At 40.7% G+C, this 72089-nt stretch overlaps 2 protein-coding genes across 2 annotated transcripts in view; both read left to right on the forward strand.

The window, feature by feature from the left end:
- The window catches only part of Ferd3l (Fer3 like bHLH transcription factor), a 5091-nt gene extending 703 nt beyond the window's left edge, over nt 1-4388 (forward strand). Inside the window, exon 1 of the mRNA XM_052738161.1 lies at nt 1-4388. This exon is cut by the window's left edge and continues 703 nt beyond it. Coding sequence (XP_052594121.1) covers nt 272-778 — 507 coding nt within the window. The 5' untranslated portion in view covers nt 1-271 and the 3' untranslated portion in view covers nt 779-4388.
- Nucleotides 4389-29654: 25266 nt separating this feature from the next.
- Twist1 (twist family bHLH transcription factor 1) lies at nt 29655-31767 on the forward strand. Its single transcript, XM_052738162.1, has 2 exons — nt 29655-30615; nt 31099-31767. The coding sequence occupies exon 1, from the start codon at nt 29957-29959 to the stop codon at nt 30572-30574; it is 618 nt and encodes a 205-aa protein (XP_052594122.1). The 5' UTR covers nt 29655-29956; the 3' UTR covers nt 30575-30615; nt 31099-31767.
- The last annotated feature ends 40322 nt before the right edge of the window (nt 31768-72089 follow it).

The raw sequence follows: 72089 nt of genomic DNA on the forward strand, positions 1-72089 counted from the left end.
GGTGCAGCAGGGGCAAAGCGTTCTTAGAGCCTGAAAGCCTGTTGCCTTGAGCCTTCCATGAGTGCTCAAGCTTGTCATCTCCTATCAGCTTCCAGAAAAGGGACGTTGCCCTAGCCTTCCCTCTCCCTGAGAATAATCCTTTCTGTTGGTTATAAATACTAATGTCTCCCTGCGTTTGGTGATGATGCGCCAAAAGAGTCAAGGCCAGTAAGAAGCCTCATCCGCAGCTGTACCCTTCCTGCTGGAAAATCGATGACACAGACACTGAGCGATGGCCGCCTATCCTGAGAGCTGCTTGGACGCTACCATGCTGAACTTTGTCGCAGATCTCTCTTTGGCCTCTCCGAGACACCCTCTTCTCTGCGACTTCCCACCTGGGGACCCTTTTGGGGACCGGACACTGGGGTTCAGAGAGAGAAGACCCAGGAGGCTGTCGCAATTTGAGGAAACAGACCAGGAGGAAGAGGTGGGCGAAGTGGTCTATGAGGACCGGGAGGACGAGGAAGAGGAGGGAGAGGGACGCGAGAGAGTAGCATCCTTGCTGGGCCGCCCCAAAAGGAAAAGGATCATCACCTACGCCCAGCGCCAGGCAGCCAACATTCGGGAAAGGAAGAGGATGTTCAACCTGAACGAGGCCTTTGACCGGTTGCGCAGGAAGGTGCCCACCTTTGCTTATGAGAAGAGGCTGTCTAGGATCGAGACCCTCCGCTTGGCCATTGTCTATATTTCCTTCATGACGGAGCTCCTGCAGAGCAGCGAGAAAAAGGAGGCCGGCTAAGCGTGGAGGGGAGAGCCGAAGAGGACCATCCCCCTTGCTTGGAGGGTAGCGATTGAAGGGCAGAGGGAATGCTGGCCTTCTGAGTCTGGGTTTGAGATAGTTAAATTCGCACTCGTGGCAGCTCTGCGGCCAATTTTTTGGGAATCACGCACAACCGTAGGGTTCATCTGAGAAAGTTGGGATTCCCTCTGTCAAGGTGCTAGAGCTTCTGCTTGGAGCGGGCGGGAAACTGGTCTACTCCTCCAAAGAACTTTTCTGAGCTTCCCTAGAGATCTCTCCTCCTTGCTCCTTTCAGAAGTAGAAATAATAAAATAGAACTTTTTCTCACGCACGATTCGTTGCTGCCCCGTCGCCATCTCCAGCAGGGGCTTCACTGTGGCCAGAGAGGGTGAACTCCCCTCAAGCCGAGACCAGGAGCGACCTTCCTGGGTTCTGAAAACTCTGCGGGGGCTCGATACTCTCAGACTAGTTAGGGGGAGGGGGAGGCAAAGAGGACGGGAGGGAAGTAGGGAGTAAGGTCACTAGACCAATTCACAAATGCAACCTCTGAGAAAGGTCGCTCTCGCTCCCTCGCCCCCTTCCCAATCCCGGGTGCTGTGACCCCCATCTTGCGGTCAGGCGAACCCGACTACCTTGTCACAAGGCAGAATGTCTCAAGAGTTAAAAGCAGCTCATTCAGTGAAAATCGCCATGCTGCCGTTTGCTCAGAATTAAACTCTGTTCCTGCCGCTCCTGCTTGGGGTGGGAGAGGTGGGGGAGGGATCCTCCTGCTGGGTGCACTTCCCACGCTCGGCGGCCTTGGGGTTAGCGCTTCTGACAGTCTCCTAGGGGAAAGGGCCCGAGTAACCCTGCATGCCTGAAAAACAGTCTTAAACCGTGGGTAGGAAAGTTTCTTTCAGTCTTAAGCCGTCTAGGGACTATTGGGAAGGCAAAAAGCCGAAAGGAGAGATGCGTTTTAATGCTTTGAAAATGCCTGCAGGTGGAGGTGAAATTGAAACCGGTTTGTTCTGGGAAGCTACCTTCCCGGACCCTCTGTTATTCCACAGTTTTTCTTTCAGAGTGACTTGGTAGCACCTGAAGCTGGTTCTTTATGACAGATGTGAGTAGGTGAAGAAAGGGACGGAGGAGCTGGAGCACATAATTGTCAATCCATTCACGCCAATGAAATCCCAAAGGAAAAAAAAAAATGCCTGGTTTCACCCCACAAGTATGCACTAGCAAAATGAAGTCATAGCAAGCTTGCACAGTGCAATGCTCGGTGATCCTCGAATACTAATAACATGGGAATGTTACGTATGCTCATCCTAGAGAGACTGCAAAATGTAGGTTTAAAAAACTTAAGAATGAGCATTTAAATGAGCCCCCACTGCTACTAGAATCTTCATCTATTTCCTTCTGTTCTTTTATTTCCTATGAAGTTAGAAATTCAATATATGTAACAAATACGGGATGCTTTGGACATTGATTTTTCTCAGTTAGAATTACAGAATGAGCATTTCATTCACTTTAAATACTAGAGGGGATTTCCATTACTACATATTACTGCCATGCCAATGTATCATAACATAATCTCATTCCTCTACAGATGGCTAGCTCAGCACTTCCTTTTTTTCAAAAATGGTAACATTGCAAACAGTGTTCTTACAAATATCTTCTCTGTTATAATCACCTGGTGTTAGACCTTACAGTCCTTACAGTACACAAATGGGCAGAATTCTCCCGGGCTCTGTCAGTTTGCATTCCATTTCAGCTACACTGCAGGAGCACCTCCTGATGGCACCTAGAATGTTTTTTCCCAAGGGAGCTTTTCATTCTTTTAATAGTACATTTAATTCTCTTTGATTCTCATGGTGGTTATATACACATCTAAAGAAAGCTTACTCTACGTTTCTGAGGTTGATATTAAGGCTCAAGTATTTTTGAGCACTTACATAAACTAAAGCACAAAGCCATACAAAGCTACCAAATGTAATGTACTAACTGCACTCATTTTACCTTTGAGATAGATACTGGCATCCCTGGGAGCTATATGACAGAAAACAGCCTTAAATTATGTTCCTGATGCTATATGAATAAGATGAGAAATAGACTGACGGATCATATATGTCAATAAGTCATAACCACTTAAATATTACTCTATTTTAGTGAATAATAATTGCTTCATTGTTGCTTTTTTCATTTTGTTTCAATACACTCCATTTTTTTAGCTGAATATACTTGAAAAGTTATCTTCTGGGCTTTCAAGAATAGTTGAACAAGGCTTGAAAGGCAAGAAGTCCAGACACGGATATTAATTCACATTTAGAATTATGTTTCATCGCATCTTTACATGGATAATGGAGATGTAGCTAGAAGTGGATTAAAAATTCTGTAAAAGAACTTTAAAAATAGAATACATAAATTTAGCATCAATGTGTGTCTAATATCATTGATACTATATTATGAAATACAATCTACTAAGTAGTAGTACAACTTTTTTAGTCACATTTAATGTAGTGTTGCATATTTTGTGCTATTTATATGCAGTTAAGTGTTATTCATGCTGAAATTTTTTAAGGCCTTTCCTTCTATTTCTTCCCCTGGGACTAGGTAAGATCTGCAATTAGCCCCCTTTCCCAATAGCCTTTTAACTATGTCTTTCCTCCAGGTGTTTTCTACCTCTGCTACGAGAATGTTAGAATACACTGAGAAGAGAAAAACTATAAATAGCTAAGCCAAACAGTAACAAAACCAGGGAGAGTAGTTTTTCTAATGCTCTAGAACCTTTATTGAAATGAACTGAGTCAAAGGCTGAGGTAATAGCTCGGTAGTAGAGTGCTTGCCTAGAACATACAAGGCCCTGGGTTTAATTCTCAGCAGTTCTAAAATGAAATGAGTCTTGAAAAATAACTTTATATTGCATTTATAAAGTAATGTTCTTAAGTTCCTCTTTGTAATGCTTTCATTACCAAGGCTAGTGAATGTTTTAAGATACTTTTGTAATTACTCATTTTAATATGTGAAAGGAAATTGCTAGTTATTTCTCAGCTCATCATACAGTATTGTTCATATGATCTACTGGGTTAATAAATACCCATACTTAACTATTCTATTATTTATTTGTTTAATCAAATGTTGACTTTTTTACAGATCATGTGGATAGGTTCAAAATTGAAGAGCCTATAGAATATTATTCATTCAGGTCCTTCTGGGGAATAAATACCACTTTTTTATATAAAGTCTGAGGCTGGAGAGATAGTCCAGTGGTTAAGAACACTGTCTGCTACTCATAAAGTCCCATTCCCAGTACCCACATGGTGGTCACAACTGGAGGTCCAGTTCCAGGAGACCTGACACCCTCTTCTGGCCTCCCTGGACACTACATGCACACGACACACAAACAGAACATCCATACACATAAAGGAATACAATAAATAAATAGAGAAAAATCTATGAGTGTTGAATAAGTAAAAAGATATACAGAATTCAAAATTTTATGTGTTGTTAAAAAAAATTTACTTCCAGAGGAAGGGGGAAATCCTGCGTAGTGTAAATGTCATCAACACCATTGGGTCTTAATGAGTACAGTCAACCATCACACTTCACTTAATCATTTCTGCTATTCTAACACTCTCTGCTATGATCATAGCAAACCCATGCTATTCCTATGTAGAATTTCTCTTCAGAAGTAAATGGTACCAACAAACTTCTAAATTGAAAGCCATTTCTCATTATTACTAAAAGAATTAATCTACTATTACTTAAACCATTACATTTTATAAGTATTTGCTCTTTGTAGATTTCTAGATGTCCTCAAAGAAAATGTCTTTCAAAGCATTTCATAATCACTATGCTGATGATATTGTTTAAACCCTTGTAATGATCACAGACTCTGAGAAATGGAATGACTTAATCGTAATACCAAATCATCCTTAGAGATATGACAAAATTATCCATAGCCCAACATTAAAACCCATATGCCACCATGTGTGGACTCTCTAAATGTCCAAACAATGTGCTCTTATTTTGGTTTTCTCTGTGTATGATATTCACAGCCAACGTACTTTCAACAAAAACTTCATTGGTATGCTATGGACACACAGTATGTCAAAATTGCTTTATTTTTTATTACCTACATTAACATTAATGAAATATCATAGGACATTGGGTCTTAATAATTCCTACTAGCTTAAAAGGGCCTAATGGTGTCAGTTCTAAAATACTGCAATAATTGTTTTTTTAAATCTTAAAGTTATTTAATCATTTTGAATCTAAATATCATTGTAGATGTTGCTTGGAGGCAATTTATTCATATACCCTCTACAGACTAAAAACTGACTTTTGGTCTCAAGCTCAGTTCTCCATGAATATCAGATTACTATTAGTATTCAGACATGTTAACCATAAAAAGATCTAAACGAAATCATATTTGAAAGACATAATTAAGCTTTCCAAGAAAAGTAAAACTAATCAAGAGGCTTTTCCATCAACAGAGAAATGTTCAGACTGAGCAGCCTTACTGTTCGATACCCAGCTCAAAGGCAGATTCTGGCAAAATTAGCACTAAAAATCAAACCAAATATTCAAGCTGTGCATGAACATACAGTTCAGACCGTTGCACTGGTGTCCATTATCATATGTGTCAGCATTTCCATTAAGAAAAATACTTCATAGAAAGTTTATAATGAAGTTCTAAAAACACTGAGATTCAATTTAATGAGCAAAATCTTAAGGCACCTTTTCTTCTAATGACAGATCTTCAAGAGGAACTTCAAATGCAATGAAGCCAAAGCTACATTTTACATATGTTGTGTCAAAATGTACCTACATGTTAAAATGCATAGGATCCACTCAAAAAATATAAATTAGATCACTATTTTATTTTTACCAAATAGATACAGCAGAAACTTATTAAATGTTAACTATTCCACAGATGGTTTAAAGTCGAGACTATTTTGTTAAATAATATTTGTTAATGCTTTTTCTAGATATCTATAGCTTGGCTCACATTCATTCAGTTTTCTTGAACTTTGCCAGTATTTTAAGAGAATTCAGACCCACGTCTGGACAGCACCATCTCTTCCTGTGAATACTGGATTTTAAAAAAAAATGGTTACAGAACAGGAATCAGCAGTTCTGACCATTTTGTTTTGACTTTGGGATTTCTCTGAATCTGAAGCACAAAACCAAATGTGGGGGAGGAGGAGAAGGAAAGGAATGAAGCAGAGCAAAGTGGCAGGGATAAAATAGCAGAGGGTGGAAGAACTTCAAGTCTCCGCAAATGGAAGCCAGTACGTTTCCACAATATTCTAAATGACACCCAGTTTTTCTGTGTCTGTGATATATTCCTTAACAGAGCATATGAAAATACAAAGAGAGTGTGACTAGCAATCTTAACACCACTTATCATTGATATTTAGTAAGACCTAAATTTAACAAAAGGAAATTAATATTGAAAAGTTGGTGGAGTCAAAATTTGACAGATATGGCATGATAGAAATGAACCTACAAAAATGCTTCATATCTGATTAGTGTGATGTGTTTTTTCAAAGCACCATCCACATACCTACTCTCAATAAACCTTCACAGTTGGACTGCCATAAGACCTGAGTTCTCTCAATTAAATTGAACCATCATTGTACCATCTTGAATATTCCTTCTACCCATCATTGAAAACAGCAAGATACTAGATTAAAAAAAAAAACAAAAACAAAAACAACCTCCCCCCCCCCAAAAAAAAACCTGATGGCTACACATAAGCACCACATCGCTTTGAAAGATATTGCTGTCAAAGATCAAAAGAACCTTAACATGTTCTGTGGATGATAAATTATACAAAAGGCTGGTATAGTCTGGCTCCCTCAAAGGCCACATTTTACAACCTTCTATTTAGGGCTCTGTGAAGGAGATTTCCACCTGCAACCAACAAATGTAAATGACCTCAATGCAGCTGTTATGGACAGGGTTTTCTTTTTTATGATTTCCAGTCTTCAAAAGGGGGGGAAATCCTATGAGGATATAGAAATGGATCAAACAACTGGTGAAGAATTAAGTCAAGAATATCAGGTAAACACGTCTGAGTTAATCGATGAATCACCCTGCCATTGCATCACAGGTAACATTGGGACTTCTTCCAATGGTACTAAAATCTTAATCTATATTTGTGATGGGTCAGATTTTGAGTTATATTGATTCTCACAGTGTTTGGATAATGTATGCTCTAAACACTGTGTTGAGTTCCTTATATAACTATTTAAAGGTAACAGAATAATATTAGAATGTAGATAGTATTGTTTATTGAATGCTAAGGAAACACAGAACAAAGGAGTTTAACAATTTTCCCAGTTCAATCATCTACCAAAAAGCAAAGCCAAGGTTTCAAAGATTTCAGTGACCAAATAGGAGGGACTGAGTTTACAGGGAAAGGGTGAGATTATCCTTATAATTAAGCAGAGCTGCCAGGGCAAAAATAATATTCTGTTTTTATGCATTGTCTTGGAAACCTACAGTTACTTCAAAATTGAAATTTTCAAAAATGTAATTATTACTCTAGCATCCTTTGACCTTGTAACTACAATAAAAATGTAAATACTCAATTTTAAGAAATCATTCACAAATACCTTAAACATGCTTTTTTTCCTATAATTTTTCAAGTGTTTCATGAATATGAGCTATTACTTTGTCACATTTAGTATGAACCCTGAAGTAGCCATTAGGATATCCTTCCACCCTAACCTTGTACAGCAAAACACCGAGTGTCTGTTTCTGCATTTTTTCATCTGAGATGATTTGCTTGCTACAGACACATTCTGAAGTACAGCGTCGTATAGCATTGGTGCATCTTGGTCCTGATCCTGAAATCTACCTTGTTGTTCTATAAAGAGAAGCATAAACACAACATTATTTAAAGAAAGGGGAGGGCCGGCGGTGGTGGCGCACGCCTTTAATCCCAGCACTCGGGAGGCAGAGCCAGGCGGATCTCTGTGAGTTCAAGGCCAGCCTGGACCACCAAGTGAGTTCCAGGAAAGGCGCAAAGCTACACAGAGAAACCCTGTCTCGAAAAAACCCAAAAAAAAAACAAAAAAAACCCAACTTTGCATGGGGGCTGGAGAGATGGCTCAGAGGTTAAGAACACTGACTGCTCTTCCAGAGGTCCTGAGTTCAATTCCCAGCAACCACATGGTGGCTCCCAACCATCGGTAATGAGATCTGGCGCCCTCTTCTGTATACATAATAAATAAATAAATCTTAAAAAAAAAAAAAAAAAAAAGGGGGAGAGACAGTACAAAGAACTTACTGCTTTGCTCATACAAAGTAAATATTTAGTCAATAGTGCTATTCTACTCCAGTGTTGAGGGTGTATGGATGATGATTCAGCCTTTTAGAAGGGCCTGTGAGAACACATACTTAAAAAAAATATTAGGCTGCCCTGCTTTTCTAAAATAAGGTGAGAGTCATCTAAATACCACAGCAATTTGTGTCCAATTAAACTATTAACATGATGACATTCTAAGTGTAGAAACTTCGATGCAGTGCTTGACACATAAAATCATAATCTATGAACCCTAGGAAAGCTATTGTAAACCTTACACTTCTAAAATTATCTCTAAGATTTGTATACAGGAGTTTTTATGTGAAAAATAGAACATTCATACATCACAAGACTGTGACAGCTGAATTATGACACTTTCGGGAATCTTTTAGAAACATCATCTGGAAGTGGTGCTGCTAATGATCACTGAGGAAAGGGGGTTTTCTAGTGTCAGCCACTTACATGCCCCTGTTACAGACTGATAACGAAATCTCAAAAGTGCAACCCGCTCCATGCAGCCCACTGGAAACAGGAGTAGAATGGCTATGTTTTGTTTTAGGTTTTTGAGATGCTGAAGTGGCACCCTTCGCTTTTTTTTAGAAAGGACTGGGGATTTACAGGTCAGAGACCTCACTTTGAAGCATCATGAGGGGAACATGGGTCCCAAATCACATCCTTGATCATCCTGTGCCACATTTGCTGTTTATAGTATTTTTAATTCTAATGTCGTGATTTTGTATTCATTCACATAGGCCTTTTGCATCCTGACATGAATTCTGAAAAAAAGAAGTTGCTTGTACTCTTTAGCTTGGGTTTCTTTTCAAGCTGAGTAACAGCCTTTATTTTTCTTTAAAATAAGGTTGACTTTAACTTATAAATAATCTTTCAACATTTAAAAATGGGAAACTATTTTAGATGTAGCATTTTATATAATAATTTGCCGAGAAAGAAGAATTTTTAAGTATCCTGTTCCTCCAAAATCTTTGATTCATCCCCATGTGTCACATTTGAGGGCTGATGATAAATAGCCTTCTGAAATATGGTAATACTTTCCGGACAGAAAACATACCAATTTCAGATATCCTAATGATGGATTCATAGTTTTGGCCAAAGAATTATTGTGACTCTACTTAATAAGCGCGTGACAAGTAGTGGTTTTGTTCACTGAAGACTTTATTGAACATGCCTCATCATCTCTTTCATCACCATTCATTTACCTGATCTCACCAAAACCCATCAAAATTGGAGCACATGAGCTCAGTTTATATATATATGTATGTATGTATGTATGTATGTATGTGTGTATTATATGATACTGCTTTGCTTCAGAAAAACAGGACCACAAATTAAATATCATATCCTTTATTATTATACTACATTTCATCAAATATAATGAACTGCTACTAAAGTTAACATGAGACAGGCTGAAAAATGCCCCAGACTCAAAAACATTATAAAACAAAACAACAAAAATCTCTCCAAATTGCATCCACATGAAACTATGCACCATATCTCAGTCCAAACCTCAGGGACTTTACTCTGAACACTCTCAGGTTTCTGCTTATTAATTCAAACCCATGATCCATTGTATGGTTTACACATGTTAATATGCATATGACCAAAAAACATTTCCACCAGCATACCTTCATATTTCAGAATGTATTGTGAATATGCAAATATTTTTACCCCTAACTAGAACCTCTAAAAAAATTGTTTTCCTTCCTTTTCCACAACATTTTGGTAGCTCCTGACTATTTTATTGCTGGTATCTTTTTCTTGAAACTTAAGTTGTGTTAATGATTATTATTGAAGGTTTCCATCTTTTGTCACAGAGTGGGTTTTTAAGTTAGTGCCCATGTCTTTTCATATATTGAAAACAGTCATAGGAACATTGTAGTTCTTCCCCAAACTGGCCCCACACAAGTGTATCAGCCTGAATATAATTACTAAGACCGGCAACTCAGACAGTGGTAGAAAAGAAGGCGTCTGGAATTGCAATTCGGGGAAACCTACAGAACACTCATTGATTAGATGAGGGTCATTGGCTCAATGAGAAAAACAGAATTTTCCTTGGGAGCACAGCTCCTTCCTCTTGAAGATATTCAAGAGTTGCTGCAATTCAGGCAATTTCCATGTCAAGAAAGGGGTTTGAAAGGATTCATGAACACTTAATAAACCTTGGCTCTGATCAGGAAGACATAGGCAGTATTTTACAATATTATAAAATTTTGTGGATACTTACAGCTTACTGTAAAATTTCACTTGCAAAAATTGAGCCTATAGAACTCGGACGATGAATGCCTCAAGATTTGATTATAGAATATGTAACAGTATTGTTTACAATAAAATACAAAAAATAACCTAGATGTCTAAATTGTGAGCTCTTATTTAAAACTGATACAGTCCTTAAAAGTATAAATACATAACAACAACTTGTTCGACAGCTAGTAGAGTAAATAATAAGAAAATATTGTATAAAGCAAGATGCAAAACATGATTTTATTTCAGTTTCATCTAGGATGTTATGCATATATTCATACTTGTATTTATAAATATACCAGAGGGGGATATTATTTCGTGCTTATTTGCATTTACATGTTTACTATATTGCTTTTGTAACCAGAAAACTCTAACACAATTTGTGAGCAGCATTCTTAGTTTGACGAGCAGAACTAAGAAGAATTCCTGCTTCTTAATTCTAAAACCTTTTAATTCAGTATTTAAAATTCTGAGCTAATGGACTCTGCAGCGTTTTTGGTGGCCACTGGGAAAGAGGCGGCTCCTCTACATTCTGTAGCCACTCTGATCACTGGTGCTGCTGCAAGGACGGTCCCCGTCTCGCTAGTTTAGCTTAACAGATTTTCAAAACTACTTTATGCTAAAGAAAACTGTATCCTTTGGGCAAAGAATAATTCTCATTTTCAAATTTGCCTTCAATAAAATATACGTTCTAATGGTTCACCCCCAGAAAGATTGTTGAAATTAGGAAGATAAGGGTTAAATTCAGTAATAAACAAGTGTTCACATTTTTTAAAGAATAAGAATTTATCAATACACCCTTTAGTTCTAATGGTATTGAAATGGAAAATTTAGCTAAAATGTGAGGGGAGTTCCTTTTAAAACATAGCTGAGTTCACCAACTACTTACACACACACACACACACACACACACACACACACACACACACAGAGAGAGAGAGAGAGAGAGAGAGAGAGAGAGAGAGAGAGAGAGATTCAAAAATAACTGTCAATAATCTATACTGATATTGAGTCGTTTATTAGTCAAGAATGTACTTACCATTTCAAATAAAACTTCATATTTTTAAACAATCCTCCAGGTTTGGTTCCCATTAGACCCAAGGAAACTACAATGAGTGGGAAGCAGGAACAGCTATATGAAAAGTGGGTAACACTCAACATTTGTTTTTTAAAAGGATATGCTAGTCTCTGGAAATATAAGCTCCCAAAGCTTTACATATTCATATTCACTTTTTTACATGCATATTTACTTTCATGTAATTTGCATATTTGCTATTTGAAAATTTTGCCATATACCAAAAACCAACCTCCCCACACGTTTCTAATGTAATTTATAAATATTTAAAATGTGCACTGCTTTTAATAAGTTTTATTGTTTTTAACACGTGACATTTTATCCCCATTAGCAGTAACAGATGTCTAATGCATTAAAAAGGAAAATCCTGCACACGTGTTGAAATAGTGGACTTTACTGAAAGGAAAAGGCATGTGCTTTGATTTATATTAGTCAAAATTTAGATACTGTACTTGGTGCTATTTCAGGAAATGAAAAGGTGAGGAAACAGTTATATACCAGTTAGAGCAAAAGTCTCTATAGAAACCAAAAGTCTACTAAGCATGAGCCACTTGAGCAAAATTGATGCCTAGAATATGGTCATATTAACCCCAAGAGAGCTAATTCCAACAAAACCAAACTGCCCATTGATAAATGCAAGTCACATAGTATTTATAATTCTCTTTTGATTTTCCATCAATTACAAAGCTAAACACTTATGTATATTATGAACATTTAGGAGAAATTTGAAAAGATCACAGGGGAAAAAATGCTGTTTACTCACTGTTCTCAGTGAGACTCCATTTTTTTTCACTATTGATTAACAGAAGCACAAAGGGCAAATTGAAAAATAATGCAAGACTATGAATATAACTCAGTGATAGAGTCCTTGTCTATCATGCATGAGACCCTGATTTCAATCCCAGTATTAAAATAAATAAATAAATAAACAAACAAACAAACAAGCAAGAATACAACCATGTTTGTTTCCTTGGGTGATTTTACACCTCCACTTCCACACTTACCTTCTCTTCTGCTGACTCCTCATGGCATTGCTGTGAACTTCCTGCAACGTCCCATTATACCCAGTGCAGAGATAGATTCCCCAAGCCATAGGATAACAATTATGTCACTGGACAACTCTAAGTACTAAAGTCTGAGTTACGTCATTCAAATCTCCCAGATGTACTGAGAAGGATATTAACACATATATATCACAGATAAGCAAACAACTTCCAATCAGTTAAAAAGAGTTTAAGGAGTTGTGAAGCCAGACTTTAACAAGACTGTCTCTTTCTCTAGAAGTAACCTTGACAAAGGCTCCATGTTCATGCCATGGACAGAGAGGCTTGTGCCGAAATCTTCATGAAGATGGTTGCGGAGTCATTGTTCAGAAGGCCTGACTGATGTGCAATCACAAGTCCAAAGCATAAGCTCCTTTGTAAAATGGCTGTCAGTTCCTTTGTATCATCTTTCAAAGAGAATATTTGATTCTATCTTATGTAACATATAATGCATATTGTGTTTCCTGTCTCATTTTAGCTACACTAGTATTGCTTCATGTTCACACAGTGAGAAAAAAATAACTTTTGAATGTAAATTGGGATATTGTCTTAAATGCTTCAAAAGTGTGTGTGTGTGTGTGTGTGTGTGTGTGTGTGTGTGTGTGTGTGTGTGTAATATACATGCATCCTACCACCTGGTGTTATAATGAGATGTTCAGTCTTTGGATTTTCTTTTCAGGTGATGCATCTCATTAAAGTCCCTGCTTCATAATATCCTGTCAGCTAAAGACCCTGTTTCAGATACTTATCATATTCATGATGCTTGAAACATGAGAGGGAGAGAGGAATAAATCACCCTTTGTTCAGTTTTCATCCCGCGCTTCAGCCCAGACCTACCCTACTACCATTATACTGGATCTCAAAATCTCCGTCCGCTCGTCACCGTTACTCTTAGGACTCTTTCTCCTCCCACATCCCTTTATTATCCTGTTCTTGAACAAAATTAAAATCAGGTTGAGATGAGTTCTCAAGGTAAAACTTAACATGAAAACAAGGAAAATTCTTATGTAACGACATTTGCTTTGTCATCTCAACAAAAGCAGAACACAAGCTGTGGCTTAAACACTGGTTCATGGTCATGTACAACGCTTTTACAAGAAGTGCTTGCTAAATTATATTGTCACCACCGAGGATACCAAATCCAGAGGTGCTAAGAGCCCTGGATAGGAGAGTGATATGGAGGGACTGTGGAAATCCCTGACTGACAGGAACGGTGCTTCTCACAGGGTCATAATTAATTTATGAGCAAATGGATCAAATGACAAAATGAATATAATTCTCTGATTTAAGGCATTTAATTCAGAAATAGAAGTTCTTTCAACAAACTTACAACCATTGGAATAATTTGCAAGCAACAAGTGATTTACAACATTTTCTTTATCAGCCTGAAGTATGGCATTGTACCACTGGTTTTATGAATATTCTTTAAAGTACTTCAGTCTTTCATAAATTAACATTTTCTTATTACCCTAAACAAATTGTTACAATTTAGCTATAATTTATTCTGTTAATACCTCTATATCATTAGTAATTGGAGCATTGTAGGTTTGTTATTTATTTATTCATAGTATAAGAAGCTACATGTAACAATATAAAAAAGTCATATAAATTTGTGATTTCTTTTATCCCTACTCCCATTCCATCTCCTTTTTCCTAGAAGTAGTCTTTTTTTCTTGTTAATGTTGACATTGCCATTTGAGTTCACTGCATTTCACATGTGACCATATAAAATTAGAAGTTTTTTTCCCCAAGATTCTTTCCTCCTGTAAAAAACATGCAAATTGAATGCTTTCTACAGAAATTATACAAAAAGAAAACATGAAGATATACTGTAGCTCAGCTTAGGAAAGTTATTGGGCTACATAAATGTCTCCTTTGGGAAAGAGGGGTTGACAAAATGATCAAGAAGGTGAACAATTTCCTGACTTCCCTTTCTCAAGTCAAGTTCATGGTCATTCTTATGGGTAGCCCCAAACTAAACAAGCACATAAATGTCATGGTGAGGAGAGAGTGAAAAGGAGCAATAAGGCAGGCTCAGTTTACATTTAAATTGGGCTGGATCATATTGAGTTTTCTTGCTCTGTTCAGCATCCAATTCTTGTGCTAACTTTCATTACCAATTTAATAAACATCTATCAAATATTTATTGGATGGTTACTGTAGACTTGGCTCTGTTCTCAACAGTATTCTAGCTTGGTTAAGAATCTTGGCCTATGAGGAGCTCCAAGTAGAGTAGAAGCTATACATTTAACCGATTTCTGTAGATGCTGAACAGGAGATGATGGATAATTAGTCATTTGAGTTATGGGGATAGAAGAAGTACAGTTAACATGTAAGGTCTGCATTACTTTGAATGACTATTAACTGAGACAATCAGAAAAATCAACAACAACAGATTGGATAAAATGGCCCCGTAGTTATTATAAGATGCAGATTAAGTACAGACAAAGGACTAAATCCTAGCTTCGGAGCCCAAAGGCAAAGGGCCTGCTGCTCAGTTTACTAGCTAAGACTGCTAGTTATCTACCGGTACCACTTCCCTCCTTTTCTTTGAGAACTAGAACCTGCAGAAGTGGTGGCTGATGTTAGTCACCCCTCCATTACTATAACAAACAAACACCAAAAATGATGCACTTATGCATCTAGCTAGAAAGGTCACATTGAAACTGGCTTGAGGAAGGAGGTGTTACACACAATGCCTTTCCCCACTCCAGTGTGCTGCACAGCCCAATTCATTTCTGGACCCTAAGTTTACCTCACAAAGCACTGTTCTAATACTTCAGAAGGTGACAACAATCTAATGATATAAAACAGTGACAAATTTAACTTACCTCAATCATGTATTTAGTTACTTTTCTCTCCTTGGCAACACAGATCTAGATTATTACTGCTGAACTGTCACTGATGGTGACTGGATGCCTTATTGTTACACCCAGCCTCCAATTGGGGCAGAAAAGCTTTCCAGCTGAGTGTATTTTCCATTTAAGGTTTTTGAGGGCTTAGTGGTTCTCTTGAGAGAATATCACTTCATTTACAACCTAACTGATCATATTTTTTAAATCAACTTCCAGATTATAAGAATTTCAATTTCCCTCTCAACAGCTTTCCATTTCTCAGCTTAAAAAATGTATTTGCTGAAGATCTTCAGAAGAATATATGTTGTCTTAGATGTTGAAAGACTACAAAGCATTTAACCATATACCACCAGAGAGAAAATTTCCTTTCATGAATTTTTTTCAGTAAATCATTTTTACCTATATAAATGAAAGTATGTTTTTAAAAAAACAACTCTGTAAAATAATTTAATATGTATTTTATCAAATTGTAGCTGTCCCTCAGATATTTGGTATTTCTTTCCTCATGAACCTAAGTTAAAAAAAAAAAACAACTTTCAATTCACACACCAGTAATAATTGGGCTTCCTCTGGTCAACGTGTGTGTACATGTGAGTATGTGCATGTGTTATCCATGTTTGTGTTTCCTTATAAACACCATCACTCTTCTTTCCCTGTCGTTTCCAGAACAAAGTATTAGCACATGTTGGGAAAAAACAACCGCTTTCTTGACCACATTTTGATATCTATATGTAGTGCACTTCATTTTTTTCACCCTATTTCCCTCCCCTGTCCCCATTCTCCCATCTTGCTGATCCCCTTCCTCTTCCCAAGTAACCCTTCTTCTAAGTTCATGCCTTTAAAAAAATCTAGATGCTACCTATGACAGAAGACATGGAGTATTTGTCTTTATGGATCTGGCTCATTTTGTTTTATCCAATGATTTCTATCAGTTTTCTCTGATAATAATGTACTCTGATTACTTAAACGGGGATAATACTCCATTGTATGTATGCAGCATTTTCTTTACTCACTGGTGGCACCTAAGTTAGTTCCATAGCCTCACTACAGTGAATGGTGTTTGAATAAACATGGATATGCAAGGGTGTCTTTGCAGTGTGACTTATCAGATGCCTTTATATAATATACCCAGAAATGGTATCACGGAATCATACACCAGTTGTATTGGAACAGTGGTGGAGGTGCCTCCATTCTGATTTTCACAGAATGGCACAATATTTACATTTTCATTAAAGAAGTACAGAAGACATTTTCTCCTGATGACCTCAATAGCACTTTCAAGAATAATTTTGAAGATTAAATCAAATCAAGTTTGTGAAGAGCTTTGTGAAATCTAAAGCATGACAGAGTATCTGTGCTCTTGTCTGTGGAACTGTGTTTTGTGAAATCCACCTGAATTTATATGCCATGTTTTGTCCAGTCTTTTCTGATTCTCGGCATGTAATTCTTTTAGATAGAAAGTGTGTGGGCACAGTGTTTCCTTCCCCATGTCCTTGCTAGTACTTTTTGTTTTGCCTTTGTTTTCTTTATGACAGGAATGTTGATCTGGGTAACAAAGAATCTCAGCATAGTTTTGATTTTTGCTTCCCTGATGATTAAGTTGTTTTGCATAATGGCCCTAAATTCCATTCTTATTAAGGAGGTCCAAAAGAACCTTTTCCCTTTTGAATTTTTTCTATTCAGTTTGTTTCCTTATTTATGTATTGTTTGTTATTTGGGTGTTTAGTTGCTTAGACTGTACATCATGTCAGAGTATAGCTGTCAACTCTTCACTCCCATTCTGCAGATTGTCTCCCTGCTCTGCTGGGTTCCTTTGCTGTGCAGAAGCTTTACAATTCCATGCAATCTCACGTGTCAATTCCTGCTATTATTTGCTTAGCTACTGGAGTTCTTTTCAGAAAGGCATTGCCTACCTACATCTAGATCTTCAAGTATCTCTCTGTTTTCCTGCAATAGTTGAAAAGTTTCCGGTCTTACCTGAAAGCCTTTGAGCTGTTTGGAATTCATTTTCATATGATGTGAGAGAGGGGATCTGGTTTCATTCTTCCACATGTGGACTTCCAGTCTTACCTGCAGCATCTGTTAAAGAAGCTGTCCTTTTTCCCATGTATGCTCTTAACCTCTTTGTTGAGAATCAGATGGCAGTAGCTGCATGGATTTGTTTCTGGTCCTCTGTTCTATTCTCTTAATCAATTCATCTATTTCTGTGATCAACCATGCTGATTTTGTTATCATATCTCAGTAGTGTATTTGATGTTAGGTATTAGGATGCTTGAAACATTGCTCTTTTTGTCTGGGATTGCTTTAGCTATACAGCGTCTGTTATATTTCTGTATGGATTTCCCGTTTGTTTTTCTATTTCTATGGTCTATGCCATTGAAAACTTGATAGGAATTGTTCTGAACATCGAAACTGCTTTTGGCAGTACAGTCATTTTCACAATATTAGTTTTGATGATCTGTGAAAACCCATCTTCTAGAGCTTTCTCTTTCTTTCTTTGGTCTTCACTGTGTGGATCTCTCACCTCCTTGGTTGGGTTTGTCTGTCCTTCAGTTTTGACAGTATGAGAATAGGATTGTTTTCCTGGCTTTGTTTATTTCATTTTTTAAAATAATTTTTATTTTAAATGTTTCTGTGTTTTGCCTGAACGTATGTCTAGTCATCGAGTGCATGTCTGGTGCTTATGAAGTTCAGAAGATGCCACCAGATGCCCTAGTACTATAATCACAAAAGGTTGTGAGATGTCACCTGGGTGTGAGAAATCCAACCCATGTCCTCTAGAAGAGTAACAAGTGCTCTTAACTGCTGAACCATCTCTCCAGTGCCAAGTATTTATTGATTTTACCTGTATGTGTGTGGGCCTATGTGTTTATATGCATATCACATGTAGCAGAGGCCCAAAAGGTTAGCAGAGTGTATCAGATCCCATGTAACTGGTACTATACACAATTGTGAGCCACCCTGCAGGTTCTGGGACCCAAATCTAGGTATTTCGCAGAAGCAGAAAGTGCTTTACTTTCTGAACTCTCCAACCCCCCTCTTTTTTTTTTTAGTTTTTGGCTTTGGTTTCTTGAGACAGAGTCTCATTGTGTAGCTCTGACTGCCTGGCAACACACTGTGCTGTTGAAGCCGGCCCCAAACTCACAGAGATCCACCTACACTTACCTCCCACGTGCTGGGATTAAGTGCATTACCACCACACACAACCTAATATTTTTACCAGGTATGCCCCTTGTTGGTATACAGAGAAGTTATTGGCGTTTGTTATCTTGATCGTCAAATTTCCTTATCAAGTCTGAAAGTTTTCTTATTGACATCTTAGGATATTTTAAGTACAGAATCCTATCACATGGAAATAAATCCTAACAATGATTAAGAATATAAAAATCACTATATATTTGCCCACATTTTCTATTAGATGTCTTAGGGTCAACATCTGATTTATCAGTACAAAATATATAGGATAGTATATGCATATTTTGCTGCAAATTCAGCTAAGTCTTTGCGAGTGTGTTTTCTTTCTTGGTTAACCTTACTTTAAATACACATCTTCCTGATGATTTTCTTCCCCAACCCAGAGGAGTTAAGTACACAATTAAAAGTAAATATTTTATATGATCTTCTTTCCAAAGATGTCTTATTTTCTTTGTATTTAGTGTCATTTTTAACAGTTAGTTAGATTTTAATTTCTCTGTTTATTTATCTCACTGCTCATCACAGTCCTTGGAAGTGTTTTCCTTAATGCTAGAAAAATGCCTTTGAATTTTTTAAAGTTTGTTCCTTTCCCATTTGTTACTGATGCAGTACTATGTAGTCTTGGCTGGGGTACAACACTGTGATACAACATCCATTTAGCATTTGCTCTGAGAACATCTAAGTTGCTTGATTTTCTTTCTTTACAGGCAATTGTCTTTATTTGGATGCCTTTAGAAAAATCAATCTTTAATGATATTGAGAACATGTATGGCTCTAGATCTGCTTTCACCATCTTGACCCAGGGTACTGCACAGTGTTCTATTTCATGAATGCTGTTGCAGTTCTCTAACTTTGAATAACTTTTTCCATTATATTTTTTATTATTATTACTTCTCAATTTGTTTTTGTTTGTTCTTAGGAAAATGAATTTTCTCTAATTTCGTGACTATTATACTGCTTAAAATTATAATCTCTTCATTAACTCCTACAGCCCTTCCCTGCATAATTTTTCCACAGTAGGAATCAGAGTGTTCCAGTATTCTCAACCCTCATCTTTTCTTCTAACACAGTCACTCCCATGACACTCTCCCAGTTGCATAGCTTAAAATGCTATTTCTATGATAATGAATTCCAAATTTTCTCTAGTCCAGATCTCTCTCACAAACTTCAGACTCGTATATCCAACTGCCTGCCCAACAATTCCACTTGGATTTCTAGCTGACAACTCAAATTTAACATATCTGAAATTGAAATCTCTCCCTGAAATGTATTCCATCCACAGCGTTCTCTGTCATGGTAGTTGCCAACTCCTCGCTTTCTATTGCTCAGATCTAAAGCCTTGAGTTTCCTTTGATTCTTCTCCCTCACGTGGTTTATCTTTAGTGGATCCTATTGGCTCTGACTTCAAAATATACAGAGAGTCTAACCAAATTTGGAAAAACTCCAATTCCACCACTGCCACTCAAGTTCAAGTCGAAATCATTTCTCACCTAGATTATAACAATGGCCTCCTCACCTGGATCTTTGTTCTCACAAGAAGAAGCTCATACCTGTCACAGAAGCGGTCTGGTTACTGTGTCAGCGTTATTTTTGTTATGCTAAATTGTTGTGGTCTACTGCATATTCAGGGGGTTCTGAAACTTCTGAAGGAGTGACATCTTCATATTATGTTCAGAATGGACTGCCCCTTAGATGATCACAATCCTGAGAAACCAAAAAGAGCAGAATTGGTGTTTTAGGGCTTAAAGAGCTGCTCTCTTACTCTAGGGACCAAAACCCTCTAAAGTGGACACTTCCACTTAGGATGTGCTTCCAACGTTTACTACCTTTTTGTTGAACACAGTATAAGGTTGTTCTTTGCTTCTTTGGTTGGTTGGTTTTAACTACACAGTTGAAAAGACCTTCTTCCTTTTCTACCCCATAGCCAACGACTTTAGCTTCTTCTCTGCAAAGAACATGATGGATTGATAGATTGTTCACCATTTATTGCAGTTCTTTTTCTCCTCCACAGTATTTTCCCTCTGGGATATCTTTCTAGTGCTATGACACAAAATATGGTACCTGTCCTAGTCATTCGTGAAAAAAAAAAAAAAAAGAGTGAGCATGGCCAGATGTTTTTCCTGCGTCACTCAGAACTCAGATAAGGGGCACTTTCAAAGTTAATGTCATTAAATTGGGATGAAAGTTCTTACATGAATGGAAGTTAAAATTGCCATGGAGGTTGCTTCTCACCATTGTGGATATCTTGTTTTCCCAGTCTACACTGTTTATGATGCCTAGTCCCCTGGAGAGATGACTCTCTAAGCATAACTACATTTTAAACAGGCTCATTATATTGAAACAAAGAAACTACTGACTAGTGCTTTGCTCTTAGTTCACATCTGATAGTGAAATCAAAGCATATCCTGTATTTGATAGGGACATCTGAAAGCTCTATTATCATTCTTTTGTTTTTATCCTGGTGTATACTGAAGACCAGTTGAGACCTCCAGCCTTGTAGAGTGAATAGCAACTGAATTCTTTTATTTATTTATTTATTTTTAATTTAATTTTTTTTTTTTTTTTTTTTTTGGTTTTTCGAGACAGGGTTTCTCTGAGTAGCTTTGTGCCTTTCCTGGAACTCACTTGGTAGCCCAGGCTGGCCTCGAACTCACAGAGATCCTCCTGGGCCCTGCCTCCCAAGTGCTGGGATTAAAGGCGTGCGCCACCACCGCCCGGCTCTGAATTCTTTTATTATTGTTATTATTTAAAAAAATTTCTTTCCTTTTACATACCAACCCCTATTCCGCCTCCCTCTCCTTCTCCCACTCCCCATGAATCAACACAAATAAAAACACTGAGACAAGACACTGAGTTCTTATTTGCTCACTATCTCACTGCCCTCTGTTTAGAATAAATTTCATAACATAACCAAACAGCTTCAGTCACACTAAGTAAACGATGCTGCGAGGCCTGAACAGATCCATGGCGTGGAGACGCTTGGAGAAACAGGGGAAGCACTGTAACCTTCCTTATCCACTTCCTTCCCTGCTTCTTAGTCTGACATCTCCAGTAGTTTAGACCTTCTCAGCCTCCATCAGCAGTCCAGAGTCTCTCCTCTCCAGAGTAATGTGTCATGTGATTTAATTAATTCATGTGGGCTGGAGATAGAATGCAGCACTTACTGTTTGCCTAGAACACACAGGCCCTTGGTTCAATCCCCAGGATAGAAAACAACAGCAAAACAAGGTAAGAAACAACCCCAAACAAAACAAAACTTAATTCACTCACGGTCTAGAGACCCCCAAGGTTTACCACACCCAGCATTCTTTATATTTAAATGAAAATACTGGAGTGAGAAATAGCAGCACCATGTTAGTAAGTTACCAGTGACAGATTTAAAGCATGGGCCACGGGGGAAACCTCCTTCTGCCCCAATTCAAGCTGCTTCATTGCCTATTTTACTCATGTCTGGCACAAAACTTTAAGCTCAACTGGCCACAAGCAGTGTCCCACAACTTGAAAAAAGCTAGTTATCGTTAGTTTGAAAAATGCTCTCAGATTCCAGATGTGGACAAGTCATAGAGTTAGAAACAGTCAGAGACTTAATAAAAAATCATTACAAAACTTCCTATGCAGACAAGATATTTGTGAAATCTTTCAAGTGAGATTAGCATTTCTCAAATCATCCAATTGTTTCATCTTGCATCCGGAGGAATGATATGTTGAACCTCACCACACCCAAACTCTGTTCATGTCCTATCCAACCATCCATGAGAAAACATGGATGCACAGGCCCTGCTTCATATCTACCCATCCCTCAAAACTAAAGCTGTCTTTCAAGAAGACTGCAGTGGTTTGCTTACTACACTATTTATGAATAGCAATTTCTGCTAGAGAAGGCACACAGGATAAGTGATAAAATTGAATAGAGAAACAAGAAGCTTGAAGAACATCTTAAACAGTGGGAGCTGGGGGCTGGGGGTACACAAAGAAGGAAGGGAGAGGAAGACCAAGGGGCATGAAATAGTCATCAGCTCATAGCAAACCTTTATTGATGAGGAACTCATATCAACACAGGGTCACAAATGGGTCCTCTAATAGTGGCATCTGTTCTGGCTAATTTGACTCCTAGCCAAGATAGAAATACAGAAGCAGAGTCTTGTAGGGCCATGTCAGGCCCCAGCTGTAGATAAGTCTGTCTGCCTTGTCTCTGCAGAGCAACTGAACCTTAGATTTAGTCACACCTCATGGTTGTTTACCCTTCACTTTGGACCTCTAGAAAGGCTGATAAAGAGAAGAGGGAAAGCCACACACATGGCCATGTAGTCCTTCCTGCCCACAGCCTACCCTAGAATACTCATTAACCATGCTGTAGATCCCCCTTCATGCTGTATGTTTCAAACTAACTCAATAAGCCATGTGTCATGCCATTTGTATTTCAGTTTGATCTCTGAGATTTTCTTTACCTTTTTGAGAAAGACTTCCTAGGGTGACTGCTAGTGCATGAAGGAAATTTCCAAATGCACAAATCACCCTTATCACCTCAGTCCAGGTTCAGGCAGGGCTCTTTCTTGGCACTCTTTGCAAATATATATCAGAGCCTTTTTTTGTTTTTGTTTTTGTTTTTTTGTTTTTTGTTTTTTGTTTTTCGAGACAGGGTTTCTCTGTGTAGCTTTGCGCCTTTTCCTGGAACTCACTTGGTAGCCCAGGCTGGCCTTGAACTCACAGAGATACACCTGGCTCTGCCTCCCGAGAGCCTTTTTACTTCCTCATTTGCATAAAATACATTTTATTTTCCATTGTTCTGTGACTTGCTTGATGTCGTGGATTAAATCTTCTAAGAGTACCTAGCATAACTAGAGTCATCAACAGTTACAGAAGAACCAACACCAACACCGCAGTGAATTGGTGCTGGGGGGAACCAGAATCCACATCTAGAATGTACCTTTAAGAGAACAAGAATCTGACAATGTCTGATGTCATCCAGTAGACTGAATGGGAATAAGCCTCATCTATTAAGCTCTGTCTAGGAAGGTGAAGCTACTGGGCACCACTCACTACCAGAAGAAACATCCAGCTTTCCCTTACAATAGTGTAGGTCCAATAGAAAATAACCAAGGACCTAGGGTTCTAAGCAACTGCTATGGGCATTCTAAAATTATATCATGGTTAATAGCATTTTCAATGAAGTAATGACATCAACATTCACCCAAAAGAAATGTGTCCTGAGGTTTTCAGTAATGACAACATATTAACAAGTTCATTCTAATATAAGAGAAACCATACCCAGTAGATGAACGTCACCAATAATTAAAAGTTTCATATCCTTTCAACCTGTCTTTATTATGTCTTCAACAATGATTGGGATTTTTATTTAACTAAATGGCTCTACCAAAGATAAGAAAATACTTGAAACAATACCTTTGAACAAATACAAGTCTACTTTAATAATGCTGGTGTTCTACTATATCAATGTATCAATTCTTTCCTTGTTCTTTGGCCTTTTGCACTTCCCTTACACATGGAAGCTTTGGTCTGTTTCTCTTTATCTTTCTTTTTCCTTTGTCCAGATGTCATTCTACCTCCGCTTTCCAGATTCTGTACCATCTACCTGGATTTCTTCCTTATTCTTTTTATTTGCTTTCCTCTTCTTTTTCCCTTATTTTCTAAATCTTTGTTCCATTGCTCAGTGCCTAGAGCAGAGTATCAGTAATATTATGAGGCATGTATCTGTAGAAAACACAAATACAAAGGAAGAATTTAACAGTGACCAACTCGGGATTCCCCAGCCTGGTGTCATCGAAACACACCAACATGATGCAATTCTTCAAAAAAAAAAAAAAAAACCCAAGAGGCATTCATTTTAAATTACAAAGTAATCAAACTGCTATAAAACCTTTAAAGACTTGGCTTCTCTCTGTTCTCCCAAGGTATTTTTAAACTTACAACCCTCTTGTCTCCACTTCCTGAGTGCAAGAGTTATTATAGATGTGTGTTACTCATCTGGTCTCAAGTCCTTTTCAGAGAGGGGAGGGGAAAATAGGAGGAAGAGGTTAGCCAAAGACTGTGTATAATCGTTTTTGAAGAAGTATAGACAGTGAATATCCTAAGTAATCCTACAATCTCTGCAAAATAATTTTATTTAACACGTGCATTCAAACACATTTGACAAATTATAAAAAACAGTTTTAATGTACCTTCCTATGTGAAGACATTGCAAATGCTCAGATTTAGTCAGGGGAAAGTTCTGTTGAGACAGTGTCTCACTACAGTTCAGTGGCTGGCCTAGCATCCACCACGGAGCTCATACTGGCCTTGAATTCTAAACAATCCTACTGTCTCAGCCTGGAAAGTGTTGGAATTTTAAATACACACCAACACTCCCAGATAAGAATTTTGAAATGTTCATATGATTCTTAAAACCCCCCTTTTTTTGTTATTAAACATTACTCTAAAAATAGAGGTCATCAAGAGTTTTGCACAAATTCTGTCAAATATAAACATTTTTCCTTAACTATAACACTAAAGTTTTTAAATTTGTCATAAATCTATAATTTCCTCCAAGTTTCACATAAGGGGAAGATAGTTAAAAAACACAAATGTTGAAGATTAGCTTATTTTTATGCTTTTAAAGATTAATAAAAGTGACACAGAAAAACTAGACATCTCTAACTGACATTCATTAACTGCTATTTTTGCTATCTTTTTACTTTTTCTTCTTCTGTAAACTTCTTTTTAGGCAAAGTCCCTAGGAAATTGTGTCCTCTTGTGGTCACTGGCAAAAACAACATGTTTTCTTCAGGAAGAATCAAATCAAATAATGTGAATGGGATTTAAGGGTTCAGAAAACGCCATCTGTAGGTGGGGGAATCCCCAGAGAGAAGAAAGGTAAAAGTTATGGATAGTCAAAAAAGGAAAGCTAAGCTGGAAAAACAGTAGAAATTGTCCGATTTCAACTTGAATCGCTGAACATCAGATAACTTAAGATATTTAAATAGTATACAGCAGGACTGGATCATGTGAAATGTACCGATGAGGTCTGTCTTTTATGGGGGTTTTTCTTCAGTTATCAGAGCAACTTGAAAATAACTAGGGAGTTTGGGAGTGTGTATTTCAGTCAGGTCCACCAGCAGTGAGATGTGATACCAACTCTCCAAGCTACACTTACCATTTTTTAGAATAAAATAAAGTCAAGGGGGAAATGTAGGACGCTTATCCTTTTGTCTTGCTCTTGCTCTTTCCAGAGTACAAAAGTCTTAATCTCATCCTCATCTCAAATGCAGAATGTCAGATATTCTAATGATTAATTGATTTCCATTTTTATTTGCTCGTTTGAGGAGTCCTTCAGTTTCTTTTTCCTTTTAATTTTCTGTCCTTACTTCTGGATTGAAACTTTTAAATTGTATAACTTTAGTTCAGTATCATTAAAGGAATTCAGAAAGATAAAAGTGACTCAGTTAGATTCACGAACTAGAATATCCGCAGAGGGACGAAGATGCTCAAACATCACCAACGCTGCCTGCAAACCAGGAGTGATCGGAGTCACTGGTGATGATGTAGACTTTATATAACACTGCAATGAAATTACCTCTTAGAAATACCAAACTGGGAAATCCTGTAGAATGTCCAAAATTAGATGAAATCTAAGATGCACAACCTTCTCTGAGACCCGTTCAACTGCAGCCTTCCAACACGCTCCCCCTTCTGCAGGAGGGCTCCTGTGTTTCACCTAAGTCATTGAAAGACCCAGTGACTTGTCATCTGAAGACCTAGAGGAGTCATTGTGGAGTAGACAGCTTTTGTACAAACCCAATTCTAAAGCCTACCAGCTCACTTACAATTTTTACAGTGTATTTCCTTTCCTGTTCTCAAAGTATTTGTAACTGACTGCTAAGAAAATGTCAATGCACAATGAAAGTGTAAGAATAATTACAGAAATGCTGTGTGTGCCCAGCATGAGATTTCTGTCTTTTTCTCATTTCTTTCTTTTTATAAGCACTGCTCAGGAAGAACTGCAAACATGCCAGTTTTGTAGCCTGAAAGCAAAGCTCCTCGTGAATTCTCCAAGAGCAAAAGGCATTTGTTTTCAGTGAGCATTGTTTGGGGGATATTTCCTGCTTCTGAAGTAGACAAAGTGAGTTAGATCCTAATTAGCCTATCATTTCCCAGTCCCCAGCTGATGTCACATTGACAGAAGCCTTAAAGGGGAAGATGTAAAACTATTGTACTTAAAAAGACCAAAATCGGGGTTTGAAAATAAAGGAAACTCTCTGATGTGAAGCTGAAACACTGTGCAAATCACAATCACGGTCACGTCGATGAGATATCCAGAATTGCATCAGCCTTGTGGGCAAATAGAGAAGGGCTCAGCTTTACCCAGCAGTGGCATCAAGCAAAACGTGACAAGGAGCTGTATCCAACAGAAAAGGCGGCTGACCTCAGCTTGTCACTTTTGCACAGCACACATTATCAAGCCCTAGATATTGCTGAGCTGATTCACTTGGAAATGTACCACCTTTTGCTCAAAATGTAAATCCCAGCGGCACTTTACAAGTACTTCCATCCCCCACACCTCAGAAAGAGTTTAAGAGGAATTTCTACTCAGAATTAAAACGATTCGTTGTGATCCTGTTCAAAAGCTCCCAAGCTGGAGATGGCTCTCGTTAGATCATTCATTTCAAATGCTTTTTAAGCGCTCTGGCTTCAAGAGCTTTGCCTAAGCCCTGAGAAGGGTGTCTGTGTGTGTGTGTGGGGGGGGGGGGGGAGGGACAACACAGTGCAACGCCAGGGCTAACTTGCAGATTGGAAGCCTTGAGAAAGGTGCACTTGCCAATGACCCCGGCTAGGCAGAAATGTGAACTGTTTCTCTTCACCTGGTCCAACCCTTCCCCTCAACATTTCCGATCTCTAAAGTAGCCTCCCCCACTTTGCGTCCTCCCTCCCCATCTTCCTTGGCCATGTCCCCAAAGGAAGAAAAGGTTCCTATCATTCGTTCTCTTTGTATTATTTTTAATACTCAGCTAAAGGAAAAAAATAACTTTTGAGACTGATATTAATAAAGGGAAAATCGAGATAGCTAAAATGGAAAGTTCTCGAGATTTCTGCAGCCACCTTCTAAAAGATAATTGCGGGATACTCTGCAATTCATTTTTAGAAAGCAGAACGCTTGGTAGGGAATGAGGCAGAATTTCTGCCATGTTTTGTTTCCAAGAGATAAATTCTTGTCGGTGAAAGATGCAAATACAAGGGTGCAGGAGTGGCTTTATTTTGAGAAGAATTGGCTACGAGCTATTAAAATTAAGTGGAGGTCAAGTAGAATCTGGTTCTCAGCCAGGCTGTCATTTTAAAATATGGCAGCAGCGGGCGGGGCCGTCCGGTTGGCACGCTGCGGTCATTGTCTCTGGATATCAGTACAAGCCGTGCAGGGCAACCCCGAGAGGGCTCCACTCTGGTGAAAGCACAGTCAGGTTTACTGTGCTCCCAAGAGGTAGCTCTCCCCACAAAGGCTGAGCCGGGGGACCAGCCCCAGGCATTCCACACCCCAGCGTTTCCGCGACCCAGCTGAGAGCTTCAGCAGGACGCAGCCACGTGGCCTGCCCTGCCTCGCAGGGGCTTCGGCCTCCAGCTTCTCAGGAAGTCGCTGGCCGCGACCTTTGGTCCAACTCAGAAAGGGGCGCTTGCTGAGCTAGCATTTCCCCAGGGGATTGACCCGGGAAGTAGGGGCTGGGAGCCTGGGCCAGGACCTCAGCCTGTGAGCCGCCAGGAGCTCGAGGCTCTCCTCTCCGCGAGTGTAAACTCTGCCCCTGAACTCTGGCTACTTACAGCCTTAGGTCCCAGATTGCCTTTTTGAATAGTAAGAGATCATCTTGAACCGACCCCCTAACCCCTCATACTTGGCGGGGGGGGGGGGGGGGGGAAGCCCTGCAGGCTTCTCTCCGATAGCCTCTCCCCTTCTTGCTCATCAACCTCTCAGCTTCCAGTTTGCCAGAATCCTCTTTGGAGCTCTTGGGTTTTCACGGTATTAGGTAGAAATGCTTGCATTGCCAAACATGGCTGAATGGTCAGAATGCATTCGAGACACTGTGAGTATAACTACCCACGCGACCTGCTAGGAAGACGACCTGGGATGGGCCACTCGGACCAAGCAGCCCTGTAAATGATACTGAGCTCCCGTACACACACCTTAACATTTTATACACTGACTACCCAAGGTTACAACTCGGGGCCTCATCTGGGAGTACCGGCGATGAAACGTCACAGAGTCCTCCACCTTGGGCTCCAGCGTGGGGCACTGGGGCCAACACGAAGGCCGCTCTGCCCTCCCCTTGCTTTGCTCTCTTCCTAAGGAAGAGGCTTGTCTCTGTGGCAGAATGAACTTCAGCCTCGCCCCAGCACCTTCGGAGGCTCCGTCTTTTGAGAGCAGGGGAACTTTAGACTGCGTCACCGTAGCAGGAAAGGGGAGCCCAGCTGTTTCTCCGGGAGGGGTGAGACGGCAGGCCGGGACACAGATCCGCAGCCCCCGCGGTGTGGCCACGTCTTCGGAACCGCCCTCGACCTCGGGGCCTGGCAGCCGCGGTGAATCCCTGGGGACTCGGGCTTTCCTCTACCTGACCATCGGATAGGCTCGGTGGTTGACACTTTTTTTTTGCCACCCAGCCTGCGGCCCAGCCACCCCCAGCAGGCCCCAAGGACTCTGAGAGATCCCGGGCGGGATGAGACATCACCCAGTGCGTCGAAGCCGCTGGCCACTGCTGCTGTCACAGCCACCTCCCCCCACGGGGCACTGGGTGGGGGGACAGCATCCGACAGGCCCCTCCGCCTGCCTGCCGTGCTGCGCTCGGCTGCGGGGGCGCTGGGCGCGCGCTCGGACGAGGAAGGAAATCGTCCCGCGTCGCCTCCGAGCACAGGGGGAGAGCTTGCGGGGCGGGGGAGGCGGGCGCAGGGGCCGGCCGCCCGGGCCAGGTCGGTTTTGAATGGTTCGGAGGACGAATTGTTAGACCCCGGGGAAGGGGGGCCGGGCCGGGGGAGGGGGCTGGAAAGCGGAAACTTTCCTATAAAACTTCGAAAAGTCCCTCCTCCCCACGTCAGGCCAATGACACCGCTGCCCCCAAACTTTCCGCCCGCACGGAGGTATAAGAGCGGCCAAGCCCGCAGCCCGCGCCCAACTCCCAGACACCTAGCGGGCTCGCCAGCACCGGCACCGGCTGCGCCAGGCCGAGCGGGGCGCGCGTGCGGCCGTCGGGCGCCTTCTTTTTGGACCTCGGGGCCCTCCACACCGTCCCCTCCCCCGCCCGCCTCCCTCCCCGCCTCCCGCGCCCTCCCCGCGGAGGTTCCCCCCCATCCCTCCTCCCTGCGTCCTCCGGGCCGCACCGCCCGGGCCGGCGCCGAGCGCGGGGAAGCTGGCGGGCTAAGGCGCCCCGCTCCTCTGCTCTTCCCCCTCCTCCCGGCTCCGCGAGGCCGCACGTCGCCGCCCGCGAGATGATGCAGGACGTGTCCAGCTCGCCCGTCTCGCCGGCCGACGACAGCCTGAGCAACAGCGAGGAGGAGCCGGACCGGCAGCAGCCGGCGAGCGGCAAGCGCGGGGCTCGCAAGCGGCGCAGCAGTCGGCGCAGCGCGGGCGGCAGCGCGGGGCCCGGCGGGGCCGCGGGCGGGGGCGTCGGAGGCGGCGACGAGCCGGGCAGCCCGGCCCAGGGCAAGCGCGGCAAGAAATCTGCGGGCGGCGGCGGCGGCGGCGGCGGCGGCGCGGGCGGCGGCGGCGGCGGCAGCAGCAGCGGGGGCGGGAGCCCGCAGTCGTACGAGGAGCTGCAGACGCAGCGGGTCATGGCCAACGTGCGGGAGCGCCAGCGCACGCAGTCGCTGAACGAGGCGTTCGCCGCGCTGCGCAAGATCATCCCCACGCTGCCCTCGGACAAGCTGAGCAAGATTCAGACCCTCAAACTGGCGGCCAGGTACATCGACTTCCTGTACCAGGTCCTGCAGAGCGACGAGCTGGACTCCAAGATGGCAAGCTGCAGCTATGTAGCCCACGAGCGGCTCAGCTACGCCTTCTCGGTCTGGAGGATGGAGGGGGCCTGGTCCATGTCTGCATCCCACTAGCAGGCGGAGCTCCCCACCCCCTCGGCAGGCCGGAGACCTAGGTAAGGACCCACTCCGGGGTCGCTCGGGCCAGGCCTGGGCTCCCAGGCCACCTCGCCGCCGCCGCGCTGGGTGACCCCACTCTCCTCGCTGCCCTCCACCTAGCCAGGCACCGCCACCCCATCCCACCCGTGTCTCTGGCAGGTAGTTCAGTCCCCACTGGGGAAACAGGTCCGGGTCGGGGAGGGGTGAGCGTGTGCGGGAGTGTGCGTGACAGAAGACTGAGAAGCTGAGTGCGGGCCTTGTGCCCAGAGCTAGCCCTCCCCCTTTCTTTCGTCTTTAAAATTCCCTTCTTCTTAAAACAAATGTTTCCAAATTCCACCCCCTCCTTTCCGCCCACCCACTTCCTCTTGCCCTTGGGCTGAAATCCTTCCAGGTTGTTCACCGAAAATTCTCGCTGGTAGTGATAACAAGGCTCAGTGGTCTTCGAGAACAGCCACAGAGACGCACACAATAACCAACTTTCCCCTTCTGGGTTTTTGCAGATGTCATTGTTTCCAGAGAAGGAGAAAATGGACAGTCTAGAGAACTCTGGAGCTGGATAACTAAAAATAAATCTATATGACAGAGATTTTCTTGGAAATTAGAAGAGCAGAGCCCAGATTCAAAAGAATCAGGGCGTGGGGCACACTTTTAAAAGAGAAAGCCAGACAGGCCGGTGCACCGAGATTCCCAGAGGCAGCGGCACCAGCCTCACACCTCTGCATTCTGATAGAAGTCTGAACCGTTGTTTGTGCCCCCCCCCCCACCTTTTGACGAAGAATGTTTTATTTTTTTCATGCATGCATTCTCAAGAGGTCGTGCCAATCAGCCACTGAGAGGAAAGGCATCATTGTGGACTTTCTCCATTTTAAGATGGGTAACAATCAGAGGAATTTTAACACCACCTTTAGAAATAAAAACGCTGGGATCAAACTGGCCTACAAAACCATAGTCAGTGAATTCCTTAAAAAAAAATTATTTCCTCTGAGGGAAAAGAAAAACATAAAATACAAAAGACAACATTCTATTTATTTATTGATGACCCATGGTAAAATGCAAATAGATCCGGTGTCTAAATGCATTCATATTTTTATGACTGTTTTGTAAATATCTTTTGTATATTATTTTTCTGCAATAAATAAATATGATTGGAAAATTTTAAGAACTTTAAAGTTTGGTCTATATTTTTAAAACTCAGAATTAAGTTGGTGGTAAATACTTGTTTGTTTAACTCTAGGGATATCCAGGAGGGAGTGGGGGCGCTAATATAAACAAAGGAGTGAAAACCTCAAATAAACCAGCTACTGACAGAGACAGCCATGCTATTTAAAGGACAGCTCTATTATTATTACAGCTTGTCGTTCAGCGGGTTCACTGCCTCTCCACCTCTTAGGTTGAATTGAACAGATTTGGTATCACGTACCTCTTGCTTACAGTCTGAACTAAAGCATTCAGATAAGCAATGTGAAAGCAGTATTATTTCCTTGTTACTATGCATTTTTGTCCTTCCCTTTATTTCCGTGAAGATTCCTAAAAAGGCTTATTTCCGTGAAAGGCCAGTGTGTTAATGAAAACAATACATACATTTTATATATTATATATATTATATTTCAAATGTGTAGAAAATTTTAAGTCAGAGGGAGATCGTTGTGTGATTTATTTACCTCTTGAGTGAATGAATGATTCCCAGTGCTATGTTGATTAAAAAAGAAAAGGGTTTGCTATATTAATGTTATCCCCCTGGGAAACATGCTCCTGATATGTACGTAAAGAAAATACAACTGAGCAGTAAAAATAAATACTCAAATTTGGGGTATCCTTGGTAATCACCAGAACAATTACAATTGTTAAATGCTACAACTCTTCAGTCAGTACCATGTCCACACACACACACCCCTGAAGCTCTGTAAAATGAGGACAAATGGCGCTGGATTTTTATTTCATTCAGTATTTTCTGGGACAAAAACGCAGGTTTTTTTTTTTTTAAACAACTAAAATAGTGATTTTTAAAAGTTGCCTTTAAATTTTCATCAGCTTAACACAGTCATATGTAAATAGGGGTGTTTTCAAGCTGGGAATTATTGTGGTGCCTAATTCACAAAATAATTCAAATAAGCTAATGTCTCCAAATAGGTTGCATTTACTTAGCTCAGGTAGAGATTATTTTATTGCCTGGAAGTTTTTCTTTCCCTCTTCACACAGCAGTCCCAAATGCTGACACAGCAGCATTATAAATTAATTATTGTGAATATTTTAGAAACGTAATAACCTGTAGCATTGAGTTATATTAAAATATTAGTAAAAGCATGGAGAGCTACTGGTTTTTACTTTTCTATTCTGTTTTTAAATTTTTAGTTATCATTTACCTTATAGTGAAAATAAAAGGCAATTTTGTGTGGTATATCTGTGGGGTGTCTGTGGATTGTATGTGTATAAGCTAAAGTGTCCTAAAAAGATGAGGGAGAAGACCAAGATGGCAAATCCCTCTTGCATGAGTCATCCCATCATGTCCATTTTACAGATGCTTTTGAGGGAACTTCCATGTTCACTAGCCTGGTCTGACTATTGATGTTTCAGATGTCTTGAAGGATACCAGGATGGAAGTCACATCATGACTGAGAAGGTAAATGCTATCCTAACTCTGCGTATATAAGCTAGACACTTCAGAAAAGAGTGTTTTACATTCTCTTCTGCGTCTCCACTTTTTCATAAAAAGAAACTGGGAAAGGCAGTCGTATAGAATAATAGTAATAGAAAAGTGAAGATAATATTTTCTCCTGGATTTTCATAAAATAGACAAACTTTTTAAAAAGCTCATAAGTAACTTTATTTAAGTGAGGCGACTTCGTGGTGGAAATTGTTACCTGGAAGGTAATCTCTAGTTTGCAAGGTTATGTCTATAATCTCACTTCCACTGATGCGACATAAAATGCCCCACTCTTCATAGTAGAAACGACTTGTTTGTTCACCTCCCTGTTAGTCTCATTTTATTCCAGTGCTTTATTTTAGTTACCTTTGTTTAAAGTACATGCTGGATAAATTACCCGGTTCATGGTTTCATCACGGAGACGCTAAATCTTATCATGTAATGTGCCTGGACTCCTGTCTTTGTCCCCAACCACAGTGCTTTGGCTAGGAGGAAGAACTGTGTTAAATGGTCTTCCATCCGAAGAACTGAATTTGTTTTTACCTGTGAAGATAGTTGTTTTGTCTTGTTTATAACTTCCTCTGATTGACAAGCCTCTGATAACAGCAGTAAGTGTGCTCCTGCACATGTTTCTGGGTCCCGGGCCTGTGTGCACCATTAAGCAATGCACAGATAATCCAGGTACCCTTGCAGATCCCTACCCAAAGTGCTACACATTAATAAAATAACCTCAAATAGAAACGCGCACAACCTGTGTCCTTTCTTCCTACATTCAAGATTGGCACACGCTTCCTGCCCCTGGGGTCTTTGGGCTCATACTCATAAGGGAGCTTTTTAAGGGACATTTGGCCTCTTACAAAAAAGTCGAGCATTTTGCACATTCCACGGTTTGGCAAAGTCAGAGCTAGTTATTTTCTCTAGACCAGTATCAAGTTCTTCTCAGGCATATGATTTCACTTGAAGTCTTGCCCAGGAATCCTTCAAAGTGAGCATTTGTCCCGCTCTCATGATGTCAGGCGGTTTTCCCTGCATCTGTAATTTGAAGAAAAACAAACAAACCCGCGGGGGGGGACAAACGCCACGGAAACCCAAACAGAGCTCCGTGGGGAACGAGGGTCTCACCTGCGCAGGGTGCACCCGAGGGGCAGCGACGAGGCTCCCCTGCGTGGGTGGCAGTCCGTGCTGTGGAGAGTGTCAGTGTCGCTGCTCTGGGGATGGCAGGGACCCACGGCTCTGGGCCTCTCCCTGGCCGCTGCCAGGGGCCGCCGCGCCAAGTGTCAGCGGTAGCAAGGCTAAGCGGCTATAGACACAGGCAAAGGCCCAACCTCAAATTCCCAAAGACAGGCCCGCATTAGTGACAAACTGGGGGTCGGGAAGGGAATCCCCAGGGGCCACTTTTCCAGAAATTTCCGTTAATGTGTCATAAGGAGTGCCCCACCCCCAGCTCCAGCGAAAGTGGAAGGAAAGAGCTCCCGCACAATGGAAGAAGTCGGCTTTTTCCTGATTCTTAATAGCGACAACTACACTATTTCTCAGACCATCTTTGGAAAGTGAGCATCGGAAATACAAACAGAAGGATTAATTTTCTGTGTTTAGAGGGTAGCAAAAAGCAGACCTAGCAAACCGGGTACTGTGTGCGTTTTTTTACATTCTCTTTTGTTTCAAGGCCTAAGACGCAACCCCACTTAATGTTCATAGCAATCAAAGCACGCGTCCTTTGAAGAAGGTGTGTAATTGGAGTTTGAGGCATGTATGGAATTCCCAGATGTCTATAAAGTAAGAAGGAGCCTGTGGCAGGTCGCTGGAAGGTGGGACGAGTTACAATCACTGGGACACGAGGAACTGCTTTATTTTCTGTCCCTTGATAAAGGCCGGAGAGGGAAGGGTCGAGATGTGAGCCTCGCATATACGCATCTTCTTGTATAAAGTCATAGCAACATGGCAAAAAGCACATGGTCAGAAAACCTCAAGGAAAACAGTCAATTACAGTGGGGATTTCGTGGGCGCCCTGCAAGGAGTCATTTGGGGTTTGCTGCAGCGAGGGCCTTCGGTGGCTTCTTTATTGTTTACGTGGACTATTTTCTTTCCTTCTTTTCCCTCTTACCCAAACTGGAGACTGTGTCGTCGTTTTGCTACATGTGATTTAGGCTGAGACCAGAGGACTAGAAAAGGCAACGGCAGTGCTAAAAGCATTCCTTCCAGAAGGCAGCCTTCCTGGGGGAGGGGAGCTTGGGAGCGAAAGGAGAGAAATAATGTTTCTGTAAACCCTGCGGCCTAAAGGTCTACCAGATAAAGGGAACACTCCCAGCAAAGACACCCGCATCAGTTATCCCTTTTTCTGGTCCTGTGGAGGAATGTGAAGAGGAGTGAGATCGGGCTGACGAGGCTGAATGCGAGTGTGAATGTTGCTTACAAGGCAGGTTTTGTTTTGTTGTTTTGTTTTTGGTCTGTTGCTGGAATCGAAATAAAACTTTTCTCCCTGGGTTCCAGGCATTCCCTCATCTACCTGCGGGGTGGAGCCCCAGGTGGGGGACTTTTGGGTGTGCTGAAGAGATGGACTTTAGCAAAGGCTGGCACCTAGAGGGGGCATTTGGGGGGCATTTTGACTGGGGGCTGGAGCAAGGGGGCAGCAAGAACAAAGGATAGCAAGGAAACGCTATTCTAAGGCAGAGGGGAAAGGGACTTGCTGGGGAAGCCAGTGTGACAAGTGAAAAGTTGAGCAGGTACCTGAGGAAGTTTATCTTGCCCAGATGTTAAGGCTTTTATGAAATGTCACGTGAAGAGAACAGATGTGCAAGTTGCAAGTGGAGCCACGCCCTTAAACACAAGGAAGGCTTGTAAGGGAATCCAGGCATAAATCAACAGCCTCCTTTTTCTCTCTTAAATACTCACAGAAATCGAAGGCTCATCCTAACTGCGTCTTCCCGAAGTCACATCTCCCCTGCCCAGCAAGGCCTTTGTTTCTCTCAACAGTCCTGTGTCCCTCCCGCACATCCCCACCTCCCGTGTTTCTCTCCCTGCTTCTCTGCATTTGATCCTGAGGAGAGTATCGGGTCTCGGTTTGAAAAGCTGAAACTAATCAATTGCCTATTTGAAGGGGTAGAAAGCGATAAGAAGAGAGCAGGAATGCCAGATTTGACAGCCCCCAAACCTCCAAGATGCTTGCATGGGCTGAAAGATGAGCGGGTGATCCCTCCCTCCTGGGGCTGAGAACTACTGCTCTGGGGACCCCTGAGTCCATGGGGAAGGGCGTTTACCAAGATAACGGCCTGCTTTGATTGAAAAGGGATTTCCCCCCCAAAAGACTTGTACACATAAGACACTTTTTCCCATCTGAGAGGGAAGCTTGGCCTATAAACAAAATTAAAATGAAATAACAGTTACCCAGTTTGGGAAATGAGTATGATTCCCTTTTCTGTGTTTAAGAGGGATGTTCATGGAGGGCCTTGTTAATGCTAACATGTGGGCAGGCAGGCCAGGTTGGCCACACATAATAAGAGTTTAAAGGTTTGCTACCCATACAGTAAAAGTGTTTAGTAAAGTAACTGTGCTATGGCTCTTCTTGTAAATGCAACACTGTCCCCAAATCTTTCTTACATCCATATTGCATCTGTCTTACTTATTACATAGCCTTCTGCCAGCCTCTATGCTCTAAACTAAAGAAGTTAGAGTGTTTTCATCTGTAATATTAAATCCAATTTTACTGCCAGGGTTTATCTTATTCTTGGAGTTTCTTACGAGAGAGAGAGAGAGAGAGAGAGAGAGAGAGAGAGAGAGAGAGAGAGAGAGAGAGAATGAGTACATTCAAAGTGATGTCACTGACACTAAAGGGTAACCAAAAATTTAAATACCCAGAACCAGATAAACAGGCAGATTCTCTGTAGCATTTCGTCTCAATACACTTCCAGCCTTATCTAAACCTGATTTATTGCTTTTGGGTGCGTATCATAACATCTAGCTATAGCCCCCAAACATCCTGGATACTAACCCTGTAGCCAGCTCCTGCCCCTTTGGATTTGCCTGGTCTTCCATGAATCTTAGATTGGACCCCTTTACCTCAAGTGTAAAACTTTCTTTGGGGGGCTTCCAGGTCTCCATTTTTCTAAAACGCATCACCATACACCACAGTCTACATTTCCTCTCTCCCTTTCCACCGCTTCCCTTCTTTCTCCTTCCTTCCTTCCTTCCTTCCTCCCTTCCTTCCTTCCTCCCTCCCTCCCTTCCTCCCTCCCTCCCTTCCTCCCTTCCTCCCTTCCTCCCTTCCTCCCTTCCTCCCTTCCTCCCTTCCTCCCTTCCTCCCTTCCTCCCTTCCATTTTTCCTCTTCAACTTAACACAAAATTCTGGGGCTACTGTTGAGAGCAGAGACCGTTTGCCTACTGCAACTTTAGCAGCAAGATGAGGTCTTTAGAGTTCTGCGGGGGCACCCCTGAGGCACCGTGGTGCTCCACTCCTGGGGGCAGTCCTGCCTTCCCTAACAGTGTTCTTTTAAATGTTCTTGTAAATCCCATTTGTACTTTGAAGGAAATTTCTGTTAGCCTTCTTGCTTCATTCCACCCCTGGCTTCTCCTGCCACTCTCCATCAACACACACCTTTTAAAACTTCTGAGTTTTGTAGCACAGAAAAAAGACCCAGGATGGAGGAGAATCCTTCCTCTTCCTTCTTTCTCTGCAGACTGAGTGAAATTTAAAACACATCTCATAGATCAGTTTTCCTCCTCTGATGTTAGGCACAGTCCACGACCCGGATTTTCAAATAGCCAGGCAGGAGTCTGCAATATTTAATCCAGCCAGCTATTAAATGTCCTCAGGCTAAATCAGGAACACAAGAAAGAATCCTTACCGGGATAATGATACCAAGACCAGTTGGGGGGAGGAAGGGGGAGGGGCACGCAAGGGGCAGACAACCCCAGGGATATCTTTGACTTGAAAAATCCTGTTTTTAGAACTCCTGTCAGAATAATAACAAATCTAAGAAACATGAAAGAAAACCTCTTTGTTCCAGGATATGGTTTTAATGAACTACTACAACACACACACACACACACACACACACACACACACACACACACACACAGTGCTTCAGAGACTCCGCTTTTCCTTTACCTATTAGGGACTAGGAGGGTCGGTAATGTGATCCGGTCCCTTTTCCTGCCGCCCCCTTCTTCCCCCAATTAAGCCAAAACGGTTGTTCCGAGGAGTCCTGGCCGGCGCACAGAGGTTGCTTTCCACATCCCAGCTCCTGCCCCAATGCTCGCCATCTCTGCCAGGCCTAGTGAGACAGGGCCTCCAGGGTCTCTCCTTACGAAGGCAGACCCCTTCACCTGGAAGACAACTCTCCTGGTATCCATCAGGGGCAATTCTTAGAAATGCAACAAATGTACTACCAGGCAGATGGTGTTCCCCAAATCCTCCTGCCATGGCTCCCCACTGACCTGGCCCAACGGTTTGTGTTGATTTAAACCTTCGGGAGGAATTGCTACTAAGACAGCAAACGGGGTTGGGGGTAGGGGAGTAAAGCCAGGAGGCCTGGCTGGAGCTCACCAGAGAAAAATGCAACAACATTTGCGGCGGGGGGGGGGGGGGGGGGGGGCAACTTTTTAGACAGCAAGGACTAAGCATTTTGCCAGTCGTATCTGTCATTTGTAGCAGTGGACAGATAAAACCATCCCTGATCAAAGAGGTCCGTTCATAAATCACCCGTAAGAAATGGATTGCGAGGAGCAAAAGACACGTGTCCAATAATCTCGACCCCGGAGTAAGCTCCCCGCCACGCGGTTCCCGCGCCCCTTCCCTTGGTTTCCCGGTGCCTTGGCTCCCAGCTGGGAATGGGGGCGCTCTCCTTCCTGGCCCTCCCCGCCTCAACCCCGCCGCCCCCTAGCCTCCGCCTCACAAATTCTCCGGGACCAGCCAGGTTCGGGTTCGAGATTTCCATATGATCTTGACTCTGGACTGACCACGCAAACATCAGGGCAAAGCCGACGGAGTCTTTATTTAACTCTGAGGAGACGAGAGAGTCGGTCTCTCAAAATCGAAGATATTTCGCTTTCAGGTCCTGTCCTTCGATTCTTCTTTCTACCCTTTCCATGGCTGTTACCCCACCGCTACCCCAACCTCATTGATCTTTATTCCCAGAGAACGCCAATCTGCCAAGTGTTCTGGGCAAAGGATGCGCGGAGGGGAGAGTTCAGTGGGAGCTGAAAGGGGCCGGACGTGTGCTGCAATCCGGAATATTTGGGTTTGGAGGTTCAATGTTTAGCTCGCAACTCAGCCGCCTCCCTGGCGCACTAGGAGTAATCTCTGTCTTCCACGCTTTCTAAGCCCGGGAGTGTCCGGCCAGCACCTGCTTCCTCTGGTTGACGCAGAGCAAGCAGGAAAAGGCGAAGGTCCAGTTCCTGCGCTGAGCACCCGGCTAGTTGTTGAAGGACCCCGGGAACGCGTGAGAGGAGGGCTGAGTGGTTGCTGCCTCGGTCCCCAAAACCGCTGGCCATGCTAACGGACTTCGTGATTCTGTGCACAGGGTTTACATCAACAGATGCCCCTGGCTTTTCTCCTGGCTTCAGCGTTCTGTAGATAAGCAAGATTTCGCATATAATAGGTGTTTATGGTTCTGGAAACTGCTCTTTGATCTAGGATTTGAGGGGTGGAGTGTCTGAAGGGTCTCTAGACGCTTGTCTGATTTGAATGCTTTTCAGGATGATTTATGGCAAAAGGCTCATTTCTGACACTTCCAGATGCCAACACTCTTTCTGACTTGCCAGAAAGAGCTAGGAATCCTGCTGCCAATGGACACTCTCAGAGGTACCTAGACACCTAAGGCTCCTTCTTGCCTCTCATCCCAAACTGACAGTGTTCTCTGGTCACCTAAGGAGGCCGATTGCCTTCCCTGCCTTCTGGGAGTGGGGTGTGACCTGAGATAGCTAAACTATGGCGTGAAACCGAAGCACCCGCCTGCGAAGTTAGGCTTCTGCAGTAAGTCTATTTTGTGCAATTAGCCACTAGCTCCCCGCCCAGTTGGTGGTTTGGCGTTAATGCGATTTGACCCCCCACCCCCCCATGTGAAGTAGGGCAAAAATAAACCCTCCACTGGGACCCCTGGCAGTTTCAGCCTCCTGCCTCGGCCCCAGGCCGGAGGCAGAGTGGTTCAAGGTCCTGGTTCCCGCGGGGCGGGAAACCGGCAGCGTTCAGAAGCTGCTCAGACTTGAGGTAGGGGGGAGGCGATGTCTTTCGGAAAGCTCCCTGCAGGCTCGGGACAGAGAAGTGAGGCCAGGAAAAATAACCCTAGCGACTCATTTACTGCAAACTGCACCGTGAGGTTGGAAAGCTGGAATGCGCACCGCGGCAGGGGGGCAGGTCAGACTTTGCCGACTGTTGCGCGATTTTAGGGGACCCCTAGGGCCAGCCGAGCTGAGTATGTGCTGAAGGCATTTGTCAACTCCAAGCCAAAGGTGGGCCTGACCCTTAGTAGCCTCCAGTGGATGCCTTTCTCTATGGAGATACGTTTCCCACTGATTTATTCTATGTAACAGACCGGGAAGGTGAGGGGTTCTTATCCCTTCTTTCCAGGAACAAAGAGGAAAATTAAGGAGGGAATGAGCCTTGCAGGCTCGCCTGAGGCTTGAGACCCGATACTGCTGGTGGTATCTGCTGATAGGGAAGTTTACCCGGAGAGGTGCTGTGTGCCTAAGAGTCTTCCAAAACTGGAGTCTACACTCTTTGGGGGAATCTGTCCCATTGGGGACCGGGATATCTGCACCATTTGGGGAGAATCTCACTAGATGGGGCAAATGGCACTGTTTGTGGGAATCCGTACTATGTTAGGGAATCTGCACTATTTGGGAAACAATACCTATTTGGTCACTTTGGATGTGGTCTTCAATCCTCCTTTCAATATTAGTGATTTGAAGGCTTGTGGGTTGTAATCTTAAGTGGAAAAAAAAAAGGGTTCGTATCCTCGGTGACAGAGAATATATTAATTAATTCATCTGTCCTGATTGGAGAAACTCAATTATAAGCCAAAATTGCATGTTGACCAGTTCCTCCTATCCCTCCAAGGGCAAGCGGAGAATTGTTCAAAAACTCATTGCTCAAAAAATCATTGCCTCTATTTTTAGAGTTTAGTTAGTACATCAAAAGATCTAGCTCACATCTTGTCACATATATACATATATGTGTGTATATGTATGAATATATATTCAAGAGCACAGACTCTTAAAAAACACTTTGCTGACTTCAAACCTATCAAATGTTTAACAGCTGAAGGATATCCATCTTTCGGAGGCTCGCCAAAATGTCAATAAAAATTTAATTATTTCTGAAACATATGGGAGTACTTACAAGACCCAAAAATGTGATACCAAGTATTGATATTAAGAGGAAACTGTATGATACACTTTCATATTTTCTGGTCAAGACCTTATATCCCTGAAAGATTCTACAAGCCACAGACATATTTATTCTTCCTGACAAGGTCTCCAAAAACACCATGAAAGACAGGTTGGTGACTAACAGGCTCACCTGTGTTCTCTGTAAGAAGAAACCAGAGTGGCATTCTTATATATTTGCTGTTTGTTTTCTGTAGAAGCCTCTCTACAAAGTCTATAATAGCAAAGAACATTTTGGTGTAGAAGAAGGGACAGTGTCCATGGCTGTAGTCATTGTTGTGACCAGCTAACATGAATTGCCATCCAAACGCTCTATCTAAATATTCTCCCTAATCTATAATTTTGTCTGGCTGCAAGATGAAAGGACATCAACAGGTGACCTTTAACTAACTGGCTGTCATGAACAAGACTGATGTGTGACTTTGGATAAACGCAAAACTTGAGTAATTTTTTTTTTTTTGATAAGCTACTTCCATTTAAAGGCTACTGCTTTCCAGAAGACCCTTGAGATTCAAAGCAGAACACTGGAGCTCTGGGACCATCCCGCTGAAGTCCTGAGAGTTGGTCTGACTTCCTTGTTGCTGTTTCCAGCTAACCTTGGAGTTCTCCAAAGTTGCTTAAGCCTTGATTATCTTCACCCAGAACAGGCAGGTCCCAGAAGCAGTACTGCTCTGGCGGTGCCACTTTGCATACCTTCTTGGCTGATTATCAATAGGCTCTTTACCATTGGAATAATGTTTCTGTTTCCCTCAGTGTTTAGATGCATTTAACTGAACCATTTAATCTACAGGAAGGACTCAAAGCACAAGTGTTAGAGGCATTTCTCTAGAATGTTGCTCTTTCCTCTACTCAGACATGCAGTTTTCAGCTTTTAAGAGCGATAGTAAGCTCCAGACATCACCTATATACCAGAATAACCAGGGAAGCTATTCCCCAAGGCTCACACTTTCTCTTCTACTGCTAAGTTTTAGGTAAACAGAGCAGATAACAGGACCCCGACTGTCTTTTAAGAATGAAACTGGAAACTACTCCTCAAATCTACTCAACAACTGGGAAGTGGTAAACAAAATATGGAAATTACGTCTTTTCATTCATACAGAATAAAACAAGTGTCTTTACTGAAGTTAAAATTTGTCTTGTAACATCCTGAATAGATGTAAATTTCTGGGTACTATATCTTTATTTTGACTTTTCACGATTTTTTGACACCCAAGCTTCTCTTGTACAAAGGTGCCCTGAGACCATTACTTTTACATTAATAACCATTACTTTTACATTAATAAGCATGGTTGCCACTCAAAATGCTCTTATGTATCAAGAGTAGTGGGAAAAGGATGACCTCACCAATATGTGCAGAAAGTGCTGGGCAGACTATCTGGGAGCTCAGTTTGCCCTGTGGAGTAATTAAGGAATGGGACAGAACCCAAGAAGTGTGATCTGAAGTGGATTTTCCCATCCCATGCAAATGATCCCGAGGCCTTTTCCATCTGTGCCCTGAGTACAATTCTTAAATTCATCATGCTCCTCTGGTGGCTTTTGAGTTACAATTACAAAGAACAATGCATAATGATATTTTAAGTAGCACAGAAAGATCGCACCCTAAGTGAGAAGTGAATGAAGCTGGTAAAGCATGAGGTCATCCATAACTCTCATTTACTCTGGCAAAATGACCTGCTCATTTATCAGATGGTCCAAAAAGAATTTTCAATTTTTTTTAAATCAACAGAAACGTTTTCAAAATATTTGCTCATCTCCAGGAAGTTTTCTCCAAGTGTCAGGCTGCATGGGTGGCCATTGTGACTGCTTTTAGCTAAATTCACTAGTACTCAGTCAACAAGCATTTCCTAAAGGTTTCACTAAGGTCTAGGGGCTGTGCTGCATTGGCCATGTAACAGTAAAATGAGAGACTTCTCACCGCCAACCTCAGGCCACCTGAGAATCTGAATGGAATCACCTGCCATGGCCACTTTACTTGTTTTTTTTTTTTTTATGACATTTTGGAATGGTGCAGAAAATTAGGGACCTGCTATTCCCAGAATCTCAGAGGAGCCAATCAAAGAAAGCATTTTTGCCTCAGCATGCTGAGAATGTGTACTCCGTGTGTCAGTGGAAGCCCCAAAGATCTTCTGCATTTGTTAAGTTACTTTTTCTCATCAGTCTGTGCCAGCATCCCACAGACTGATACCCACTACTAACCCATAGGCTCCTCTGACAGAGGCGTGCCCAGTTCTCTGAGACAATCCCAGCACCCTGCCCAATCAGCACCAGCACCTGGTGGTTCTGAACATCTGAACTAACAGTATCTCTATTCTAACAGAAGATCCAAAGACAGAGAGGCCATAATACACATCTACAGGAACAGAAAGTCATAGCATTGAAATTTCTAATACCTCTGTGTCCAACACGTTACATTCTTGTGTTAGTCCCAAATTTATGTTTATAATGATGACCCAAGTAAGCACAAGTGACGTTTCAAAAGATATTATTAAAGCACCATGACTCAAACATTTGTTTTCCCTTAAACATTTTATGTTTTAAAACAGTTATGAAGCCCATAGCTGTCACTTGCCTATAAGATCTCTTTGTTCAAATAAGTAAAGGGATATGTTTGGAGAACTCATGGCTTAACCTGCAGTAGAGCATTAATTTCCAGCCCTTGGAAAAAAACTATCCCCAGTCAGTGAGCATCACTTGCAATCATATGTGGAGCCTTCGCACCCTAAAAGCAGTAACAGTTTTTATATATATATATATAAAGGTTAGCTTATTATCAGAGCATTTTAATGTCTGTCAAAATGATTCTATTGATTGTTTTGATTTTTTTCCGTTTTTTTGTTGTTGTTTTTGTTTTTTAGCTCTAAACAAACTCTGCACATGTGCTTCAAGACTAGCCCTGAGCAACCTGCCTAGAGGAGTCCACCCCTCCCCTGGACCAACAGTTTAGAGATTTGTGTTCTCTATTCCTGTGCTGTAAACATCCAGCATGGCTTTGTCACCTCCTAGAGTAGCTTAATTGCCCGTTACTAAACAGTCCATGTCGATCAATAACTGTGAACAACCCAAATTTCAAGTTATTTATTGAATATATGCCCATGCTATTCCAAAGCCAAGAGTGGTGGTTTAGAGGCCATAATGTAATTAATTGTGGATTGAAAAAAAGTATTCTGAAGAGAGTTTCAGTTTGGTATGACTAGTATGAATGGAGAAAGCTGCTCTCCACCCCGACTTCTGCTCTCCCTCTTGACTCTAGAGATGCGGTGAACGTGCGTAATTTAAGGCAGGTGGTCCACATAGTGGGCTGACCACAGAGGATGAGAGAGTGTGCATTTGATACCCTGACGGCTGCTCTTTAATAGACTTTAAATAGATCTGACTATTATTTGGCTTTTGGCTATAACATTTATTTTCACTTTCTTTCAAAGGCTTTTCTCTTTCATTTTGTCATTTTCCACACACTGAAATGTAACCCTGGTCCAATAAGACCAAACAGAGGATTTATCTATATTGTCATCAAGCTAAATGCAAATGAAATATCAAAGGGGAGCAGAAGGCACCACTATTTTTGGATCTTGAATGCTGACAGAAAACGCATGCATTTTTCTTTGCCTAGGTAATAACAACACGTTATTTTTATATAAAGCCTTTCATCTGAGAATCTCAAAGACCTTCAAGGTGTCATTTGGATCTGGCATTCTTCAGTGAGACCACCTTGCTATTGGATGTAGTTTCTCAGCAAAGCTGCACTTGGCCCTGCGTATCCAGAGGTCCAAGGGCATTGGGTGTTTCTTGAGTTGATCAAACAAATGACTAGTTATGATATTTTCAAACAGCACTTAGAGGAAGATGGGTGGCAGGGGTGATTATTGAATGTGCAGGTGGAAAGGGTGTGACAGGGCAGGGTTAAGTGACTCACCTGAGGGCACTCAGTGGTGCCTTTGTCTCGACTACAAACAGGAGCGCATGTAGCAGACCCTCAGCCTGTGCCTGTTCCTGATACCCTGCCTACCTGTGTCTTCTCCTTTCCAGCTCATCACTCAGAGAGGAGGTGGAGTTGGCATCTGAGTTAAAGGTTTCACTGCAAGGGAGAAAAGAGCAAAATTTTAGGAAATATGCAAGATTAATAAATGTATTATACTGAGCCTAAATTAAAATAAGAATATAGTGTGAATATAAAAGAGGTAGTGTGGATTTTAAGTTCCATCCCTCTTAACTAAGGGAGTACTTGCTTTGGATGGTGTTAGGGTTTTGTTGTCCTTGTTTGATTGCTTTGGTTTTTGGAGACAGAGTCTTGCTATGTAGCCCTGGCAGGTGTGGAACTCATGTACATCTGACTGAGCTCAAATTTTGGGGTGATCCTCTGATTCTGCCTTCTGAAATCTAGAATTATAGGTGTACACCAGCCACACTCAGCTGAAAATATTTATTGACATAAAGCAAGAAGCAAAGACACAGTATTCTGTTATGTCATACATATACATCAAAATGTTAAAATTAATTTATATATTTATGTTAATAATTTTAATTTATGCACAATATAATTATCTTACTCTTTGCTGCATTTTGTTTTGCCTCATATATTCAAACTTCTTCATTTACTTCATCATCATGGTTGTCAGGATGAAGAACTCTGCAGTCTGGCCTGTTTCTTCTTGGCATCATTATCATTATGTGATTAACTGTTAATTGGTGTTTCATAATTTGGGGTTATTCCACTTAACATTTATGGCTTAATATACTCTTGGGGCAACACATCATAATCTACATTTAATTTTAAAATTCATGGTGAAGTTTGAGCCAGGGATCTCTACTTTTAAGTGTAAGACAGCTCTAGTACTTTATTCCAGTGAGAATAGCTAATAGAAGGAATATGTATACTTTTCATTAAGAAGGCTTCATACAGAAGGAGACTAGATTTCATCTGAGAATAATTATATATTTGAAAGAAAAAATATTGAACAAAAATATTTGTTTTTCTTTTCCTTTCCTTTATTTTGTATTTAATTCAAGCTTTTGTATTCGAATTCATCTTTCATAGTAAATAATTGTTACATGCGGCCAGAAACAAAACTCTTGAACAATATTAACATGATATATACTGACACTGCATTCCATTACTCTTATAGTTGCTTTTCAAAAGGAGTCACCCTAGTGTGTGTCTTCTAATTTTCTAAAATCAGGAATTCTTGGGGCCAAGCGATGTGATTTAGGTTAAGAGAAAGCCCTCCATGTAGCACATTAATTTCACCATGTCTGGAACAGAAATCTCAGCATGATATGCCATGTTCTTTATCTGTGCATACCATCTGAGTCCCAAGCTCGATTTTGATCAGCCCCAGAAGAAATGTGCATAAACAAGCAAGAGTAATGATGAAAACAGCTTAAGATCTTGATCATCTCGCTCTGCCTGAACTTGAGAGTTTAGAGTCCGCATTGCGTTTGGTGCCCTTAGTCCCTCTCATCCTCAAAGTCTTCCTTGCTTTGTGCTTCCTCTACACATGGGCAAACTTTGAGAAAAGTGATGAGCAGTTCAGTTAGCAAGGAAACTAAGGAAAGATGGTTAGGAATGTTTCTTTATTAGGAAATCTATGGATGGGTTTGCCTTTCTGTTTCTTCTAGGCAGTAGTCAGACCTGCCTTTTAGATTGGCATCTCTATTCCTGTTTTGAACTTATAAGATATTCTTACATTACTCATTTTTCCATAAACAAAAAATTCCATTTCTGATGTGTAGTTGATTAGCTTAGGGTATTAAAAGGAGAAGTCTAGTCTGAGCTCTGCCGAGTTTTACTGTGTTACTTAGCATATAACTGAAGTGTTCTGGGTATCAGGTTATCTGTAAATGAGGAATGGATGTATCACTGATATTTTCACTCTGTCATTCCACGATCTAATATCTTTGGTGATCCTTCAATAAAATATAAAATATTTTGGAGGTTTTTTTCTGTGACTTGACAAATTTTAAATTTATAAGATCAATTAAAATGTTGATTTTTTTTCAAATGCTAGCTTAAAAGTTGTAAATTGAAGGATTATTTAAAATTCTCCAACTCTGAACCGACAGTCACTGTAGTTAAAATTAGGGGTTAAAAACTCAAGATAAGAATAAATACAAAAATAGCTATAAGTCGTTTTGCTAAGAGTTTCACTTTTCTATTTTTCTGGAAAAGAAAGTTGCTAATAACTTGAACCAGTAAGTTAGAGTGTTTCTTAATTCATCCTCAGGATGCCTTAGCCAGTGAGTATTAATCTCCTTTGCAGCTGACCCTCATGTTATATGTCTTGAGAGCCAACAAGCACGTACATTTACATAACAATTAGCGTTCTCATCATTGATGATTGAATGGTAGGTACAGGGAAGCATCTTGACTGTGTTAGTCCCCATCTTCACCACAGTGCCTTATTTTCACATCTGGTATCAAAGTTAGGGTCTAAACTTAAACTTTTCTTAGGATTCGTGTTCTGCAGTGTTTCTACTTCTTGTTTTGTTTTGTGGTCACTAACCACGAAGAAATTTGTCTTTTTTTACGAACACTGGAAATAATTTACTGGTTTTAGAAATATTAAACCGCAAGGACAAAAAAGTTTGAGAAACATTACGGGTCTGCTGAAGCCCTCCAAAAGCAAGGAAATTGAGAGTTAACGCAGAGGCTCTGATCTAACTGTGTCTCAGTGAGTTAACAGCCCTGTAGAATGCCAGCTTGTGTCTAGTCCACAGACATGGAAACTTAAAAATCAGCATTGTGTTGTCATAGTGATGTGACAGAGGGCACCTATGGCTGTGACAGTTTATCTGAGACACTAGCATTTATGTTTACTTACTACAGAATAACATATAAGCATCTCCCCCTGCCCAACTTCATTATGTAGATAACGTTTGCAAGTTCAAAGTTGATTAACACAAGTTTATTTTACACTGAGGCATAGATGTAGTCAATGGTCAGATTTGACAAAAACGAGATTCTCAAATGAGTTTTTAGTGATAGTCTTTTGAATAATTTATGCTCCTGGCATATGGAAGAAACAATGCTTTTCCTCAATTTACTTTACTAGTCACACTGAAAAGCCCAGAAGAGAGCTCAAAAAATAAAATCCCCATGTGTTTCTAACACAGAAGACAAACCTTTATTGGCAGTAGAGGGTGCACTTAAATGCTGCTTTTCAAACATTATCTTATGCATTGCTCATATAGAAACCATAATTCTAAAAGCAGTCAAGAAAGAAAATCTCTGCTAACAAAATCATTTAGTCAGAATTTCTATTATCTTGCATTGAGTTTACTTAAAATTAAGCCATTTTTAACAGGTGCCAAAGTAAAGAAGGAGCTGTTTCACCTTGTTCTATAATGAAGATATAGCTTGTGAAGATTTGGGGCATGTTAGTGTTCACGGATGCCACCCTACCAGGTCCAGAAATCTGAAATGTCTAATTTGAAATCTTTAATTAAATTGAATCTAATTTTACATAGACAAAAACCCCACACACATGCAATATTACATATTTTTCCTTAAGAACTTAACATTGTTATTTCTGTTCTAATAGTTAATTACTGTATAGTATAGAAAATATATATTGAATTTTAATAGGAATATTTATATGAAAATCATTTTACTTTTAAATGAGTTATTCAGTATATTATTATAATTAAGCTAAATTTGTATCAAAATATCTTTCCGAATTGAATTTAATCCTTTATATCTCTTTAATTTGTAAAACTAAAAATATTGAAAGTATTTAAATTATAGACATATCTTTGAGAGTACTGAACTGTGTCACCACAATAAGATAAAGCGCAATATTAAAATAATTGCTTTTGAACTGGAATTTTATGAACTGAACCGTGACTGTTAGTTGATGGATGCTGTATCATGTCATTTGGAGTGCATTGTTTCCTTTTGTGTGAAAAAAGAGAAAGGTGACAATTTCCATATGGATCAGTTACACATGTAACCAGAAAATTAAATTTAGGAAGTCACAAATAGACTGCTTTTAACTTAAATAAAAGAAAAATAACTTTCGTTTGGGATCACTTTGCCTTCCCAAATATATATATGTTTTATTTTAAAAAGAGCTCTGTCTGTTTCAAAAGCAAACTAATCATGAAGATGAGGCATATTAGATTGTTGTACTTAAGAAATACCCATTTGAAACATACAGTTGTATTTATTGAAAACTAATAATTTGCTTGTATGCACTAGTAATTTCAGAAAACATTAGTAAAATAAGAAGCATGTAATAATCTATTAGCTATCAGTTGAGATTATTGTAGGTAATAAAGGATTAGGTTTTTGTATCATACAAATATTTTTCATCTGCCTTAGCAACTAAAAATGTAGTTTTCTGTGCTTTAATATAGAAATGTTTAAAATGTTGGTGCATAAATATACATATTCATATACAATGAAGTATTTCCAGATTCTAGAGCTAAATTATAATTTCTCACATTACATATTCCCAATCTCAGGTTGATAGGGTTAATGTTATATGTGTGATACAATCATTAAGCCTATAATGCCCACCCCTTTACCCCACAACATGGACATCACATTACCAAGGACAGAAAAGAGTACAGGACCCAAAGATGTCATTAACACACTTCCAATACTTTAACTATAGTTGCTTGAAAAGGGCCTCTTGACCAATAAGGAGTCTGTTTTTCTGTTCTGAGCTGAAAGGACATTTGACACATTTACATAGCAAACTTAGTCAATGTTTGGAAATGCTTTGTAGTGGCCAAAAGCTGTGCATTTCCTTCTGTTGACCTGATTCTTTTCTTCAAATAAAGTAAATTAATAGAAGATGCATCACGCAGGATCCCTGCAGATGTGCACACACTGCAGAGCTAATTGCTTTTATTTTGCACAGTCAAATCCTGCACATGCTTTAATTTACATTTGCCTGAGTTAGCTTTTCAGTGAATTAGCGGCACTCTGCCACACACTGGATAGTAATGTGCTTGCATCACCCGATTATCTCAGATACATTATTGCTTTCAATCCATGCTCCTAATTTCCTTCCCACCCACACCCATCCCTTCCTCTCTTCGGAAGGCTGATTTGTGTTAAGAAGGGACCACCAAGCCATTAACTCCAGGACATAACCAGCATTATGTGCGGAGGATGAAGCTCATGGTCATATCACATTAGCTCTTCCTCTTGCACTATCCTGGCTTCTCCCAGTGCTTTCAAGAGGCAGTAACTTCAAATACCTCGCATGGAAATGATAAACTGCCTGTTGTGCCTTTGCTTTGAAGGCGTTCTCCTGCGGAGTATCATATTTAAATAAATTGCCATTGAGTTTAGCAAGCAGCACAATCATGCCCATTGAGGTAGAGTCTTTTGATCATATTTGGTAATGCAATCAAGGATCACATGAGGATTCTCTAACAGGCCAGCCTTGCTGTGTGCTAAATAGGCGACAGGAGAGAGGGCATTAATTGCCCTGAATCCCATCGACATAACAAAGCACACCTGTGTTCCATATACTCTGGCCCCTAAGGCAATGGTTATATATATCACCAAAGAAATTCTTTTCAGTTGATTGATCAGTAATTTCATAATAACTATTCAATTTTTAAAATGCAGGTATACTCTTGTTAAAAACAAAGAGAAATGTACATAGGCACACATCATTGTTGTACTTTTATGCAAGGGAATGCTCTAAATGGGACAGGAACCGTAACCTCTTTGCTGATTGACTGCTCAGCTACCATCTCCACCATTGGTCTACCTTCTTTCATCCCCACTTAAGGAAACAATAGCTGCCTACCTACTGAAACAATTTTCTTGAGGATTATAGCAGATAATAGTTAAGAAGATCCTTGAAAACAAAGCTTTCAGAGCACCTTACGAAGGAACTGTTCTTACCACCTGAGTGGGTGTGTGCGGCACACACTCCACATGAGCAGTGAACAGGAGCCTGCTTCATCGTCTCTTTGCAAGTGTTGTTGTGGTGTAAGTCCTGCTGAAAAAGAATTGAGCTTCGGTGTCTTTCATCTATCAGAAACACAGGGTCGCTAGTGGGGACTTGCCTGCTAAAAATTAACTGAGGAAGCGTGGGGACAATGTTGAGCTCCAGCAGATGGGTTCAGAGAGAAGCAACAGATGTGGAAGAGGGGGCTTGTGAAGAATTTCCTGCTCTAGAGTCCAGCATTCTGACTTTTTGTTCCACTCCGAAATATGAATGAGACAGCTAACTGATGGCATCCTGAATCATTTCCTGCTGGCAGACTCTTTGATGACCTCTTACCCTGCCTAGCCCCTGCCATCCATTTTTGATAATTCAAGAAAGTGAAAGAAAAATTTAAAAATGGAGAAAGCAACTAATAAAGATTTCTTTTCAATATCTATCTCCATCAGTTTGTGGAAATGTCATTTCCCCCAGAATGATTCAACTTAGAACATTGCTCTTCCATGGAGAGGAGCTGTAGAGGACTAGTTCCAGGCAGATTCCTTGATTGTCTGTCAAAAGAACAGAGAACCAAGGGAGCTGGGCACAGAAAGCACATCCTTAGTTCTAGGCTGAGGGTGGTGACTCAAGTTATCGAATGTTAAACAGTGCTTATTATCTACACATCCTTACTATGAATGGAATATTATATCATATATATAGATAGATGCCTATATCTCTATCCATTAAATAGTGTGAAATACGAAACCTCCATTTTACAAATAAGATAATGAAGGTTAGAAATGTTTCACTCATTTACCCAGAATTCCCCATCATTAGTTGACAAATTCAAATGTTCAGTCCAAGTCTGTCCAATTGAAAGCAATATGATCCCATTCCTACCCAAACCCAGTAGTCAAAATGGCCCCTGTAATGGACTTGGGTAAACCAAGTAAACTACACCCTGAAAGCATTTGTATGTATTCTGCTAGAAAAATTATCAAAATTCCACTCTTCTTAAAGTAGAACAGAACAATAAGCATTTGTTCTAAATACAGCATTTGTACTGAGAAACTGGGTGGTATTTTTTAAAAGGAAAGAAAAGTTACTGTCTTTGCTCAACTGTTTTTCTCATAACCTGACTTCAACTGACCTTAATAATCAGGACAATGAGGAAAACTTCACAAGGCCCATGAGTCAGCCCTTCCAGATTCTCTGTGTCAGCAAATAGCCTGGTAGCACAGTGACAGTAGTTTCACACGGTGCATCTTTGACTGTTTATTTCGCGGGAGGTAGAAGGAAGAAAGGCCGCCTGCTTTGTTATGCATTCAGGAACAGTTAAAAGTCTTTATCCCCAGAGGCTGCTGGGCAGTTTTTGGCTTGGTGCCCACATTGTTAAAACTATGTTTGTTCTCAAGTCTGTAGAAGGAGTTTTTAATATTTTAAATATTCGTGTTTCTTCATGTTCCTTCTCTATTCTCTGGAGAAATTGTTTAAATCATTTGATTGATCTATTTTTAGGAACAACTCAGTTGTAACTCATTAGCAGAGAAACTTGCTTTCTTTGAGCTTTCCAGTACTTTCTGGAGGATCTGTTATTCCTGTTCACATAATTTCTACCAAGTCACAGTCCCAGTCTCACCTGGTACTTAAAAATGCCTCATGAATTAAACAGTTTGTACATTACTGAGAGTCTTTCTTTTGAGCTGCAACATAATAGACTTGAAAAATAAGCTAATTATTGTTCTTTTCTCTTTATGGTCATTTTTAGTCATTGAATTTTAATGTTGGAGTTTATGATTCTTACTGTACACAGAAGGCTGTACACGGTTGGTGAGCTGACCTGGCATGCAGGCTGTGTGCGTTGTTTCACTGCTCACACCCACCTTCACCGTAGGCACGGTTTCCTTGTGACAGCCAAGTCATGTGCTGTTATGGAAGGAATCAATCTTCTGCAGTTTTGGCACTTGCTAAGGGCATTTTTAGTAGAAGATATATACGTAAAAGAGATAACCTAGTTCTGCAATGAATCCTGTTGTTTTATTAACCAGTCTTATTGTGTTCCCTATTATCTAACCTCTGAAAATGAGACGACCACCTTTTGCTTTTATTGAAAAGAAGGGACACCATTTATCTGAACTAGTTCACTAAGTTCTTTCCCAGGAACATTCAAAGGTACAAAGCGCACACGCGTGCGTGCGTGCGTGTGTGTGTTTGTGTGTGTGTGTGTGAGAGAGAGTGAGTGTGTGTGTGTGTGAGAGTGTGTGTGTGAGAGAGAGAGAGTATGTGTGTGTGTGTGTGTGTGTGTGTGTGTGTGTGTGTGTGTGTGTGTGGTGAGTGTTACAAGATTGGAACAGTAAATAATGTTGGTTCCCTGGGATGAATGGTTTTCTTCTTTGGCTCTACCCTTTTACTGGGTACTTCTGACTTAACACATGATGATTCATTGCAAACGCACGGGGACTAAGGGTAGCTACTCCTCAAATAAGGAAGGATGTAGTTGATTCTGATTTAATCACAGTTGGAAGGTTTGTATTAGGTCGGAGGGGAGCTTGCCTGGGCCACCTCCTTCACATTTAGGGACGAGCAGGGACCTGCTTGTTTCCACTGTTGCTGTTCCAGGTTGTGGTGAGTGTGTGAATTTTAAGTTACCGAATTCTCCAGGAGTTTTAGGCTTATAAAATATAAACACTCATACTTAGGAGCAAATCAGTCTCTGGTTTGACTTAAGAATCTTGGCAAGTTTTAACAAATGTTTTGTAATTGTTAACATGAAGTAAAGATGTAGAGGAAGAGAAAAATAGAAAGCTTTGGAATACATGGTGCGTGTCACTCATTTCAAGCTGGGACACTTTCGTTGGCTGGCAACATTCCTGGTGCGTTTGTACATTGAATCCACACTGTAGACCCCATCAGTAGAAGTCCTTTCAGTGACTGTCCTTGTGCCCTGTCCAGGCAGTGCACGTGTGGCCTCCACTTCTCTTCCTGCAAGTGCCCCGGGCACTGCAGATTAGTGCGAAGCATGCTTTGGGTGCGGGCACTGCAGATTAGTGCGAAGCATGCTTTGGGTGCGGGCACTGCAGATTAGTGCGAAGCATGCTTTGGGTGCAATGATTGCTTTACATATGGACCAAACTCCAGGCATTTGAACTTGCTATCTCACTCATCAGTGTCACATGTAATCTGTTTCATCACTCAAATCACAGGAAACAATATGTTCCGCATTTTTACAAAACGTAGGACTCCCCTGCAATTCCCGAGATCTGAGTTTAGAACTGGAAATGAACCTTTCCATAACTAAGTTAAAACTAATGTTGTCAAGCACAGCATCATGATTCAGAGGGAAAAGAGAAAAACATCCGACCAACATTCAGCAGAGAAAAGATTTATCAGCCCTCTTCGTCATCAAATGCCTCCTTAGGAACCACATTGTTAAATCACATGTCAATGAATCAGAAACAGGGATAACTAACCTGAGTCTTAAAGGGAAACACATTTGACTGTTTATTCATTCATGTTTTGTAGATCTTGTTAGATTCTATAGTGATATGTTGAGAAGCCAGATTTTTCTTTTCTTTTTTACAGTTTTATGGAGAAATGTTTTACATACCTTAGAGTTCACTCCTTTAAAAATGTACAAGTTAGTGGTTTGTAGTGTATTATCAGTCAGTCTCAGAAGAGATTCATCACAATCGTCTCAAAGCCAAATCTTATACCATTTAACTATCAACTTCTGTAATTCAATTACAGGTGTCAGTCTGACTGGATTTCCTCGATAGTGAGTAAAGCATTACTTCTGGGTATGTATGTCTATGAGGGTTCCAGAGGAGATCCACACAGGCATTTGTGACCTGAGTGAAGAAAACAAGTCTTCCTTGAGAGCGTTACCATCCCAAAGGCTGGGGACCCTGACAGAACAACCAGGTGAATTAAAAGGAGAATATACTCTTATATAATATCCCCCATTTCCATCTGAATATCCTGCGATAGCCCTGAAAAATCAGAACTTGAGAACAGAAGGTCTCTGGATTGGCTCCTGCTCCAGCTGTGCCCTGCGCCTCCTCTGAGAAGAGTTACACCATCGGCTATTGGCTCTCCTTGTTCTCAGACTTCCTCACTCAAACTGAGCCATATTACTGACTTAGTGCCTTTCAGACTGTGCAAGGCCTATCTTGAAATTTCCTATATTAAATAACCTCTGTCTGTCCATCTAACCACCTGCATTCTGCATTTTGACATAGAACCCTAATACACACTCATGTCTCTACTCTTCCCAACAATAAGCATCAGTGGTTTCTATTGAATTGTCTATTTTGATTATTACTCACAAATGGAATTGGAGAGAGAGAGACAGAGAGAGAGAGAGAGACAGAGACAGAGACAGAGACAGAGAGAGAGACAGAGACAGAGAGACAGAGACAGAGAGGGGGAGAGGGGGAGAGAGAGAGAGAGAGAGAGAGAGAGAGAGAGAGAGAGAGAGAGAGAGAGAGAGAGAGAGAGGAAAATGTTGCAAGGTTGGGACTGTAAATAATGTTGGTTCACTGGGATGAATGGTTTTCATCCCAGGTGTTCTTTTGGCAGGTCTCCTCACAGCATGTTTCCAGCTCCATCAGTGCCCCAGTGTACGTGGTCCTGCACTGTTTGTATGCCCATTGCTTGGGTGGACCATAGTTTGCTCCTTCCTTCAGCCGGTGCTACTCAGCTGTCCCAGAAGTGCTGCGGTCAGCATCTGTGACCTGTGCTTTTAGTCCTCCTGGGTGTATGCTTAGGAGTGGGGTGACTGAGTCAGATAACCTCTCTATGTGTAACAATGGGAGAATCTGCTAGAGTGTCTCTCAAAGTGGTTGTCCCATTTTATGTTCCCCAAAGTGGCATATGAGGGTTCCATCCCCTCTCATCTCCTTACTGATTATTTTTAATGTGACTTTTTCTATCAATTCTAGTAGCTATGAAGTGGTTGAATATGCAGTTGGTGGCCTATGAAGTAAGATTTCTAATCTTTACGACTTGTGTCATTGGAGAAATGTGTGTTCAAATCCTTCAGCCATTTTTAGTTTTGTCACTTGCCCTTGGGTCGTATGTCTCCATATATATATATATATATATATATATATATATATATATATATATATATATATATATATATATATATATATATATATATATATATATATATATAAATCTCTAAGCACTATGTCCAAAAACAGGAGCAGGTATCCTAGTTTGCACATGAAGATGTTTTTTCTAGTTCTCTGCTTCTTTCTCCTGTTTTTATAGTGTCTTTTAAAGTATGAAAGTTATTAATTTGGAGCAAATAAATCCATCTCTATTTTGTTGTTAACACTTTTGATATTACATATTATAATAATTACAAATTTAAGGAAAATTTACTCATAAAACTTGAATATAAAGCCTTTTTTTTTTGTTTTTTATGAGACAGGGTTTCTCTGTGTAGCTCTGTGCCTTTCCTGGATCTTGCTCTGTAGACCAGGCTGGCCTTGAACTCACAAAGATCTGCCTGCCTCTGCCTCCCGAGTGCTGGGATTAAAGTAGTGCGCCACCTCCGCCCGGCCTGATTAAAAAGCTTTATATTTCTAGCTCTGATACTGAATTGAGACATTTCCTCCATTTTGAGTTACGTTTTACATATGGTATGAGGTGTAGACCTACAGTTCACGTGCAGCTATCAGGTTGTGCCAGCACAAATTGTCTGGTAATTATTATTTCCCTATTAAATGACCTTGAAACTCTTGAAAACCAGTTGACCAGAGCCAACCTCATTCTACACTCTCAGGTCGACTCATTTGATCAATATGTCTATACTTAAAGCAACATCACACTGTCTTGATTAAATGCTTTGAGCAAATGTGAGTCTTTCCCCTTTGATCTTGTTTTCGAGATTGTTTTGTCTACTCAAGCTTCTTGACAAACATTGCTGAAAGAAATTAAAGTATATTTAGTAAATGGGGGAAATCTCAAATACTTCTCAATGATGTACAGATTTTTGTAAATAAGCTGTTAGAACCCTAGGTGGCTTCTTGGTAGGAATTAACAAGATGATTATAAAATCTCTATGGAAATTTTGGGAAGCACAATAGACAAAATAACGTTAATTGCTTGATATGGTGTGGATTCTAATTGTACACACACACACACACACACACACACACACACACACACACATCAAGAAGGATTTGAGGTGATTGATAGCATCCTACTAATACTAGGTCTGAATTATATAATGCCACAAACTCAAGTTGCCCAAGCATGGTATCTTCTGTGGATGAAACTATAGTCAAAACTGAAATGTTCTAGGAAGTCTTGGATTTATTTTTTTCTGGCTTTTGTTTTGAATAGGATAAGAAAAGTCATACAAAATATGAAATTTACCTTTTGGTTTCATGGAGTAGCAGAGGAGGAAAGTAAGAGTATACTTTGTGTGTTTTTTTTTACTTTACCTATTTTATCTCTTAAATAGTTATACAACTTATAGCATCTATGAAATATAATTGTTTTGATATCACTTCATCTTGAAGGATTGTCTCTTGGACAGATTCATTTTTATAAAACCATAATAAATCACAGGTGGTCAGAAATTGTGATTACAAAGACTTTCAATACTAATAATTAACCAGGTGGATTGTTCTGAATTAACAGGTGTTATGAATCCCTGAATTTTATTCAAAGGACACAATTTGTGAGATGCTAGGAGATGCTTCTTCTTCCTCCTCCTCCTTTTTCTTTTACCACTTCTAGTAATCTTAATTATTTCCACAAAGAAGTCAAGTAACTCTCCATGAAATGAATTGTACTTACTTTTAGTGTCCATATCACAAGAAGCACAAATTATCTGCTCAGCCTTCAATTTAGGTAGAAATAATATTAAAGGTGATTTACTAGGTAGGAAAAATAGGTAAACTAAGAAGACATTGGGGATTCTGTAAGCAAGGAAGACAGTCAGACAGAATGGTTAACAGGTAGCTTTACAAAGAGTTAGATGATCCCACCAGGATGTGTGCAGCTAGCAACTGGAGAAGTCCATAACTGAGATCACCAGAACAGGAAAATGTGAGTTTATGAACAGAATGGAGTGACCACTGGGACAGTCAGAGTGTATGAGAAGATCAGGGAAGTCTGAACTTGAGACTCAGTTTTCCTAAATGCCTAACGTGTGTTTGACAACGTCAGTGGGAGCCTAAAGGATCAATGTAAAATATAGAACACACAATTGTTCTTTTTCATATTTTGATTATAACAGTACTTATTCCAGGAAGGAAGCAAGAAATCAGTATCTTACGCCTTCTGTATGGCTTACTAACACAGTAGCCAACAGCCAGCAGAATAGTACAGTCGTCTATATTTTAAGCCCATTTTAAAGATGAAGAAAACAAAATTTCACAAATCTGAATAAAGTGGCTTATTCTAACATATGAGCAGTTATATTAATCCACTTTCTTTGGTGGCAGATGACAAAAACTGGAAGATCAAAGATTTTAGTTTCTGGCAGGAAAGAACAGCCCCATTCCTGCCTCACTGCTACAGACAAGCAGAGAACTGTAAAAAGTACAGGAAGCACTCATTGTCAGATACTGTCCAGAGTCAGGGCAAGACTGTGGTCTTCAGAAAGCTAAATAGCAAAAGGAGCCTTATGATATGACAGTTCCAGCATTCTGACTGAAGGGTTTTCAGGACCTTGGGACAGGGATGTGGTACCCACAAGGGGCGCAGTACTCTTGCTGATTATAGGGGGAAGGGAACTAGTGTCTGCATGGGATGTCTGCTGTTGTGGGAGATTACTAAACTGTGCATATGACATGACCATGAAGTCAGGCTAAGCAGTAATTCCTAGATAGCAGAGGAGAAAGAATATTTGAGTCCCATCTAACCAGGGAGGGAAGGCCTATTGAGCATCTGGGTATTCAGTAGTAAATATTATAAACAAGTAAAGATAAACTAGATGTTGAGTAAAAAGTATGACAGAGTCTCACTGATATAATACTAATATTTAAAGCTGATGAGAAGGTAATCCAATTACCAATAAAATTATAGTTCAACACTACGTAAAGGAAGAGTATGCTCATCAGTGACACAGCATTTGCAGAGGGAGGGGAAAGTAAAAGTACACAGCTGTGAATATTTTACTTTCCATGTGCTCTGTTACAACACTACTTGAAGACAGATGACAATATGTTAAAGATGTCTATTGTAAACTCTTGAGCAACTGTTTAAAAAAATCAAAGAAAACAAAACCAAGGAGGTATTGCTAATGAGCCAAACACACAGATTATTTTTAAAGCTGAAAGATAATTGAAAACAAATTAGGAAATAAAAATGAATGAATAAAAGATAAAATGAGAAGAGATGATGGGTGCAAGTCCCACCGTATGGGTAGTTACGTTCACTAGAGTTATTCCCTCTTCAAACAACCAGACTGTGAGCTTCAACTAAATACACAAGAGCCAACTGTGTGCACACTCTAAGAAATTTCCAGTAAAGCTACTATGATTGTTTTGCCTCCATAGACCAAGGTCTTGCCTTTTAATATTTAGTCTTTTAGCCTTCATTGTAACCTTCATATTGTTAATACACAATTTTATGAAATATATATATATATATATATATATGTAGTTCAGTAGAAAATTGGCATTTAAATTAATTAGTAAATACTTCCAATGAGCTTCTGGAAATCAATAAGACTGCCATTTCCTTCTTAATCTTTAATTAGTGTGTATTTGTTGTACATAGTGTTAGGTGTCTATAATTTTTTGAATATATCAAGTTGTTTGAACATATTCACCCCAGTCATTTCTTCCTTTTTGCCTCCCAATTTTCCTCTCCACTTTTATTCAGTTCACTTACCTTCATCCCCCTTCTTGTCTCTCTCTGTTATACACACATGCACACACACACGTGCACACACACGCACACACACACACACACACACACACACACACACACGCACACACACACACACACCTTAGTGTGCTCTCTAGATATTTCTATTTTCTAGCAAAGAACATAGTGTAATTCTTCCTTATGGTAGAAGAAGTCTCCATTCTGTATATGTGCCATGTTCTCTTTATCCATTTATCTGTTGATAAATATCTAGGGGGTTCCGTTACTTGGCTTTTGTAAATAGTGCTCCAATAAACATGGACATGAATATGTTACCTTCAGGCATGTACCTGGGACTGGTTTATCTGGGTCATATATTAGTTACAGTTTCTTTTTTGTTTTTTTTTTAAGGAGACATCATACTGATTTCTAGAGTGACTGGGCCAATTTACACTCCCACTTGTGTGTAAAAGGGTTCCCTCTATTTCACATTCCCCCAGAAACTGTTGTTTGTTTTCTTAACGATAGCTGTTCTAGTTGGGGTGAGAAGGAATCTTAATAGAGCTTTAGTTTACATTTCCCTGACAGCTAAGGATGCTGAATATTCTTGTGATATGTTTATTGGCCATTTGTACTTAATTTTTGAAAATTGTTGAAAAGTAGTACAAGTTGAAGAAAATGGGCCTTTTTAGTGATGTCAGGAACTTAATTTCTCTTAGTGTCCTTGTGTTCTCATCTCCATTGTCAACTTTGGGCTTCAGGATTCCCGCTCAGACAGCCTGTGCCTTGCAGCTAATGTATCTGCTACCCACCATCTTGTGAGGTGTAGGGTACAATGGGGGAAATGAAGTATTCTGTTCCCTTATGATTAGATGTTCCCCTGCAATGGGCTTGTGCACCTGAGCTATGATATCATGGTACTCTCTCAGTGGCATCTCCGTCTCCTAGGCATCTCCTTAGGCAAAACAAGAAGTAAATGGGGTGATAGAGTGGTGAGATGCCTTTCTCTCAGTCTTTACCTGCAGCAGAAAGAGAGTAGGACTCTTTTATATTCAGAGTGTATTTCACAAAGGTTACTCATCACCTTCTCTGCCAGAGTCGCAGGGGACGCAGAGACCTTTCTCTGCTTTCAACAGTGAAAACATGGTAGGGCTCCTGGGACTAAGCCCACAAAAAACGATAGGATCCCCTAAGACTCTGGTTCCCATGATTTCTCACCCTCATGCTTCACCACATTCAGATCCTAGTAATCCATCCATCTTGTCACTGAAGTTTGACCAGAAGTTCATGATCCAATAGCTTCTGTTTCTGATATGGATATCTCAGCTGTGAATTCTGTGTTTTAACAGATTTAGTTGGATGCTTTATTTTTAGACCATAGTTCTGCAGTGAGTCCAGGAAAAGTCACTGATTTTCAATGTGTTCACTTTATTTTTCTTTGTTTTAAAGGCAGGAATGATGATTTACAGTCTCTTTGTATATTAAATATAAAACTAACCACACATCCACTTGGATTCTTTTTTTTTGCAGTTATTATAGTCTTTAGTTCTAAAATTACTATTTGATTCATCTCCTTTCATTGCATATATTTCTTACCTATCATTTGTTTCAAAGATATTTGCAATTGTTTCTATGATGTATAGCTTAAAACATTTGGTTCCAACACCTCTTACTTTGGGGTTCAGTTTTCTTGTTAAGTTTGAGATATCTTGATTTTTTGCATGACAATTGAGAAGTGACTGAAACCTGAATATTTTGGTTCCATTATGTTATAAAGAGAATTTTATTTAATCTTGTTTGCTTTTTAAAAATTTTTTATTTGTATTTGTATGATTGTTTTGCCTGCATGCACATTTGTGCACCATACGCATGCAGTGGCCATGGAGGCCAGAAGAGAGTGTCAGAGTCCCTAAAACTGGAGTTACAGACCTTTGTGAGTTGCCATGTGGGTGCTAGAACTCACATTTAGGTCCTCCGGAAGAGCAGCCAGTGCTCTTAGCCACCAAGCCATGTCTGCAGCCCATATCTTGTGTAACAGTGAGCTTCCTGTATTGCAGCTCCATCAGGAGAGGAGGAACCTCATCTGTCAATGTGGCCTGCAAATAAGCTGTCTGAGCCTAGTCTCCTACTGTCAGGCACCAGAGCTGACACTATCAATCACTGGGCCAAATAAAGGGTGTCAAACACAAATTGAAAAGTCCAGAAAGTAGTGCTTTGCTAATATTTTGCCTAGAATGGTTGGACCTATCGGGAAAGAATTCTTAGTTTATTCATGAGTACATGAGCATCACACTCTGGCCGCTGAATGGAATATTAATTCCTATGCTGATGATTGAATATCCATTGTAATCCCATGCAAGTGCCCATCCAGAAGCATTCACTTTCAGCTGTAAACATCCAGTAATAGCCCGTTTCTCTGATGATTTAATAGTGGAATTAATTGTAATGCTTATCAACAGCATGAACAGAAAAATGTGAGACTACATGTACGGTAGGAGGAGATGGTAGAAAAATTGTGGTTTATGGAATACAAATCACAGTTCTTTTTTACTCATATCATTAACTTTGTGCAAAATATTCTCAGTAACTTTTATCTTCTTTGTAGTTTATTCTCATCACAACTGCATAAAGTGATAGATTATACCAATTTGAAAGCATTCAAGTTTTGGGGGTGATCGTGCAACCTTTATTCTGAGCACTTGGGAGGCAGAGGCAGGTGGATCTCTGTGAGTTTGAGGCCACCCTGAAATACATAGCAAGTTCCAGGCCAGCCAGAATTATACAGTGAGACTACCTCTATAAAAAAGGACAGGAAAACAGGCACAAATGAAGTCAGTATCTGCTATACCTCCTCAGGTATCAGGTTCTTCATGTTTCTAAAATAAATCATTCTCTTGGAGATTTTAGATGAAACTATTATGAAATATAACAAAGAGAAGACATGCAATTGGGTGTGGATAATTAATCTAGAGCAAAGCACAGTGAGTCAACTAGAGAGTGACTTCATTTGTTTGAAGAGAGTGTTTAAAACATAATGATGTCCATGCTTAACGTTAACAGAAAGTGAACTGAAAATTTAAATGGTTTTTTGATTACTCACCAATTTGACTAATCTAAACCCTCCTTCTTCCTCTCATGTGGACAATCAAGAGTTTCCCTGGATTACATGACTGTGACCTTGAGCACAGAAACAGATTAACATGATGATATTTAAGAGACTGTGTTGTGCATGTCATAAGCAATGAGTGGGATAAATGTAGGGGAAACATGTGACCTGTGCAGTATAGGAAAAACAAGAATAGTTGCTGATAGAATTAATGAGCTAGGATTTAGGCTATACATGCAGATGTTTGATAGTTCTCTTTAAAATATCTTGTTTGGAAAGGCACTTTGTTTTGGATAATCTAGCTATGACACACCCAGTGAACTCAAATCTAGCTTGCAGAAAATTCAAAGTGGAATAAGTCATTCTGACCCTTTATATATATACATATAGTTGTACACATATATTCACACACACACACACACACACACACACACACACACACATATATATATATATATATATATATATATATATATATATACATAAAACCTGATGACTCAAAAACTAAGCAGCCAGGATTCTTCTGTTAGCTTTGTCACTGTGTAGATAACTCATTTTGTCACTCAAGATTTTAGTGTCTTCGTCTAAAAATAAACTGAGTCACACAAATGCTCTTTCCTCTTCCAATCCTATCACAAGCTTCGGTCACCCTGTCATTTTCAGGTAGGGAATAAGAGAATCCCATGAAGGCAGGAAGCTAGACCCCAGTATAATCATATAGACTTTAAAGAAATCTGGGATCACATACAAAACAGTTCATAGATCACAACGTCTCCACTAACGTTTGGATGCATCTGAGAGGAGAGCCAGTGTTTACCAGCTTTCACCTCCAGGGTGTGCTGCCTTGTGCCTGTGATGGTCTGGGAAGAGGCCACAGAGAGCAAACACGTCTTGTTCGTCCTGATTTATGCTACTCCCATTTATTTGGCTAAATGAATTGAACTTTTTCCAAGGCTATGATGGATGAGAAAGGCTTTAGAAGACGCATCTTCACATTTTTCAAATCCTAGAAATGATCGAGTTTCTTTAGGGAATACACACAATAGGGAAGTAACTGGAAATAACCTTACCCTGAACATTATTAAATAATTTTGGACAGGGGCCACATTCAAGCAGGAGCCACTGACCCAACCTGAGCCTGAATTGGTGATGGACACAACACAGCCAAGCAGGAGCATGAGATTCTGACCCTGGCCCTCAGCAGATCTCCAGCCAAGCCAACACTATGCAGCCAGAGTGGACAGAACACAGCCAAAGGCACCAACCAGGAGCCTGCCCATGCCACCGGCAGACTGGGCACTACAGTGATCTCCTTGTGATGAGGAACCAAGGCCCAGCCCTACATCACAGTCATCCGGGTGAGACAGAGAGACCCATACTCAGGCCTGGAGCTGCCCACCCTGCCCACCCAGTACCTTGCAGCACCAGCCAGTAGGCTACTATTAGAGTGAGTAGAGGAACAGTATGGCATCTTATGGGAGAGAGAGGAGGGAGAGAGGAGGAAGGGAGAGAGAGAGAGAGAGAGACAGAGACAGAGACAGAGACAGACAGAGACATAGAGAGACAGAGAGATAGAGAGATAGCGAGACAGAGACAGAGAGAGACAGAGAGAGACAGAGAGAGACAGAGAGAATGGTTCAGGGTTCAGGTCCTGTGGAGAGAGACACATCTGGAGATGAGAGAGGAAGGGAGCAGGTTGAGATGGTGAGGGAGCTGACCTCTTGGCCAGTGGCAACACACTGGAAAGCAAGCCCTTCACTTTGTCTGGGCACTCCAGCAGAGATGACCCTGTTGATGGGAGCACAAGTGAGCCAACCTTGGGAACATGATTGTGGGAGACCTAGCCCCACCCCTAATTTGCCACATGGTGCCATGGGCTGGGGAGAGATGCTCTCACCAATCCCCTCACCCCCTACCAACCCCTCCCCTGGCATCCCATCAATTCCTGGGGCAGGTGGGAGAGCTGGCCCTGTGGTCATAAGAACAGGAGAGCTGTCTCTGACCCTCACCAGCTGCAACACTTGGGAGAGCAGGCCCTGCACATGGCCAGAGCAGCACAACAGAGCCAACACTGTTAGTGCAGGAGAGGGTGAGCAGAAGATGTGAGCATGAGAGCTCTGTCTCCATTTCTCATCCATCTTGTGGTGGCATAGACTAGAAAAAGGAGCTCCCCCTCCCATCAATGCCTAAGACAGGTGGGAGATCTGGCCTTGAGGTCACAAGCACAGGAGAGTTTTTCCTGCCTCTCACCAGCTGCAGCACTTGGGAGAGCAGGCCATGCACCTTCTCTGGGCAGCACAATAGAGCCAACCCTGTTGGTGGAGATGTGGGTGAGTCAGCCCCAAAGTAGTGAAAAAGGGAGAGCTGGCCCTGTGGTCGTAAGAGTAGGAGAACTGTCCCTGACCCCGCCCTGCACCTCACCAGAGTGGCACAATGGAGCCAACCCTGTTAGTACAATTGTGAGTGAGCGTGGGACAGCTGTCTCCATTACCCATCTGCCTTGTGGTGGTATACCCCTGCCCATAAATGTCTGAGGCAGGTAGGAGAGCTGACCCTGTAAGTCAGAGGTGTGGGAGAGCCATCCCTGACCCCCACTGGCTGCTACACTCTGGAGAGCTGGCCCAGCATCCCCCCCCCCAGGGCAGCACAATAGAGTCAACACAGATGTAGGTGAGCCAGCCCAAAAACTGTGACCATGGGAGAGCTGTTCCCATTTCTCATCTGGTGGACCAGCCCTACAGCTGCCCAAGCCCAGACCCAGGGTTAGGCCTTGGCCTGCCCCAACATCCACCTCATCTATGATCTATTGGAGCATGTGAACAGACTGACCTGCAGACTCAAAGCTGCAGGATCTCCACAACACAGGACAGCAGCAAGATGTGCAGGAAGAGTCCTATTGGAGGTCCAGCATCGAATGTGTAGTGGAGACCAGGGGCCTCTAATCAGACCAAGAGCTCTTTGCAATGAACACTTGCTAGTAAAGATGTATGGGCAAAGGGGTATCTGGCATGACTTCTTGGGTCACAGTGCAGCTTCTATGACGACATTTTTAAGTATTTCCTTTTTTAAATTTAGATTCTTCCTTTTTTTCTCTTGAATTTTGTTTTATTGGGGGGGCGCGGTACAGGGGTGGATGGCAGATGCGAAGGGATGGGAATGAATGGGATCAGGATACATGATGTGAAAAACACATAGAATAATAAAAAAGTAATTTTGGCAAAATTCCAAGAAAAGAAAATCATAAGATTTTTTTTATCATTCATATCTCATCATACAGCCAGAATTGAAAAAATACAGACACTTTAAAAAAATTATTATAGAGTCACATAATAATGTTTTCCATCATTAAATAGAATATACCAATATTACATGTGATGATAGCATTCTTTTAAAAATGAATTTTATTATTTGAGAATTTAATACACGTACAGAATGTATTTTGATCACATTCACCCCCCACTCCTCCATTTAACTCCTCCTAGATTCTCTCCCACCCCTCCACATTTTATTTCATCTTTTGAAAAAATAACCCACTTACTTAGTCCAGTTTCAACTGCCTCCATACTCATGGATGTGGGACCATCCGCTAGAGGATGGTCAGCCTACCAGGGGCCATACCCTTAAAGGAAAAGAAGTCTCCCTTCCCCAGAAGCAGTCAACTGTCAATAGCTCCTTAGTTAGAGGTTGATCTTGTGAGTCCCTCCCCTATCTGTACTACAACATCGACTCACTTGATATTGTGCAGGCAGCCACAACACTTGGGAGATAGCCAGTGCAGTCCTGTTATATCCAGAAGACATTGTTTCACTCAGGTCCACTGCAATTTCTAGTTTTTACAGTTTTTCCACCACCTCTTCCATCATGGTCTCTGAGCCATTGGAGGAAGGAGTTTTTGTAGTTAAGCACTAGCCTGACGTTTATTTCATTTATTTTTTGTAATTTGACCAGTTGAATTCTCATATTAACCACTGTCCACTGCATGGAGCTACTTCTCTAATGAGATCTGAGAACTGCACTAACATATTGGTACAGGGATACAAACTTAGAGGGAGTTTGATATTATGTCCACTTAGCAAAACAATAGTAGTAGGTTTTATTTTTGAGTGTATGAGTTTCCCAACCATGTTTCTTAACTACATTTACAATATCAGATGTGTGTTGTTGTTTTTTTCCAGTGAGATGGGTCTTAATCCAATCAAAAGCAGAGTGTTACCTTCCTAACATTACGGCACCATTGCGTCCATGAGCAAATTTACCCATGCTGCATATTGTCAACTCATGGAGTTTACGGTGTAAGACTGCTGATGACTTTTCTTTTCAAGCAACCTGAATGGCACCTTCTGTGCCTGTGAATGCTAGCCAGCAGGGAGGAAGTTACCTGGTCAGTATCAAGTTGACTTTTTCATGTGCAGTGGCCAAGTGTGTGGTATCTTCAGCCATATTGGATTCTGAAGTTAAACCTTTGTATTTGAGTGGCTAACTTGGAGTATCTATAGACTACAATAAACTAGAAAAGGACCACTACTTGGGGACAGGGAAGAAAGATCTTAAGGGTACAGGTACAGAAGAGCATGATGATATGAAAGATAAAGGCTAACAATGGGGAAAGATTTAAGTGGGAGAGGGATGGGGGGGTAGGGAGGTAGAGGGGTGGGGAAGGGGGAAAAATAACACTAAAGAATATTTTAAAAAGCCGTGCAGAAATCTACTGTTTTGTGGCCTCTATATATGTTTATATAAAAAGTTTAATTGAAGTCACCCAAAATAGGGAACAATGCTCTCCCCACAGCCACAGGCTGCCAAATAACAATCCCAGTGTCCCAGAGACCCCCAAAACAAAACAGGCTATTGCTATTGCTCTTGGCTCCCCACTAGATCTTGATGACAAGACAATACCAATCTGTATTTCCTTTATTTCTTGGGAGTTCAAGTCTGAGATCTTTGGCTTCATTTTTATACCTTTTAGTTTGTGACAATACTTTTATATAATCTTTAGTTTTTTTCCTTACACTGTTGATGCCATTTTTCAGAATAAAGAAACATGAAAAATATTTTGCCTCTTCTTTGTTTAAATTTAGGGTTTTCTTATTCACTGGATAATTATTATATATTGGCACATAGCTTCTTTGTCAAAATATATACACATAGACACATTTTATAAAGAGGATCTAAATAAAGAATAGTATTGTATGGCTTGTGAGATTAAAAAGTCCTGTATCCTGGGGATAATTGACTCTTCTCATTTTCTGCCTCAGATGATTAGTGACCCTCCCAAGTACTTATATGGAAACTTCAGAGATGTGAAATGTTAACTAAAATCCAAGCCTCTACCTTCTGACTTGGAATTGTGGTCTACAGAGTATATCCAATGGCACTGTCCATATAGCCTAACACTAGTTTGGAAATCAAGAGAAATGGATATTCACTGCTTAGACCTTATGGGAGCACATGCTCCCTGCCTGTCAGCAGGCAACCTCCACAGCTCAGCCCCTTCATGGTTTACTTTAGCTACAGATAATTGCTTGGCCTGATGTCACACTTTGTCAGGCACATGGCATCTAATGGCTGGTACAGGTGGGATTAGAAAAGATTGTTCATTTCAGGCCCAGTTACACAATTCTGAGACCGCACTGTGGCAGTGGCCAAAGGTTTATAGAACCTGCATTTAGACTTCCCAGTTTCTTACTGCCTCTTCCTAGTCCTTTGTACGGGTCTTAATCCCTGAAAACCTTATCTCAGCTTCTGCTTCCAGAGAACCTAATCTTCAAAAGCATAATACAGGTGTGTTGATGCTCTGGGTGTCTCTGTTGCTCTTTCACTCTGATGGTTTCTTTATTTGTATTTAATGGTTTCTGTTAGATACAGTGTAGAGTATCTTGAGATGCTATTCTTTGTCCTTTAACACATTTGACAAATCTTACGTTCTAAGGCCAGAAGTTTTGGTTGTACAGCATCATTATCAGAATCTCACTTTAGAGGACTTGTGTATAAGTTGTACTTTTGATTAAATTACTCTAAAAATTACTTAATCTTTTTTTTTCTGAGACAGAGTCTCATATAGCCCAGGCTAGTTGTGGACTGTGTATGTAGACAAAATAGCTGTGGACTATGTAGCTGTGATGGATTTGAAATCCTAATCCTTCTGTTCTATGTTCTTAAGTGCTGGGATTACACATGTCTACCACCATGATCAGCTTTTACTCACTTTACAAAGAGAGGAGTTTTACTCTAAAGGTTAGAGCTACACAGCCTTTTGCTTAACGTTCTAAAGAATCTGGAATGAAGCTACCTGTATATCCAGGGCCTTGCACATGCTAAGCAAATATTCTGCCATGGAGGAGCTGTACCTCTAGCCCTCATTCAACTATAAAGTAGAACAGAAAGATACAAATATCAATTACAAGAAAATAATCTTTAAAATTAGAGAGAAAGAAACCAATGTAGGACATAAAATACAAAATTGGCATTAAACTATATCTTAATGTATAAAGTAAATTAAAGATGTCTGTCTTACAGTTTCTATTGCTATGACAAAACACTATGACCAAAGCAACTCAGGGAAGGTTTATCTCAGTGATACTTCCAGGTAACAGTCCATCAATGAGGGAAGTCAGAGAACTCAAGCACACCAGGAGACCAGAGGCAGGACCTGGGGATGAGCCATGCAGGGATGTTCATAACAGCTTGCTCCCACAGCTTGCTCAGCCTGCCTTCTTTTTTTTTTTTTTTTTTTTTTTTTTTTTTTTTTTTTAAAGATTTATTTATTATATACACAGAAGAGGGCGCCAGATCTCATTACAGATGGTTGTGAGCCACCATGTGGGTGCTGGGAATTGAACTCAGGACCTCTGGAAGAGCAGTCAGTGCTCTTAACCTCTGAGCCATCTCTCCAGCCCTCAGCCTGCCTTCTTATGGAACCTAGGAACACTAGCCGTGGAGTGGCACCACCCACAATGGAATATGCCCACCCCACATCAATTATCAATCAAGTAAGTGCACTCTTCAGGCTTGCCCACAGACTAATCTGGTGGGGGCATTTCCCCAATTAAGATTCCCTTTTGTCAAATGAATCTAGCTGGGGTAATATAGACATAAAACTAGCCAGCATAAGATAGAAAAAAATGCACAACTACATTAGAAAATTACAATTCACTTTTCTCATTGATAAAAAAAGATTTGAACAATAAAATATCACATTTAGTATAATGCTCATCTATAGAACTTTGTGTAATAAAAGAAAGATAGTTTTCATACTCATTTTGGAAAATAAAAATAACTTTCAAAAATAATTATTGGATCATAATGAAATTAATTTAGACAAATTCAAAAGAAGTTTTAAAAATTTGAAATGAGACATATCTTTAATAAATCAGGCATTAAAGGGGATATATATACAAAGAGAAATATATATAAATAAATGTAGTGAAATTTTATGTATCAAAACTTGTGGAATTCCAGTAGTGAACTGTACTTTAAATTTTTGTAATAAATTAAAGAAGAATAAAACCAAAGTTAGTGAATTGTGTATGAGGTAGGAGGTCCAGGAAAACCACAGAACCTTCTCAAGGAAAATACAAATACGTTGAACATAAGAATTAAATGAAGTAGTAGGTATCAACAAGTTATTGACTGTGGACCAGTTGTCTGTTTTTATAAGTAAACTTTTACTGATATACAGTCCCACACATAGCTGATTTTATGCTATAATGTCAAAGTTTAGAGACCACATGGTTTGCACAGAACATCTAATCCTTTATAGAAATGTAAATGACTATGATTCAGAAATATGAAGAAATATACTTTAATCTCTGAAATGGCTAATAGTTAATAAACTTTTAGAGGCACTAGTAGAAAATTAGATAAGGCATAGATAAAGATTATTAGAAATAATAATATATAAACAATATAGTATGAGAATATTATGAAGAAGTAATATCATTAAATTTGAAAAATTAAGATTGAAGAAAGCTCTAGGAAAGTATAAATAATTTAACACATACCGATAGTCTGGACAAGTATGTAAAAAAACTGAGCTTATAGTTAATTTCTCCCATGTAGAAAGTACTAAGTCCAGATGTGTTTCACAAGTAAGTTCCTATGAACACTTAAGAAACAATGCAGTATCTAAACAATTCTGTATACATTATTCCAGAGTAGAAATAAACAGAAAATAAACAGAAAACACTTTTTACCTTCTTTTTAAAATGTTTTTATTTATACATTTATTTATTTCAATTATGTGTGTGTTTTGGGTGGGAGCAGGGTGAATGCAGAAGAAGATGACAACAGACTCCATGGAGCTGGAATTCTAGGTCGTGTGAGTGTTGGGAAGCAAACTTAGGCACGTAAAAAGAGGAGTATGTGTTCTTAACTGTTGCGCCATTGTAGCTAAAAGTTTTGTCTGGTCCTGCCTGGCTCCCATGGCCCCACAGTCCCACAGTCCCACAGCTGTTCAGACCCAAGTAAACACACAGAGGCTTATATTAATTATAACTGTATAGCCAAGGCTCAAGCCTTTTGCTAGCTAGTCCTTATATCTTAAATTAGCCCATAACTAATAATCTATGTATCGCCACACGTTCCATGGCTTTACCTGGGTCCCATTACATGTTGCTCCTTGGGTGGCTTGCTGGTGTCTCT

The sequence above is a fragment of the Peromyscus californicus genome, unplaced genomic scaffold (assembly GCF_007827085.1).
Source record: "Peromyscus californicus insignis strain IS unplaced genomic scaffold, ASM782708v3 Scaffold_15__1_contigs__length_86483966, whole genome shotgun sequence".
NCBI classification, from domain to species: domain Eukaryota; kingdom Metazoa; phylum Chordata; class Mammalia; order Rodentia; family Cricetidae; genus Peromyscus; species Peromyscus californicus.

Coding starts and splice junctions, on each gene's coding strand:
- Twist1 (XM_052738162.1), top strand. CDS start 29,957: ATGATGCAGGACGTGTCCAGCTCGCCCGTCTCGCCGGCCGACGACAGC.